General features: G+C 35.9%; 1 long non-coding RNA gene and 1 pseudogene across 1 annotated transcript; one reads left to right on the top strand and one right to left on the bottom strand.

The window, feature by feature from the left end:
* Positions 1 to 26,114: 26,114 nt before the first annotated feature.
* On the bottom strand, positions 26,115 to 30,278 carry LOC103102233 (uncharacterized). Its single transcript, XR_471274.2, has 3 exons — positions 29,951 to 30,278; positions 28,389 to 28,512; positions 26,115 to 26,235 (listed from the first exon to the last, which is right to left on the bottom strand). It is a non-coding gene; the product is annotated as an uncharacterized LOC103102233 (long non-coding RNA).
* A 5,620-nt stretch (positions 30,279 to 35,898) lies between these two features.
* Positions 35,899 to 68,362, top strand: LOC130455969 (GTP-binding nuclear protein Ran-like; annotated as a pseudogene).
* Positions 68,363 to 72,089: the final 3,727 nt, after the last annotated feature.

Genomic DNA, 72,089 nt, shown 5'->3' with positions numbered 1-72,089 from the left:
AGATAGATTATCCATGCTGATTTGACCTGCTAAAGTAACCATTTAACTGCTCTCATGGGCCATTGGACTTCAGTCAATCAATCAATGATCATTGATTAATTTCTTACTATTGCTGAGGAACTATGCTATAAAGCAAAAGCAAGTATGTTATTATTCCTTCCTTCAAGGAAGTTACATTTCCAGTTTCACACATAATTTTCTAGGATCTAATGGTTTTTTTGGAGACATACCTTCTACCAAATGAAAATTTAATGAAGAAAGAGTTATTGAAGAAGGAAGCAATTTTGTCTTTTTTTTTTCTTTACAGCATAAATCCTCCACTCCAACCAGAACTTGATTGCATTATATCCAAATTCTTTACTTTGTGTGATTCATGCCTTAAAAGACTCAGTGTAGGCAACAACCACTCTCATCTCCACTTCCCCCAAATCCTACTTTTCTTTTAAAATCCATCTCAAACTTGTGGTATTAAGAAGGTCTATTCAGAAGTAATTTCCCTCCTCTTAAAATCTCCAACAAATATTTGGAAATCAGTTATTGTTTGTCTTAAGTTCTATTTCCTGTACTATTGTTATGATCTATTATATAAATCCTTTTTTGTTGGTTATTATGTTTATATCTAGTCTCCCACAGAGGAATAAAAAGTAAGTGAGAATAGGGAATCTGTCTGATGCTTAAAATCATAAGAGCATAGATCTAGAATTGTAAAAGACACTAAAAGTCATTTGTCCATCCTCCACACTAGATATGAGGAAACAAAGGTATATATATATATGTATGTACATATACATATATATTTCCAGTGAATATTTTAATTGTTATGCAGCATGTAGAATAGACAATGAATTCAGAAAGTGCCTAATAAAGATTTCCTGGTTTTTTTTTACATTTTTTAAAAAGAGCAGCTCTTTCTCCCATTCAACCCTATCCACAAATGAAGAGAGAGGAAAATAGAATATGCAGTCAAGCAAAACAAATTTTTGCATTGGTTATATCATGTATACATACATATATATCATATTTATGCATATATCTATGTATAAAATGTATATAAATATATGACAAAGCATATGTATAATCACATATTATTAGAAACTATATATATATATATTTTTTTACATACACGAATGCATGGGTATGTGTGTGTTTGTGTGTTTGTGTGTTTGTGTGTGTGTGTGTGTATACACACAGCTAGGTGATGGAGTGGATAGAATGCCTTGTCTGGAGTCAAGAAGACCTGAGTTCAAAACTCAAACTCAGCCTCAGACACATACTAGTTGTTTGACCCTGGGCAAGTCACTTAACCTCACTAGCAAACCATTCTAGCATCATTGCCAAGAATCTAAATGGGGTCATGAAGAGTCAGACATAACTAGAACAACTGAACAGCAGCAATAACAAATGTCTCTCTCCTTCCTCCCCCTCTCTCATATATATTTTTCTATATGTGTGTACTGAGTTTATTTTATATATGTATATATAATTATATATATATATTTTTATTGAATTTATTTTGTATCCAAATTGGAATTAAGTTCTCAGGACAGATATAGTATGAGTAGGTAGCATTTTCCTAGGAGAGGTTATTTAAATTCTTCCTGACAAGACATCACCTGAGATAAATTTGTATTAATTTCAAAATCTCCACTTACTAAATAACTAAATATCCTTGGATCCTTTCTTGAAGAATGTTATTGTGTAGTAAACAAAACAAACAATATGTGTATAAACACTCCCCCAAAATTATATATATATATATATACATATATATATATATATATATATATATAAAATCAATGCCATTTGAACATCTTGGAAAAACTATTAGTTCCATGTATAAAACATATAATTGGGAAAATAGAATATTAAAAAAAGGAAATGTACTATTGGAATTTAGCTCTAATATTTACTCTAAGACCTTGATTTTATTTAGTCCTGTGCCAATCCCTCCCCCACTACCCAATTTAATTCACATTAGGAACAAGCTGTGATTAAAGGAGGAACAACTAGAATAAGAGCTCATCCATCCTCAATCATTCTTCCTCTTTTCCTTCCTTGTCACAGAGAACACCTGAGCCCAGAAGGTGAGCAGGAACTGAGGCATATAACTCATTAGCCATTGAGTTTTCCTTCCTTGAATATGAATGTTTCCCTGAAACAGTCTCTTCCTTTCCACATACTCTTCTTCCTTTAGAATTGAAAGGAATTTTTTTTTGTTTCATTGTCTGTTTTTCCATCATACCATGACTGTATCTCACTGGTTCTAGGCATGGATAAGAACTCAGTTGATTCCAGGACTTCAGCATCTGCATCCAAATTGTCTCTTAAGGGAAAAGTGATACTCTTAATCAGGATGGAAAGAGAGGAATGATGGGGGACATGGAGGAAATAAGGGGAGAAGAGAAACTCCATTAGACAGTTCCATACATGGTACCCTTAACTGCATGATAGCTAATATGTCCACTTAAGGCTTGGCTTTTGCACCAATCTTGCTAATCCTTGTGCCTTACCTTTTGTAGCCTCTTGCATTTCCTGAAGCTTAGCTGATCAGCTTACTGACCAGCAATTTGATAATATGGAGCTCAAAGGCTAGACCTGAAGTGACTCCCTCACTTCATTCTGACATTAGTTCTCGTCTGGCCACTCCTTGTCCTGATCATCATATAATGTACATATCAGTAGGATCTAAAACTCTTTTCTTATGTTCCAACTTCTTTCCGTTACAGACTGCCTGAGACAGTCTGAATCTGCAACTCACATATTTTTGAAAGATATTGTACTTTGGAATTTATTTTAAAATTTTAAGTCCATATTTTCAAATTTAAACTTTAGAATTCTATGCTTCTTCAAATAGTTTCATACTGCTAAATACTGATAAATAAGCATTAGAAATTGACTAGACCAACCCAACCACCCAACATAGGACTCCCAAGAGTAGTTCAATGGCAAAGGCACCAAAAGGACTCTAGGTTTTCTATAAGAATATCAAAACTTTTCTGAACTACATATTTAATATTCTTTTATCTGAATAAATTCTGAGTTCTGGTGAAAAGGGTATTTATTTTTGTTCTGGCTGTAATAACTTGTACTTCCTTGTTGGTTGATTTGCTCCATTTCACTTTGAAGATAACAACAGCAATATAAGAAAAATGAAGAGTAAAAATTGATTGTGTCCTAGGTGTGTGTATAAAACACAGTAATCACTATATATTTACTAAAGTATTTTTGTAAATATTTTGTAAATATTGTAAATAATAAAATAAAAACTGTTTCTTTGGGACATTCATCTATTTATCTAATAGGAATTTAATTGACTCATATGTTATGCTATATTATATGTGCTAAGCATTGGCGATTCAAAGAAAGAAAAGTAATCAATCTGTTCTCAAGTTATTTATATACAAGGTGTTTAAAGACAAAGTATACTCAGATGTAAAATATACATAAAATAATTAAATTTAAGAAGATATTAACTACTTGGGAAATTTTCATATATCATTATTGGTTTGGCACTTTAGCTACTGGAGAAATAATTAGAGAATTCATTCTAGGCAAGAGGAATAATCACACTAAGGTCCAAAGGCAGAAGATGGAATGTCTTTTTTAGGAAACAGTATTTAGACCAAAAAAAAAAAAAAACCAAACCTGAACCGTATCTTTTTCTTCTATGTATTACCCAAAATAATAGCTTAGCTCAAAAAATGCAGTATTCATTCAGCCAGAAGTATGAACTGTGCTAACAATAGTTATCTCTATGTATCTCTAGATAATTAATAATAAATCATCCCTATACACTTAAAGTAACCACCTTAACCAGGTGAGAAAACCTCACTTCAGTCTATCCATCAGTTCAGCTATTAAAGGCATTTCAATTAAATGTATAAAATATATTTTTGGATCTTGTGGCATTTTTATATTTCTATAGATAAATATAAATATAGGAATATCTGACAAATAAATGTACATTAAGTTATTTCAGTGACAACTCAGTGAATGGTGAAAACAATTTCAGCCAAACTGCCCACTAGGAAATTGCTTAGAGAGGAATAGAACATCTCTGTCCTATCTTCATTTTAATTCCTCCTAAATAAAGCTTCAGAGCTTCGGAGGGTCATAGAGTTTGGACTTCTAATTATTGTCTTATCATCATCTCCAGTTCATCAACTGCTAGTAACAGTACCTTCATCAGGAGATGAGGACACACTAGGTACACTGAAGAAAGGAAATACTAGAGAAGTATGATATATGATACCTTCATGAAAGTCTCAAAAAGGGAGAAAGGACCTTCCAGAAAAGTGAGGAGCTGTATTTCACTTTAGCTATATATGCTATAAATTTAAACTAATTTTATCTGGACTCAGAATGTTGGTGCAAGAGAGGGTCATGGATTAGAGGAAGAAGGATAGACATGTTTTATATCAACTATTATTATTAGACCTTCACAGTAAATACTTATTTCTAAAAAAACTTACTAAATATAGTGACTAATTTGTAACAACTGTTAATCACTCAGGAAAGCATATCAATGGGAATTCATTAATTCTAGCATTAGAAAACTACTCCTAAATGTTGGAAGGATTGTGGGAAAATGGGTATATAAATACATTGTTGATGGAACTGTGAACTGATTCAACTATTTTGGGGAGCAATCTGGAATTATACTGAAAGAGTTATAAAACTATATAGACCTTTTGATTCAGCAATGTCATTACTAGGTTTATTTCCTAAGATGATCAAAGAAAAAGGAAAAGAAACTACATATTCTAAAATATTTATTGCAACTATTTTTTTTTGTGGTGGCAAAGAATTGGAAACTGAAGGGACTGGTTTATCAGCCTATGGTATATGATTTTTATGGAATACTATGGTGCCATGAGAAAGGACAAACAAAATGATCACAAAAAAACCTGGAAAAAATTATGAAATGATGCAAAATGAAGTGAGCTGTACCAGGAGAGTATTGAACACAGTAACAACAATAATATATGATCAACTGTGAATGTCTTAATTATTATCATCAAAGAAAGGATTCAGGAAGATTCCAAGAGACTCATGAGAAAAAGGCTACCCATCACCACAGATGGGGAAGTTGGGTTTCAAAAATGTACACTGAGCATTCCCTACATGAATTTTTTCTAGTGTAAGTGATATATTTCTTGCTTTACAATATGAAAAACATGGAAATATGCATCATATGATAATATATTTACAACCTATATATCATGTGGAGGGGTGAAGGAAAGGTGGAGAGAATTAACATCACAAAATAGCAGGAAATTAATATTTAAATTGTAATATTTTACATGTAATCTGAAAGAAATTAAAAAAAAAGAAAAAGAAAACAACACTCAATTTCTCAGAATCCCCTAGAATCCTAAAATGGGGAGTACCCATAACAATCAAGCACTCTGAGAGTAGGGTGATTTACAAAGTAGCTCCCGAATTTGTACAATAAATATAGTATAGAATCAAAACTCAAACAGGTTTTTTATTAAACGATATTTAGAAGCTGAGCTAATTAATTAAGACTAACATTTTGCCTAGAATACTGCTTATTTTATCGACATATGATGGGTTAATGATGTAACAAGAAAGCAAGGGTTTTGCTATTATTTAAAACTTCACAATTATGAATTTTGAGTGCAGTTTATTTTGCAGAATTGGAAAAAATAGGAGCATACCTACAAGACTATGTTTTTTTTTTTTTAAGAATAGGCTACTGTTAGTCAGTGCTTGCTCAGAGGAACTATTGTGCACCTGCTCGAAAGCTGAAAAATATGAACACACACTATTCAAGTGGAAGAATATTGCACAACTCATTTTTAACTCATTGACACTCTCTTGAGTGCAAACTGAAGTAAGGTATAACTCACATTCTTTAATCTTGGAGTTAATGCTGCTCATAGAAAATCTTCATAAGAAAGCACCACTTACAGATCGAAATATGCTAATAGTCTTTGTATAGTTTGCAAATGTTTTCTCCTGCAAATCCAGCTCTGTACAGTATTTGCTGAAGACTAATCTGCATCTTTGGGATAGTAATAAAAAGCCTCCTTCTGTGGCTTCCAGCAGGTCCCTTGGTCAGACTTCTTTTTTTTTTCATTTCTTTTTTTCCCCTCAGAATATATAATACTCACAACACATTTTCAGTCATCAGAGATGTTCCTTACTGAAATATTTTCTTAGTTCATTTAACCTCTTGATTTCTGGATAAATAAATGTGGATTTTTCCTACCTCATGGTCCATAATGTCTTCTGCCACATACCATGTTATGCCACTATCTTTTCACATGGCACAGATCAGTAATGATTTGTACTTTGTTTTGCTAGCAAAGACTTTTAGAATATAAGATGAAAAGAAACTTTAGACATCATCTAATTCAACATTTTCATGTTACAGATGAGGAAAATGAAGCCAAAGGAGGGTTAGCATCTTCTGAGGAAAAGGCGTGTGAAGTCATTCTTCAGACTCTTTGTGACCTGATTTTAGTTTTAGGGTTTTTTTGTTTGTTTGTTTTGTTTTGTTTTGGCGAGTTTTGGAGTGGTTGTCCATTTCTTTATTTGCAAATTCTGTTACAAGATTTCTGGGAGATAATATCAATTGATAGTTAACTGTTCTTTCCAATTCCAATCCTCAGACTTAAGTATCTACTGAGAGAGTGGGAGACCAGGAATTTGAGAAATGGTAGACTCGAGAATTACCATGGGAATGCATCTACCAAAGCCTTTCTTTAAGGATTGCACAGCACCAGATATAGAACATTATAAGTAAGACACAGCTGAACTCCCAAGCAGATATTCCTGACAATAAAGGCCAGATTTACATTTTATAACTTAGTTTGTTGTTGTTTCAGTCATGCTTGACTTCATGACTTAATTTTAGATTTTGTTGGCAAAGATATTGTCGTGTTTTGCCATTTTCTTCTCCAGCTCATTTTAGAGATGAGAAGACTAAGGCAAACAGGGTTAAGTGACTTGCCAAGAGCCATACAGCTAGTTAGTGTCTGAGTCTGCATTTGAATTCAGGAGAATGAGCCTTCTTAACTCCGTGACCAACATTCTATTCACTGTTCAACCTAGCTGTCCTATCTTTAGGTTATATTATGTATAATTTCAATGGCAGATAAAAGTGGATTGAATGCCGGGCGTAGAGTCAGGAAGAACTGAGTTCAAATTTGGCTTCATACACTTCCTATCTATGTGACTCTGAGCAAGTTAATTTGCTATGTGTGCCTCAGTCTCCTCATCTGTAAAATGAGCTGAAGAAGGAAATGGCAAACTACCTCAATATCTTTGCCAAGAAAATCCCAAATGGAGTCATGAAGAGTCAGGCTTGAATGAATAACATCTATATTTTAAACAAATTCAATTGCACTTTCAGATAACCAATATAAATTAATTTTAGGTGGCCTCGTGCCAGACTATCCTTCATAGATTCAGCTACCATTTCTGTCTGCCAGTCCTTCAAAATTTAAGCTCCTCATCCCTAAAGAAGTTAGCTGGATTTTCTTCCATGAAGGTAAGCCATTTTGAGTAAGTTCAAACTTACTTGAGTCCACTATAACCAACCAGGCCCTGAGCATATCAGACCAGCATATGGTCCATATGCCAGTCAATCATAATAGCCATATTGTCACTTGCCATATGTATACCGCCATTTCCCCACTTAGCTTTCCATCTCTTGCTCTAGGCACAATATTCAAAGCATAATATCATTGCTTTTGGAAAGAACCTTTCAACTGACTGTCCTATGGATAAATTTACCATCCTCTGACTTCTCAGACCAAAACTCCTTTCCTTGACTACCACTACTCCATTTATTTTATCATTTCCATCAGGTCATAAGTTCTTTAAGGGCAATGAATGTATCATTTTTTGTAATTGTTTTTCTAGTTCTTAGCACTTAATTTTTAAAGGTATTTTTTTCATTCAATCATTTGGCATAACAAAAATGTCCTTCACATTATAATGATGTTCATGCAAATGGAAAGATAAGTCATTCAACTTCTACACAGCTGTCCCTAATCCATTTTTTTTCAGGGATAGGTTATTTGACTGAATTACCAATTTCCATATTGCCTTAAGCTATGGAAGGTGAAATCATACATCTTTCTGAATCATAAAGAAATTAAAATCATCTATTTACTACTTTGATTCCTTCTTCTGAAAATTGTTAATATCCTTTGTTCATTTACTTACCTAATATTTCCCTTTTGTTTTAGTGTAGATGTAGGAGTATATTGGAGTCAGCTGACACCAACTCTGGCTCAAGAGAGATGAGTTTTAGATTTCCATTGCTATCCTTTAAGCTTGGAAACTGGCAAACTAGAAATTTGTTTTTTATTTATTGTTTTGTTGATTGTCTAGACTTAAGAAAGTGATGGAGAAAATGTTAATAACACAGATTTCAATTACAATGTATGATGTTCACACTCCCCCCCCCACAAATAATCTGTTGTTAAACATTTACCAGTATATACCTGAATTGACTTAAAATGCTGGTTCACCCACCAGTAGCACCACAAAAATAAAGCTCTTTATCATCACTAAAATATTAACAGAAAGTTATCTCCTTGAGAACACTCATTATTTAATTTTTGCCTTTGTATAATTAACACATGAAATTGGGTCTGGCAAATTTTAGGTGTCTAATAATTGTCTAATTATTTGAATAAGCATCTGTCAGAGCCCAGATAACTATCAAGACAATTCTTTTCCCTTGACTTGATAGACTAAAACCTTTCCCTTCCTCACCTTTCTTATGGAATTGATTCTTTTGACTCCCAAGAATAGTATAGCTCATAATAATAATCAAATTGGAGGATATTGAGAGAAATGGCAATTGAGTCACTAGCATGAAACAGAGCAAGTCAGAGGGAGATATAAGGACTATTGTCCTTTTTCTTCTGCCTTCAAATCAGCCAGGCTACCTCCAGCTTGACTATCCCAAGTCCCAGAGACCCAGTTTCCTCCTTCAAAGTCATCACCATCAGCCAAAGAAGCCTCAGCCAAGTCCGCAGTTGGCTCTTGCCTCCAACTGTCTCCCCGGTCACATTCCAAATGGAATTTTCCTTTGATTGACAGTTGATCAATCTCCAGCTTCTTGTCTTGCTGCATTTTCTTGTAATTTCTCTCTTCTCTACATTAGATTGATTCTCTTCTCTGCCTTGTTGGGAACTGGTTATCAGACACATACTCATCATAAAATAATATTCAGATGTGAGTGCATACCACTATCACCAAATTATCCATTTGTAGCTCTCTGATGCCCTCAACTGGCCAAGGTGACCTTTCCTCCATTGTTTCATTCTCACTTAAACCATGGAACCTGGGATGTTCTCCTACTCCTCATTTCTTCATTGCCTACAATGTATAAGTGTGATAGAGGCAAGCCAGAAAGATAACTTCAGGCTTTCAAACCAAGGCTGGGGACCTGATCTGCAAAACCAAGGAGAACAGAACAAGCCTGCATGCAGACCTGTCTGTCAATCAAGGAGAAGGTTCCAAATGGAATGTTCCCGGAGGAGGTAGTTGAACAGGCCAGGAGGAGGATCTGATTCTCTCTCTCTCTCTCTGGGGTGGACTGACCAAGGAGACTTTGACTCTCTGAGTTTTACTGACCAAGAAAGGAGGCAAGCCTGGCTGTAGGGGGAAGAAGCTGAGAACTATTATTTAGTTTCTGTCCCAGGCTGAAGGACCCTTGAGGGGGACTTCTGGAGTTAAGCTGAGAGACATTGGTGGCTTTGTGAAGAAGAAAGAAGATTTTAAATAGTGGTCCTCCATCTCTCTAACTGTCCCTCTATCACAGTTGTTACTGGACTGATTTCCCAAACCCTCTGATTTTTATTATAGATTAGGGAAACCCTTATCCCTCTTTCCTCAGTTTCCCATCCTGTGGTTTCCCAATAAATACCTTACCTGAGAAAGAAAACAAGAGTATCTTCATAGCCCACTCAGGGGGGAGGGAGGAAGCCTATCACATAAGGCATCATGAGAAACACAGAGGGTAGTCTTCTGGACATTGCATTTCCAGTTCCAAAGAAGACAAGAAAAATGAAATAAAAACTGTTTTCCTATATTCTGAAAGAAATATAAAAACTGACCACATGGTTACCTAAGAAGCAATCTAGAAATGTTTCTCTGGTAATATGAGTCTCCTAACTATTTGTTGCAAAATATGGCTGAGGAAAAAATTGGAAAATCCACTTAAAATACTTTCTTCCTTTGCTCCATCTACCCTTGACACCAATTAGGCAGCGTGTGTTTCCTTTCACCAATGGAACAATGGAAATTAGATGCAAGAGAACTTCTGTGTCTAATCATTAGAAAATGAAATTCTAGAATAGAAATGACATTGTTCCTTTAAAACATGCTTTTAAAACAATAAATTCCCAAGTATTCTAATCAATAAAGTTCCACAATTAATTTTGTAATGAAAATTTCTATGTTCATCCTGTTCTACAAAAGATTCTAATTTGTCTGATGATCATCAAAATATGCATACTAGATAATTGTTATGGCACCCTTCTGTGAATAGAAAACAAACAAATATACAGATTAAACAAATATAGTATCTATACTTTGGTAGCTATACTTCCAATGCTCTATCTTAGACATACAGGGAAAAAAAAATATAATGGCTTCCTAATGCCTTTCTCTGCCTCTATCAGGCAAATGTTAGACTTCTGAATATATTTTCATTAAAAGTATTTTCATACTATTTTTGTGTTGCTTAACCTAAAGTATAGCCATCAAAACATTTTTCCTTCTCTTTTCCCTCATTTCCTTTCTCCCCCTTTCTCTTCTTCTCTTCCTCCACTTCTTTGCTCCTACCTTATCACTCACCTTCTTTGATCTCAGAATATTATTCCTCAATAACATTGTTTTACAACTCTTAAGCCACATTGGTAAATGAAAGTCTTTCTGAGTTCAAGTCCTTTCATCCACTGAGCTGCCATGAGATGACTGCTCTCTTACCAGCAAAACTGATAAATCTTCTTCCCCCCATCCTCTACAGGGGCAATCATTTTTTATGGTGAAGCCCCCACCCCCACCCACTTTCCCCTCCATTAAGTCCCCTCCACAGGAAGCATTACTTGTCCTGGTCCTATTGTTGCTCAATTTAAATGTCACAGCTGCAGCTTTCCCACTGTTATAGCCAAGAGCTGATGCGATGCCTTAGAGGTCTCACAACACAGGAGATTTGAATGGCTCTAGGGCTTATGAAATAGACTGTAGGAGACTGAGGTCTGCTAGTGTCCTAGAGAAATGCAAAATGTGAAATTAGGGCACTGTCAAGACCATGAACAATGGCTATAAATACCAGACCCTGATCTCTAAAGCAATAAGAAATCTGGGAATATTACTAATTAGTCACTGAGAGAAAGATGGAACATACCAATAATAGAACTTCTCAGGTAGCACATATATTACCTCCTGAACATGAGGGCTATGTCAGACCCTTTATCTTATTATTTATCATCCTCTGTTTTCAGGGTCCAAATTGTAGAATTTTAAGTTTTAACAAGACTCCAAATCTGAGTATAATAACTTAGGTTATGCCCTATTAGGTTGAGAACTTGGGAACAGAAGTGGCAATGCTATGTAAGAGAAAGAACACTGACACAAAAGTCAGAAGACTTAGATTCAAATCTTAATTCTTCCACGTACTAACTTTATGACCTTGTTATCAAATCCCGTACATTTCCTGGACTTCAGTCCCCTCCTATGTTAAATGAAAAATGAAAGAGTTACAATAGGACATCTTGAAGGATGATTCCAGGTACAGAACTGTGATCCTGTGATTTGTTAGAAGTAGAGCACAGTGTCAAGCACTTTGTTCCAAAGAAACAAAATTCAGAAGCACTGATGTCATTTGTACTACATTGGATAGAAAAAAAATAGCCTGAGTTTAGTACCCTGTTAGCTAAAATAATTAAAGAGGAAACTACCAGAGATTATTGTCCACCATCTGTTTGATCTATCTGTGCCTCTACATGGGTTGTCCTTTATGCCCAGAATGCTTTTCTTTTCTATTCTTCCTTTTAGATTCCATGACTTCTTTCAAAACTCAGCTCAAATACCATGTTTTCTGCAGGACAGGTCTCTCATTCTCAGTTATTTCAGTATTTTCCTCCCTCTAAGGCAAGAATGTTGGATTCTTTCCCTCTGTGGTGTGTGTGTGTATGTGTGTGTGTGTGTATGTGTGTGTGTGTGTGTGTGTGTGTGTGTGTGCATGGATAATATGGAGCCTTTCAGCAGACTGATGAAATCTATGGAACCCTTTTCAGAAAAACAAAAAGGGAGGCAAAGCCAAGATGACAGTATAGTAGCAGGAACCTTCTGAATCTCCTTCTAAATGATCATTACAGAGCATCTCAAAAGAACAGAAACCAAAGCTGGATGAGTAAAGGGGCTCTCCCTTAGGACTCAGCCTTAAAGGTAGGTAGTATTTGGTGATTCCCATGCTCTAAGGAGTTGAAACTGCACAAATCAAAGCACAAGCTGATCACTCCTCCTCCACACCACCTACCATGCCAGAGTCAGAGCAAGGGACAGGGCGGGCAATCTCTAAATTCTCAGGTGCTGGCTGGCAGCACCAGAGACTTACCCCTGAGGGCAGTGCAAAGCTTTGGTAGTGAGACTTGAGACTGAAGACTGAAGAGCATGGAGCCTGAGCAGCAGAGCTTGGAGGTTGGACAGAAACAAGGCAGACTACAGTCAAGGCAGCAGGGGCTGGAAAGACAGTCTCAGGACAAAACATTTTAAAGCATGATACATAAGGAGCATCACAGATCTACCTGCCCTTGTTCAGGCTTCTGACTGAGAAGGGAAGATAGTATCAAAGCCCTAAAAGAAAGAAGCTAAGAAAGCAATAACCACCAATACGCAGAAACCCCAATCTATTAGTGGCAAAAGGAATAAGCAACAGCAAAAACAAACAAACAAACAAACAAACAAACAAACAAACAAAAACACTCTTGACCCTGGAATATTCCTAATGAGAAAAAGAACAAAATACAAAAGAAATAGCAGAAAGTGACAAACACATCCAAACTTTCCAAAAAGAATAGAAATTGGTTACAAGTACTCACGGAACTCAAAAAGGAGTTGATGAATCTAGTAAGAAAGAGAGAAGAAAAACGAGAGGTGGGAAAAATAAATAAAAGTAATACAAAAAAGAAAACAACTTAAAAGACAAAATTGCCCACATGGAAAAAGAGGCACAGAAATCAAATGACATTATGAGCAAAATGGGGACCAGAATTGACCTGCTGGAAGCCATGAAAATCAGAATAGACCAAATCAAAAAAGATTTGGAAAATCAAAAGATCATAGCTGAAAAACAGTATTTAAAGACTAGAATTGGGCAAGTAGAATCTAATGATCTCACAAGACAACAAGAATCAATAAAGCAAAATCAAAAGAATAAAAAAAAACAATAGAAGGAAACATGAAATATCTGGACAATTGACATGGAAAACAGATCCAGGAGAGACAAGTTGAGAATTATTGGTCTACCTGAAAGCCTGGAATAAAATAAAAGCCTTGACATCGTATTACAGGAAATTATGCAAGAAAACTTCCCTGATTCTTGAACAAGAGAGCAAAATAGACATAGAAAGAATCTATAGATTACCCCCTACATTAAATTGAAAGAATACACTCATCATTTCCTGAAAGTGCTTCTAAAATTTAAACTCAGAAATGTCATAGTAAAACTCCAAAGCTCTGGATAAATGAAAAAAAATATTAGCAAATAGAAAAAAAAATTCAATTAATATGAATCAATAATCAATATTATAGAAGATTTAGTAGCTTGTATAACTATAAAAGGGGCTTGGAATATCATATTCTGAGAAGCAAAGATGTTGGAATTACAACCAAGAATAAGCCTTCCATACATAATTGATAATACTTCAGGGGGAATAAATGGATATTTAATGAAATAGAGAATTTTCAAGCATCCCTGATAAAGACCAAAGATGAATAGATGAATTGACATTTAAATATGAGATTAAAAATGCATGAAATGGTAAACATGAAAGAGTAATCATGGGAGACTCAATAAAGTTAAATTGTTTACATTTTTGTATGTGAAGATGACACTTGTAACTTCTAACAACTTTATCATTTTGTGATGGAATATGATGTTTTAGAAGAAATGACAAGAGGGGTTGTTTCAGAAAAAAAATGGAAAGAGGTTTGAACTCATACAAAAGTAAGTGAGCAGAGACAGATCATTGTGCACAGCAAATGTGGTAGATGCATGGAGAGAGAGAAAGGACTTGTAAGCCAAGATGCAAGAACCAAGGCTGAGGACCTGCCTGCCAATCAAGAAGAAGGTCCCATATGGAATGTTCCCAGGAGTTGGCAGTTGAGCTGAACAAGGGGAGGGGACTTAGAGTCACTCTCTCTGGAGGTTGAACCTGGCTGAAAGACCCTTGAGGGGCTGACTTGGTTTTGGGGTTCTCTGATCAAGGGGAAACCTTTGTTTTTCTCTGATACTTGACTGATCAAGAGTTGGAGAAAAGCCAGGCTGAAGGAGAGACTTTGAACTTTGTTTCTCTCTAGGATTAAGCTGAGAGACCTTGCTGACTTTGTGAAGAAGAAAGAAGATCTTAAACAGCTGTTGTCCTCCATCTCTCTAATTGTCTTAGAGTCACAGTTTGTGACTGGACTACTTTCTCAAACCCTCAATTTTCCCTCATTTAGATTAGGGACATCCTCATCCCTCTAACCTCAGTTTCCCATCCTGTTATCCCAATAAAGCCCTTCCCTTGAAAAAGGAAAAGAAAAGAGTATCTTTATAGTTCACTCAGGGGTGAGGGAATAAGCCAAAGGCTTCAAGAAGAATTGGGAGAAGAGGGTGGCAGGAAGAAGAGGGTTGGAGAAAGGTGGGAGTGAAAGGGAGGAGGAGATTGGAAAGATATACTGATCCATCAGCCATCAGTAGGGATCAGTAGGAAAACCCCAGAGCATTCCCCAGAGCATATCCCCTGTGTGGCAGCATCCCTATTCTAGCAAGCATCCCTAAGCATTTCTCATTCCTACCTCCATTACAGATAAGCAGCATCAGGTTCCTGTAGCAACTCTTTCTAGTCAAAGCCAGAGGACAGCAGTCATTGCAAAAGGAAACAGTTCTCCTCAGTTTACATTATTCTATTTCAATGGCTTAGCTCCAGTTTCTATTGCCTTTTTCATTCCCTTCAAGTCTGGAGCTTGCTGTGAGGACTTCAACTCGCAGTGTGAATAGGAAGTGGATTTCTTGTACCTAGTTTGTGCATTATGTTTGTCTCTGTTAGTACTCTCTTGTTTCTTCTTTAAAAAGCAGTTTCTAATCAAGTGCCCTTTACAGTGACAAAAGAAACACTCCCTAGTCTCTTTTTTTTTACTTATCTTGCCTGGTAACTAGGATTCTTTTGAGTGCTAGGTTCTGTGTATGTCCTAACTGTAAAAATGGAGATTTGAACTCTGAACTCCATTCCCCAGAATTCCTTGCTCACTTCCCAAAATGCCTTGTAACCTCACCTGGGCTGAGAGTGAGATAGGGTATTTAACCTGGTTGTAAAGGCTTCTGGGGCCTCTTTTCTACTTCTGCTGCCTGGCAGACGCGTCTCTCATGATGTGAGTGAAATTGAATTGGGCTTCTCGGCCCACCTAGCAAGTGCCTTTCTTACTTGTATTTTCTTAAATTCTCAACCTTTAATAAACCTTTAAAAATATAATACTCCTTGCAGAGAGAAACTAACTTCCACTTGCCTCAGTTTCCCCTAAATTTTAATCATAACAATTGAATTTTAACTGTTACATAACCATGTTCAGATTTTTTATTTCCTCAATTCCCTTTTGTTTCAAATCCTTTTCAGTCCTCTCTAACTTATCTTTCACGTCTTGAACTTCCTTACTCTGATCTGAATTGTTTTCAAATAGGTAAGCTGCAGCCTTTCTCAATTTAATTAGGGAAACTGAGTCATATCTAGGGAAATAGTTCTTGAAAAATGTCCTCAAATTGAGTGTGCATCACCTAAGAAATTGTCTAGGAACTTGGCCAGCTGTCTCTTCATTATCTGCTTCTAAACCTAAGATTGCCTCTTCCATTTCTGACAGACGGTCTATGTATGTGGCAGGATGTTTCCCTTTTTCCTGCCTGACCTTATCAAACTTGGCCCATGCATTTGGCTTAGAACAGCATTGCTTAATAGCTTGCAGTAAAACCTCCCTGCACATTTTCAGATATGACATGCATGTTGGATTGGCAAGGTCCATATCCCCTCTTTGATCTAGAGTAGGCCATTTGGTCAATTGCTTTCAGACCTAGTTTTCTCCAAAAATTGCCTTTAAATTTCATGGCCCCTTCCTGTGAGGGGATCTTTGCCTTGGAATTTGATCATGGAGGAACTCGGGCTGGAGATCTCAGACTGCTTCCTTTTGGACTGTCATGTGGTAAGTGAAAAGACTGATTCCCTTTCCTTGGCTTTTCTGGAGGCACCAACTTCTTGAGAGACTCTTCATCTTAATCTTGGTTACACTGTTACAGTCTGAATGGTACTTGTCATGTGTTTGAAGTTAGAGAATAGAAATGAAATTTTGTATCTATGTCCCCTCCTCCATATCTCACATGTTTCTTGATATTATCCTTCCCATTCAGAATCTGTACCTGCATAAGCCATGTAATTAAACTTATCTATAAAGTCTTCTTCATTATCAACCCCTAAGTTTGCATAAATTTCTTCCAATGGTTTACAACAAATTCTGTGCCCAAAGAATAATTCCTCCTCAGTGTCTTGGTAAGAGTGTGTTTTCACTGGTCTCAGGTATTCTTTTCACTTTTGTCCCACACATCCCCTTCTTCGTCTACCTCTTCATAAAGCTTATAAAACTGATAAGGCATTTGTTCTACATCATCTTTAGTCATTATAATTATGCCTTCTGGTATTCCTTCAGATTCTGTGTCTGAATCTGAATCACTAAATACAATCATTATACTATTTGGATTTTGCTCAATGTCTTGTAAACTCTTGTCAGAAGTTGGTAACTGGCTCTGCATTGTGATCTAAGCGTAAGTCACCAACTTCTGTGTTCCTTAAGTCAATTTCTTTTTGTTTCTCACTATTAAGCTTTAGATTTTCATTTTGAATAGGTAAACTAGGTCGTATGGAATTATCTTCTTCTTGCAGATCTTCTACACTGTTAATAATCACAGATCCTACTCTAACACTAGTCTCAGGTTTAAGTTTATCTTTATTATCATTTGACTGTGTAGAGATAGGAATCTTTCCCTATATTTTATTACTGTCTTTGAGAATAAGGTTTGTACTTCTGCCTTTCCCCCTGCACCATCAGTTATAGGATGTGTGTCCTCATGTTGCCCCTTTTTCAAATCAAGGGGTTTATTGGGATAACAGGATGGGAAACTGAGGTGAGAGGGATGAGGATGTCCCTAATCTAATTGAGGGTTGAGAAAGTAGTCCAGTCACAAACTGTGACTCTAAGACAATTAGAGAGATGGAGGACAACAGCTTTTTAAGATCTTCTTTCTTCTTCACAAAGTCAGCAAGGTCTCTCAGCTTAACCCTAGAGAGAAACAAAGTTCAAAGTCTCTCTTTCAGCCTGGCTTTCCTCCAACTCTTGATCAGTCAAAATCTGAGAAAGAACAGAGGTTTTCCCCTTGGTCAGAGAACCCCAAAACCAAGTCAGCCCCTCAAGGGTCTTTCAGCCAGGTTCAACCTCCAGAGAGAGTGACTCCAAGTCCCCTCCCCCTGGTCAGCTCAACTGCCAACTCCTAGGAACATTTTGCTTGGAACCTTCTTCTTGATTGACAGGCAGGTCCTCAGCCTTGGTTCTTGTATCTTAGCTTACAAATCCTCTCTCTCTCTCCATGCCTCTACCACAAAAATCAGTATTATAAGAATGATCAACTATGAAAGACTTCATTACTCTGATCATGACAATGACTCAAAGATAAAGCACTCATGATGAAAAGTTATCTACCTCTGCCGGAGGCCATCATTCCCCAACCATTTGACAAGGTCATGGTCTGAGAAAGGAAGGTAAGCAAGGCACACCCCAGAATGAGGGCCCCCTCCTGATCCCCCTTTGTGACTTCTTTACCCAAATTTTCCCCACTAGTGGACTTGTTATGATTATTATTCTCTACCCAATACAGGAGAAATAACATGAGAGCAAATACTTATAGGATTAATAAATATATATCCTACTTTAATCCCCCTAGGTTATTACCCCAAAAAGATTACAATTACATAATAAAAGCCCAAAGACTACTACCCATGGCCCCTTCTTTCTCAAGCACAAGATACGCTCCAAGGTCCTACAGCATAATGAATCTTGTCCTACAGTTACCACACTTGGATTGTGATTTTTAGATTCTCTCCATTTAGCTTGGTCGAGCACCCAGGTATGTGCACACCCACATTACACGGGCAAGTGCTAGCAAATGACAAATCAAATACAGTGGACAGACCCCTGGGATGTCCTAAGTCAAGCTAAGCTATCATTGGTACAGATGAGATACAGGAAAATGGCATAAAACCGTCTATATAAAGCACATCACTTTCTCTCTCTCCTTCTTTCCCTGGACAGGCGACTCTGGCTGGCAGCATGCAAAGTGTTCCAACATATTGGCATGGTGGCAGCTATTTGTCTGCGTTTGGCAGTGAGTTTGCCCTTGAGCTGATTCAGGCTCAGGCATCTTGGCTGAGCCCTTTTGGAGTTCAGGCTGATTCCTTCCTCCATTACACTCCAAAACCTTATTTTCTAGATTCTCTAATCTTTCCTTCTGATACAAGCCAGGCGAGAGAAATCCTTCACCCTTTCCTTCTCCCTTCTTCTTAGTTTCTTTCCACTATGTCAATTAAATCACCATAAATTTCCAGCTGACTTAGGTATTTTATTATTTGGGATTTTCCTTGGTGACCAATTAAATTTAGATTTTAAGTCACCATGCTAAAATTATCTTTACAGAATGAATTTGTTGGAACAGAAGCCAATCTACATTGCTAAGCATCTCAAAGTAACACAAGAAAAACAGAACTTGTAAATTGAGGAAAACCCCAAAATTGGTCTGCCTAAAGTCCTCACACCTAGATACAAATATGGTTTGTTGTTCATCTCCCAAGCAATTATGATGGATAGTGAAAGCTGACCAAACTCACAATGATCCTCTCAGCAGGTCAAGGGGTACTAACCCACAAATGGCTTTTTTCATATTAATCATACCTATCACAGAGTGTTGTAGAAATCTAGTAAATGATCACAGAATTCTTTGTTTATTATGTACAGTGTATCTCATCTCATTTATCCCACTGTGATGCCACATCTGGGTGCCAATTCTTGTCCATCCAGCAGCCTCTCTGAGGACCCAGGGTCTGTCTGCCCAAGTATGAAATCACAGTTGGATAAATGAGGTGAGATACATTGTGCATTCAGCCCAAGTACACAGGCATCACACAGTGTGCTCTGCCATGGAATCATGGCATGTTTATTATATTGGTTTTTGGTACACGCACATAATCAATTCTCTACGTAGCATGTATGTGACATTCTTTAATTTGATTGGATATTGTCAAATCACCAAACAACTCTCTTGTGATGTTACTACAACAAAGAATTCTGTGATCATTCTGTGATCTTCAGTCTTGTTAGAAGTGGAATTGTTTTAAAGAGGGAAGGAAAAAAAGAAAAAATATTACATATATTATCTATCTATCTAACCTTATAAATACAGACATAAAGGTGTGTCTATTAAGTTGGAAAGGAGGTAGGAGGGGAAGGGGATGAAGGAGATAAAAGAAAGTGAGTAGATGATAAAAAAGAAAGGTGAATTAAGAGAGATTGTAATCATATGCAAAACAGAAGTTTGAGGAGGGCCAGCACAGAAAAAGGGAGAGAAAGATAAATAAGGGAAAAAATAAGACAAAGGTATACTTAAGTAATAGTAAAGTAAATACACATATAAAGTATAAAAAAAAAAGTAAATACATAAGTAATCATAGTGACTGTCAATGTGATTTGGGATGAACTCACAAATAAAATGGTAACAGATAATAAAATTAATTTGAAATAAGAATCTATGCTAAATTGCCTGAAAGAAAGCCACTTGAAACAAGACACAAAGAGAGTTAAAATAGGGAGCAGGAGTAGAATTTACTATAATTTTAATCTATTATGCAGAATAAATTGTTTATGATCCTCAACTTAAGAAGTTCTTCCCAAACTCATCCTTTTCTTTTCTGCATTTATCTGATATGTAACTATTAACTTATTGTCACCTCCAAAAGAACATAAACTATTTGAAGCTGTGATTTCCCCCCCATTTTATCACCCAGGCTTAGCATACATGCTACATGGCAAAATCTAAGGGCTTAAAATTATTTTTTTGTTGATTTCCCCATGCAGTAATACCCCAGTTATGGTACAACTTCATTCTTTTACCTAAAAACTACTGGGCAAATGGGTCAATGCCCAGGCCTTTTATTCTTTTCTCTCATTCTCCTCCCTAGAGTAGTTATCTAGTCTCTCATCTTAACAGATCCTTTTGACCTGAGATCACATGTCTCTTCCTGAGGTTTCTCTTTCAATTTTCATTTGTGAGATGCTTTCACAGAGCAGTATAATCACTACTCACAACTCTACCTGAAATTGTAAAATAATTGGTTCAATTGACTTGATGTTATTAACCAAATTAAATAATGGATTAATCTAATAGCTATATATGATGATAAAAATGATTATGATAACATTGATGCTGACAATGACAAGGATAACAAGGATAATGCCCATTTCTATAATACTTTAAACTTGATAAAATACTTTCCCCACAAGAATTCTGTGACCATGTCTATTTTTACTGTTGGCCAAAAAATAGTTAAAAAAACATGAAGTTACTATTTCACTCTGGAAAGTAACCTGGCTTATTATACTTAGTCAAGTGAAATAGGGGGCTCAGAAATTATGAACTTATGCAAGGAGTGTCCAGAACTGTAGACATTATTTTGCCAGTAATTGACCAATCAATTTAATTTGGAGAGGCCACCAACACTGCTGACAGAAATGTTTTGGTTAATGTGGGAAATGGCCACACTGGGATCCTGCTCCTGCATGCAATTCTCATAGGGATTTTCTTTGAAAATTTAATTTCAAACCTGTTAAAGAAACTTATATGGTGCTTAGTAAAAAAAAATGATCCTTATAAAAATAGGTAGGGGCATATGTTGAAAGAGAAAGCATAGAATAAAGACGAAAAAGAGATACTGAACATGGAGTCACTTGATAAGTCTTGCAAAAGTGACAAAAATTCCACTAAAGTAATTGTCTGTCTTTGAGTATTCCATCACCATTTTTCTAGGTCAGAATGGAAATTAGAAATAGAAATATAAAGTTAGGGACTATTTTGTGATTTCACTGACATAGGGGATTACCAAGTAAGGAAATTCCCTCTCCCAATGCTGGTCAACCCCTTCTCTTTAAATGTAGGACTGCCTAGAGCATTGAGAGATATAATGACTTACTTACTCATTGTCCCATTCTCACTATACTTGAACACAAGTCTTCCTGATTTCCAGACTTTGCTACATCATGATGCCTTTTCTCAGATTAAAGAAATACTTGAATTCAAAAGGTTCTCAAAAGCATTGGAAATGCTAACATCATACTGTTAGCAAACATCTTGGTGTTTATTTTCACTGATCATTCAAGAAAACCCTAAACATTAAAACATTATTAACTATGCACACAGTAAAAATAAAGCAAAAACAAATTGTACTTTTTAATTTAAAACAGTTAATATTCATGAAATGTTTATCAAAATATGTACCAAATAATTATGACAAACACATTGTCCAAAAGATGAAAGGGATAAGAGTTCTCAGAAATATTTTATTTGAAAAATAAAGAATGTTAGAGTAATAAGACTTAATTATGTCATTAAAAATTTAAAGTGATTTCTATTCTAAATTATATTTGTATTTAATGCATTTAATGCAAAATCTCTGAAACACTTAAGAAAATTGTACATAAGGAATGTCAACTTAAAATGAAACACATTTTGATTTAATGTATTCAACATCTTGAAAAAAAATTTCCATTTTGTTTATCTTTGAAATAAATCACTAACCTTTGTACACGGTATTAAAATTTATTCTTTATCTATTTAGACAGCTACATAATTAATACCAATACAGATACAATGAAATATGTATTTGTTTGAGAAAACTAATTTATTTTACATATTCATTTAAATAATAGTGGTATGTAATTTATGATTATGCTTACATTTCTGTAAGATGTCGACTAACATTTGCAAGTGACTCATTTATCCTAGCTACATGGTGATCCATGGCCATCTTAGCATCACTCAAAATGTCTTCTCCATGTATTTAACACTTGTGCTATGATCAATATTAGTAACAATGTTTTCAACTGTGTAGGTCTGAGTAACAATCAATAGCCATAAAGATGATGCTCCTTTTTTCATTACATAGCTGGACCACTTTCTAACCTACATCTAAGGAAAAGGGAAAAATTATCATGCTAAATAAAATGTAGAAAAGAATGAATTTTTGCACTAACTTTAGGATTCTGTAAAAGCCACTTGACTTCACATCCCTCTATAGAGTATCCTTATAATTCATAATAGAGAAGCAGAAATGTGAAGAAAAGAAAACCAATTCACTCGTGAATAAAATGACTTTTTATTAAGTTCCATAAAGTTTCCATAAAACATGTTCCTTTTTATTTCAGCATCCTTTAACAGCATTGGAAACTTTAAAACCCTGTATGTATTTAAAACTTAGAGAGTAAAAGTAATATTAATATTAAAGAAAAATATGTGTTTATGTGTGTGTGCATGAGAGAGAGAGAGAGAGGGAGAGAGAGAGATTATTTGACCTGGATAAAATTAAAAACTGTGAGCAGCATAAAAGTTAGGAGTATATTAGATTCTAACTATAGGATAATAATATTAAAGGAGTTCCAATCATATATAATCCATCTTCAGGACCATTCTAGCAATTGATTGTTTAATCCTCCCTCTCTCTCTTTTTAAAAGTAATTTTAGAGAGGAGATGTAAACTTTCTTCTGGCACTTTCTATTCTCTGATAATTGTTTTGATTTAAATTGTAATGCTCACATAAGAAGCTTTTATGTGTTTTTAGAAGTGTGATTTCATGTCTCAAATTTCCTGGCTGACCAACATCAAACCCTATTAACAAGTCTCAAGTTTTAATCACTTTGTTTTCTATCTTTCAAAACTGTTCCAGATTCTAGTTAATATCCCTTTTTGCACAGAATCTGGTTTACTTCTTGCACTAAAATTAGGGCATCAGTTCAACTGTCGTGGGTGTATCATTTTCAGTCACATCTGACACTTTTTGCCCCATTTGGTCTTTTCTTGGCAAGAGATACTGAAGTGATTTGCTGTTTGTTTCTGCACTTCATTTTACAAATGAGGAAACCAAGTCAAACAGAGTTGGGTGAATTACCTAGGGTAACACAGTTAGTAGATGTCTTTTGAGTAAGTAATATGCTCTGCCTTGTGCTAGGTCCTGGGGATACAAAGACAATAACAAGATATTATTTGACTTGAGAGAACTTTCATTCCATTGGGATCTCAGAATTGCAAAGGAACTTGATGACCATCTTTTCCAGAGGTCTATATCAGAACAAAAATGTCCTCTACTTAGTGTCAGCTAGGTGACACAATATACAAAGTACTGGTCCTGGCATCAGAAAGATCTAACTTCAGATTCTAGGGTTATGGCCCTGGGAAAGTCACATAATTTCTCTTTGCTTCAGTTTCTTCAAATACAAAATGGAGACAATAATAGCATCCATCTCCTAAAGTTTTCAGGAAGACCAAATGAGATAATATTTGTAAAGTGCTCAGCACAGCATCTGGCACACAGTTAGTGCTTAATAAAGGTTTCATCTTTTTCTTCTTATTGCGACTTTGGCAAGTGTTCATTTAACTTTTACAAGAGGGCTGCTTATTAAGAAGTTTTAACTGAGAAAATTGATTCTAATCCCTACATAGTCTCTCACTCTACTTCTCTTTACTTTTTCCCATTTCCCTTAGTTTTCTCTTCTAGTGTCAAGAAGAATAAATGTAATATAATTTCCTTTCAAATGTCAGCCACTAAAATACTTGAATATTTGAATGTCATTTCCTTTCAAAATTTTCTCTTCTGATTAAACAACCTCAGTTCTTTCAATTAAATCTCATCTGGATGCCCTCCATTCCTCTGCCCATCTTAGGACCCTCTTCTACTCATGACAGTTTATCAGTCTCCCTCCTAATGTGGTAACTGAAATAATATTTCATAATGAAGATGTGTTCTGGCAAGGGCAAAGGATAATGAGTCTAATCCCATCCCTTGTTCTGGTCACAATAGTCTATTAATGCAGATTAAAATTATATTAGTTTTTTAAAATTAATATGTATTCTACATCACTCTGATGACTTATATGACTTCTTAATTTGGGACTCCAATTTAGACACGTTTCTCACAAAATGGGATGGCTAATCATGTGTTTAGTGAATGAAATTAAGGTTCCCAAAAGTTGGTACACTCTAGTTAGTATTGTATTTATTGAGTTAATTAATTTGCCAATAGACATTAGATCAACATTTACCACCAGATGTTTCTGTCACTCTCTGGTTACCACTGGACACCTGTGGATATGGCAGACAGTTTTTCCTGGCATTTGGAGGGACCAAAAATCACACAGAACAATCCCAATGAAACATAATGTTAGAAGGTCCAATAATAACAAAGTACATTTATACTCTCATTGACTCTCTTAGATATTTTCTGATACAGTGCTTTAGAAACTTCTTTTCCCTATAAGCCCATTCTGTCCCTGCCCTTCCTCCCCTCCCTTATTTTTCTTTATTCCTCCTAGAACCTCCATTTAAAGGCAATGCCCAAGCCAGCCACTTCTTCCTTTCTCCCTAGGTTGCAGGAGTGACCCTTTTACACAGTCTTTATAATGCCCACTAACTTCTTAATCTATTTTGCTGGTTGATCATTGGTATTATTCCCCTAAACTGGAGGTGAAGTCCAAGACTTGGACTGTCCTAAACCCTCTTCTCTACTCTCTCTACACTCTCTCTCATCACCAGCCATGGATTTAAATATTATCTTGTATGCATATCATTCTCATATTTCTATGTTAATCCTCTTTCCTGAACTCCAGTCCTATAGCACCAACTGAGTATTTGACATTTCAAACTAAGTGCCACATTGGCTCTTCTCCCTTTTCATGTCCAAAACAGAACAGTCCTCTGAGCTCATTTTCTGAAAGCCACTCTGTGTGTGGAGGGTGCTATCATATTTCCATGTTTCTGATTCCAGCATTATCTTTTCCTTCTCACACTCCGGAACCCCTGCACATCTCCTAAATTGCTAAATTATATCTTTTCCACTTTCACCCCATGCCTCACATCCATCCCTCTCTTTGTACTCACAGAGACATGACCTTAATCCAGGCTTTATCACTTCTCATGGGGATTAGCTCAATAACCTTCTAACTGCTATCCTTGCTTCGTGTCTCTCTCCCCTCTCATCCATCCTCCATACAACTGTTTCAGTGATTTGCCAAAGGCATAAGTTTGACCATGTCCCTAAAATACAGTGATTTTCTGTTGTCTCTGGGATCAAACATAAACTCCTCTTTACCATTTGAAGTCCTTTATAAGCTGTCTCCAACCTATATTTTCAGGGATCTTTTGCCTTCTTCCCTTTTCCATATTTTAGGGTTCTCCCATTCTTATCATGTTGCTCAGACATCATTCTTCATCTGCCCTCTCATACGTGCAGTGCATTTCCTTCTCATTTCTATGTCACAGACTTCTTATTTTCTTCAATGTTAAGTGTCCACATAAAACCTGTCTTGAATCCTGTATGTGCCAGTGTCCTCTCTCACCAATGACCTCCTTGAAAATTGTATTTGGTATACACTTGCATCATGAACATATCACCTTCCTCCAACAGAATATGTTTCACGAGGGGCTGTTTCATGTTTATATTTCTACCCTCTTAACACCTAGCACAGTATCTGACACAAAATGCACACAATGATATTTGTTGAGTGATTAATTGAATAATGTGTTTATTAGGTTCCTTGGACTATTCTTTTGTAACTTTTTCTTCTTCATTGCAAGGTTGCATGGATATTTCAGAATTAAGAGAAAAATCTTTGCATAAATGAAAGTGCTGTAAAAATAAAGGATACCGATTATTTTCTTATAAGGTATGGTTTGCAATATCTAACCCAAATGCTAGAGAGCTGGGACTTTTTTTCAAAAATAAGACAAATTCCACCAGCAAAGGCCACCTTGCAATGTATTCCTTGAAACCTGATACATTTATTGAAAGTCCCGAACTGACAAAAAGTTTCTCTTTATATAGTATTCCTAAAAGTCAGAATGAACCCCTCAGTGACAAAGGAGAAAGAGAAAAGGAAGTAAAACTTATATGGCTTAAGTGGAAAAGGAAGGGAATTCCCCATATCCACAGAAATGAAGAACTTCCAGATCATCAAATGATTCTTAATAACCATGACATTAAATAGAGGGGGTGGGGGAAAGTCATCTTGAAGTTAGTGAGAAACAATTCTTAATAGATTAAAGTTGGCACTTTGATTTGTATTTAGAAGTAAATAACCCATAACCAGTCAGCAGTCAAGTAGCATTTATTAAGCACCTTTGTTCCAGGTACTTTGCTAAGAATTAGAGATACAGAGAAAAGCAAAAATAATCTCTGTTTTCCAAGAGTTCAGTCTAATGGGCAAGACAATGTGTAAACAACTATTTACAAACAAAGTATATACAGGATAAATTAGAACTAATCCACAGAGGAAAGGCACTAGAATATTGGGAATTACTTATATTTACTACTACTGCTACTGTTACAAATATCACTATTACCCTTAAGATATTTACAAATATTTTCTCAGTTTTATAAAGCTACTAAATATCTGGGGTAGAATTTGAACCTATAGTTTTCCTGACTCCAAACCCAGGACCCTGTTACTTATTCTGAGGCAAACTTGAAAAAGTCTCTTATACAGACAAAGTAGGGAAATGTGAGATGAGTGAAATAATAAGGGAGAAGTGACTGCAGGAACTGGTCGAAGGAAGTGTCACTAGGGATGGCACAAGAAACCATGCTTTCTTTTCTTCCACATGTCCCTAATATCTGGCATATTGCACTGTACATAATAAGTGCTTAACAAATATTCTCCCAATACTATTGAATTGATTATGAATTAAAATCAATTGGGAAGGGAATCAGTAATACAATGCTACAAGAAATATGTATTCAGTCCTGTCCTGTACTGTCCTGTATAACATTTTTCATCAATGATAAATAAAACCATTGGTGGCACTGTTAAGAAACTCAAAATGTTGTGAAATCTTAATGAATAGAATTATAGAAAACATGCATGAAGAAAGTGTGTAGCTAAAATGTTGAATAACAAATTCAAGAGCAACATAAAACACAATATAGAGAAATTTAATCAGGGTAAGAAAAAAGTTTAGTTTTAATATTTGCATATTTTTGTATGTAGGTTAAAACAGGTGAAACAATTGAAAAAAGGCATGAGATAGGAATTTTGGCTAGATAGTACATCATTTGGTTGCAGCCTGAAAACTCAATATGAATCAACAGTAGAGAGTGCTTGAAAAAAATGCTCAACAGATCTTTAGTACTTTTTCAATGAATCTTTGACAATAGTAATAGAAGTAGAGTTATTTCATTTAACTCTGCATTGTTCATTTCATTAACAAAGTTTAGTTTTGGAGAACACATTTGAAGAAAAACACTGATGAACAAGAAAGAATAATACCAACAATAAGGGGCTAGAAAAGTATGTTATATGAAAATGGAACCAAAATGTGTGTTATATTTAGATTAGAGAAGACTTTTTGAGGGGAGTGAGGCACGGTTACTATCTCCAAATATATGATGGGTTTTCACCTAGAAAAATGATTGATCTAATTCCAGGTGGTTCTAGATGGTGGAACCTAAGGCAAAAATTACCTGGAGTTACTGGATGAAAGATTTTCACTCAGGATGAAAAGAATGTTCCCAAAATTTGAGGTCTCTGAAAATTAACCAGATTTCCTAGATTGTACTTCTTTTCCCTCTCTGTGTATCCAAATGTTTTCTAGGGCCATAAAGTTTTAGATAATGAAGCAATGACTTTCATTACACTGATAATATTCTAGGAGTAGCTGGTGGAGTGAATTATGTGTTAGAAATTGGGCTGATAGGATTCTACTGTAGGCATGCTTTGGATTAGATGACTTCTCAGGATATGACGTCCAAATATGAATATTGTTTTAAATAATATAGCAAATTACCCATATCCTTTATTATCTTCCTCTTTTGGATTATCACCCGGAATGGAAGAAGGGATTAGAAGGCTTCTTTCTTGTTCTCCATACATTAGGTAGTATATTTTCTCTTAAAATAGCAGAGAAGATCCTGTATTTAAGATAAATTTGAATTTAAAATGCTGCCAAGGACCAAGTCATTAGAAGAGCAGGGGTCAGATGCTGACACACTGGTCTAGGGAGATGCCAGTGCTGATCTTGCTGACAATACTGTCACTTACTACATTCCATGACATTGATACTGATGAGAGGGCAGACATGACGGGTATGAGAAAGGGTGGTCACAATAAAAAGTAACAAGAGGATACAAGGCAGACAGCAAAGGAAAAGAGAGAAAACCTTAGTACCTCAGAGGAACACAGTCCATGGGCCTCTAATAACGTTGACCTTTAAGAGTTATGACTGCATGCTGAACTGTAATAAGCAAGCACCCACAGAGATGTGAGGTACAAATTGGGGTTGGCAATAAATCTGACCTCTACAATTCCAAAATCAGAATTGGTTCCTAGATTTTTTATAAAACACATTGTATTGGTAAGCAATTGCTTTAGGTACTACCTCAAAAACCAATAGCTGACTAAAGGAGCTTATCAAAAGGAAGAGGGGAAAAAAGTTATTCTTATATTAGTTAAGATCAATGATAGCAGACATTTATTCATTTAGATTCCACTGAGGTGGATTTTAGAATATTTAGGAAAGAAATTTGCTTGAATTAAATTTTCCTTTGTTTAGAAAACTTTTTTCAGAGTGTGTAAGAGATTTCAGGGGAATGCTTAACGTATTAAAGAGAACAGAGTCTTTTCAAGCATCATCAGGCACTTCAGAAGCACTAAATTTTGTACAAACAATTGATATGTTAATTACAAATAATTGTTATCTCTTTGTTAAAGGATGTCCCTTAAGGGTCTCTAGGATTTTTTTTCCTGCTTTGAGTTAAAATTATGGAATTAAGGGTTTAAAACATAGTAACTATATTTAGCAGAGAAGCAATTCCAGTTTGCATTTATTTAAACTTAATTTTCTAAAACTTTTAAGAATTTCATCATTTGTGGATTTTAAATTTATTTAAGAATTCAGGAGATAAAAGTGCTCCATAACAGCATATATCTTATATATCCAAATCAAGAATAAAGTCAATTCAGAAGCAGTGGGGGAGAAAGCATTTATCTATGATTTGCTCAGCAGGTTAAAAAAAAAACACTAAATTCTGCAGGGATCCCCTACTTTGGTTAATATTTTCTACAAAATGTAAGAAATCAGTTATGATTGTCAGGAAATAGGAAGAGGAAAAAAATGCATTCCTTTTTCCCTCCAAAAAAAGAAGTGCTTTGCAAACTGGGATCTTGGCATTCTTGTCAGAAAACAGCTATTTTAAAAAGCACTATTAATTAGCCAGGAAGATTAGTCTCTTCCAAAGAGAGTGGATTCTCAGACTTTCAAAAAAACCCACACAAAATTTAAGGAACCACATGATTACCTTGACCAGTCAATAATCAAAAATACTACCCTAATGGAATGAAGGCACTTACCTTTCCAATCTTCCTTGCTTCCATTCTTTTCCATTCTCATTCAAAACCAGCAGAATACTTGCCATTTGATTCTAGCTATTCAGTAAATATTTAGGAGGCAAATTGTGTGCAGAAGATATTCTTCTAGGAACTTGGTCACTTGTAGGGATAAATGTGGCATGACCGTAATTTTCCAAAGGAGAGAAGTACCCAGAACTATGAATAAAAAATTTTACACATGGTGCAAGCATCACAAATGATACTTAGAGCAAATATAACATATTCTCAATTTGTTTAGGACAAGAGCACAGACAGGAGTAGCAGAGAACAAGGGACAATAACACAAGGCAACTGCCTTTAGAAAGTGGTGTGAACAAGGGATTTACTTCAGTCTACCACCTGGTAGCTTCCTATTTTAATCAATTATTCTTGCCAATTGGGTGCTTATTACTCCTGAGAGACTGTGAGTGCTGTCACATACTCCAATTCCAGTGCCTTTTAAAGTCATTACCCTGTGGACAAATCTCCATTCTTTATACCCTAGTTATGACTCTGAATGTACTAACAAATATAGTTAATTTAATATTTGCATATGATAAATAATATGAAAGGGACAAATGAGATGTAAGAATATCAGGAGAAATCACTGGGAGAGGATCAGGAAAATTCCACGACAACTGACATAAGATTTTGAAGGGAAATAAGGATTTCAGGAGAGATGTGACTATAAAGAGGGAAGAGAATGAGTAAAGTTAGAAAACTGAATCATTCCTGAGTTCCACAAATTAATCAAACAAAAACACACTTTTAACCTTGGAATGTTTTCAAAGAATAGCATGGTACACCATTGAATTCAGAGCCAGGAGACCTGAGTTCAAATCCTTTGTATGCCATTTAGCACCTTAATAATATTGAATCACCTGACGTCTCTAAATCTCATTCAGCATAATTATAAAATGAAGATGGTTTTTTCCGCTTCTAAATCTATGACCCATATGCACATATAGTCAAAGAGCTCATAGATGCTGGTCAGGAGGATGGCGATGGATTAACACCAGTAAAAATAGGTTGGCGAAAACTTTGGAGTAAAAATTAAGTCTATTATCAAACTAAGAAATAATGTTGTTGAGACCAGTGCTTCCTAACCCAAATTAAAGCATGTACTGCTAAATTATCTATATTCTTATGTAGTTTGACCTCATCTAACTATTGTGAATGACTTTTGACACCTCAGAGCAGGAGGATCCTAGATTGATGATTAATATAGAGAAATAGGAAACAAGGATGGGGGAAGAGGAGGATAAATATTTTATGTTAATAGAATTTTAGAAGTGAAACCATCTGGTAATGTTTCCAGACTGTCAAGAAATAATAGACTAAATGATTGCAGATCACTTTCAAACTAGTCTCCCCGACTCTCATTTCTAAATTTTCCTAACACTGAAATGTGAAATTACTCTTCTTAGAATATCCTTTTCATCACTCTTTTTCTCAATATATTTCAGTGGCTTCCTATTGCTCATGAGGGGAAAAAAAAGCATAAGTAGACTCCACATTTTAGTATGCAAGCTTGTCTATAATATGGACCCAACCTACATTTCCAACTTAATTGTGGACTACTCAATAACATAAATGTTCCATTCCAGTTGGGCTCCTTTATTCCATGCTTGCCTGGAATCTGACTGGCTTAAATTACACATATACTATATTTTTGCTCATAGTTTAGTCTCTCCTTAGACTCAATTTCTCTTTCTTTATGCCTTTCCACATCATCATCATTATGCTGTAAGAAATAGTTTAATTTCTCTCTTCTTCCATGAAACCTATCTTACCTACTACAACACACTTTTCAGTGAATTATCAAATTTCTTAGACTCCAAAGACACTTTCTCTTTATACTATACCAAATCTTGGAATTTATTGAGAGATTGTTCCAATGCTTCATGTAAAAACTCCTTTCCAGATTTCCAGGTAAACATGGCTGCAGTTTAGATGCAGGAATCTACCTCTCCTCATTGCCTCCGTATATAGACTACCTCAAAAAGGCCAAAAAAAACAAATTCATATGAACAAAGGGACTCCATAGTAGGGCATAGCATTGAAGGTATGTGGGATTTCAGCATTTCTACACTATAAGGGGGTAAAATAGCTTCCACCAAAATATAAGCTGATCTGCCCTACCCAACCCTACCTTTGGAGCCAGTGTGCTAGACTCAGAGCTAGTGCACAGTAGAATCACTGAGCGAGGGAGGAGTACCTCTTGGTCTTTGGCAGCTAACTAAGACCACCAAAGACCCCTCCCCTGATAGAAGCTATACCTGAGACCCCAACAATTGGAAGAGAACAGACCTTGGGTGTGGAGATAGCACAGAGAAGGGCTGCAAACAGTAGAAGTTCAAGGGACTCAAGAGGTGGCCTCAGGCAAAAACCTTGCTCCTTAGCTCCATACACAGTAAGCCTTCCCTCCTCACTCAGACTTCTGCCTGAAAAGGGAAGGAAAAACCAGCATAGTGATGGCAAACAATGGGCCCAGAAAAACAACTTCCCAACATCAAGAAGAACAACAAGTAGATCAAATTGTTTATATTAGCATATGAAAAAAAACCAATACACAACACAATACCACAATAGCTAAACTCAATTTTAAATGGACAGAGGTTCTTCCACTTGCACTCTTCCATCTGAGAACAAAATCCAGAGGATACTTACACATTTCCCCATATGAGATACTTTATGGACAACCAATATAGATGGGAAGGACCACTAAACTGTCTTATGTTTCTATGCTGGTAGGGGAATACCAGTTATACACCTATCTGACACAGATGCAAGATAGGCTGGAAGGACTGAGAAGACTAGGATTATTAGTGCAAAGGGTTCCAGTAGATTTTTCACTACATAACCTCAGGCCAGGAGACAAAGTGTATGTGAAGAATTTCACTAAATATAAACCTACATATCTCAGGTGGGTCAGCCCATACTATGTAGCCCTCACTACTCCTACATCAATCAAAGTAATAGGGAAAGATTCTTGGTTTCATGCTTCCCACATTAAACATTGCCATGCCCATGGTGACATACCAGAAGAAAACTTAATTGAAGCTAGCTCAGTCTGTAGAGCATGGGACTCTTAATCCCAGGATTGTGGGTTTGAGCCCCATGTTGGGTGTCTCCTCCTCCCCCAAAGATGCCCCTATTCTAGCTATTCCTTCCTCCTCCTTAAGTTGTGGAACCCAGCCCTTGGCAGCCTTGGGCCCTTGAGAGATTCAGGCTTGAATGCCCCTGGTCTAGACCCCACTTGTCACATTTCAGACCCAGAATACCAGGAACTGTGAGGTGATCTTGTCAGCTGCTTTGTGTCTTCTCAAGCTCGTCACTTCAGCTGGGAATTGGGGGGGGGGGAGGAGATAAGTTGTACAGTCACCAGGAGAAAGGTGTAAGACTTTTCTCAGGAGAAAGTCTTGATCAGACCTTTTCCTCAGGCTGTCTCAGGATTGATAGCAGCTAACTGCCACTTCCACAGAATCTCCTCCTCTCTCAAGATTCCAGAATCTCTTCTGGGATCCCTTCCCCATTGTGACTGAGGCTCCAGCAATTTCCCAGACTGTAACTCCAGTTCTTGAATTTGAAACCTTTAGCACACCTGGAAAACATAAAAAAAATCCTTTCCAGTTCTACTTAATCTTAATGTCTTCTCTCTGAGAGTAGCTCAATTCATCCTGTATGCATCTAGTTTTTACATAGGTGTTTTCAAGTTACCTCCCTCTTTAGATTGTAAGCTCCTTAAAAACATTGATTATTTTGGCCTTCCTTTGTATCCTGAGTTCTTAGCATAGTTGCTGGTTCTCAATGCTGATTGACTAATAGTTTCATTAAAAAAGTAATTTTATATAAAAGAAAAAAAAATAATGGTCTTGGAAATAGAAGAAATCTGGTGGTGAATACTAGATCTGACAATAAAAGTGTCAAACTGAACAATCTGTTTACCATGAATACTAGTAGCCTTATGTGCAAAGTGAAGTTAACACCTCTAGACCTTAGGGTTGTGGTGTGCTCAAATGAAACCATGTCTACAAAATCTTTTGTAAATCTTATAATATTGCTTAGATCTCGACTACTATTTTCTATGCATATCTTTTCTTATCAATGAAGTTTGGTTCCTTGAAAGCAGACACTCTTTCTTACTTTTCATATTGCATAGTACTTTTCTTCTTACTTTTCATTATCATAATAAATACTTGTTCAGAAAATGACAGAGCCAAGATAGCAGGGATTCATGTCAACTCTTCTAAGTCCCCTCCAAATAACTTTAAAATAATGCCTCAAAAGAAATTCCAGAGCAGCAAAACCAATAAAAGGATAGATTTAAGTAATTTTATATCCCAAAACAACTTAGAAAGTTGTTGAGAAAAGTCACCCTTATTGTGGTAAGATTAGAGTGCACTCAAGTTCAGGTGATGCTGCAGCAAACCAGTAGCAGACTAGATCCCTGTTAGCTGCCAAAGGCATTAAAAGAGACTGGATCAGTGGTGGTGAATTCTAGAGCTTTCAGACCAAAGATAGTAAGGGGACCTGACAACTGGTAAGAATGAGATTATTGTGGACATTTTTCTGGCATAGGATGCAGTACTCTGTTGCTTTGGCCACTTGGGGATCATGGTTTCAGTGTTGAGTTATGATCAGAGGACAAAAAGGAACACAATGTGATAGGGTTTGCAGCTTCAGGCAAGTGAGAAACGTGGTAACAATACCAAGACAGAAAAATACAAGGCCAGGAGAGCAGGGAATCCACTTCTCCTTAGATCATACAACTTTGGAAGCACTGAAAATGTAAAAATCTCTAGAATTAGCTCTAAAAATAGCAGCATGAAAAGCCTGGATCTTGGGACAAGGTCCCTCTAATCCCAGGAACAGAGTACAAATTTAACATGAAGGCAAAAGTCAAGAAATAATTTAGAAAAATGAGCAAACAACAAAAAGAATTAAAATAACTATAGAAACTATGGGAACAGGAAGATCAAAACACAAACTTAAAAGAAGATAATATCAAAACTTATACATAAAAACATGAAAGCAAAATGCAAATATTTCTAAGAACTAAAAATAATGTTGGAAAGAACTCAAAAAGAATTATAAAAATCAAATAATAGAGGCAGAAGAAAATTGGGGAAAGAAATAAAAGTGATGCGAGCCAATCATGAAATGTGAAGTAAATAGATGTGTAAAAGAAGTACCAGAAAGAGGGGGAAACTGTACAAAAATTCACAAGTTTCCAAAGAAGCACAAAAATGGTAAACAGGAAAAAGTAATTATAAAGGATTCAATAAGATTACACTATTTATATTCTTATAAGGGGAGATGATACTTTTAATCATTATCAGGACAGTTAGGATATACATAGACATAGGGCATGAGTATGAGTTGTGTATAATAGAATGATACCCAAACACATCAAACTTAAGTGGCAAGAAAGAAGGTAGGAGGAAGTAGAATTGGATAAATTATCTCCCATTAAAAAAGATGGAAAGAGTAATGAAGTGGAGGAGACATTGAAGAAGTAGGCAGTGTTTGAACTTTATTCATTGTTAGAATAGAGTAAAAGATTAAAAAAAAACATACACAGTTCATTAGGTATAGAACTCTATATTTTCCTAAAGGGAAGTAAAAGGGAAGGGGGATGAGAGCAGGGTAGCTGATAGAACAGAAGGCAGATTGGGGAAGCAAAACATATTTGAGGGCAACTATTGTGAAAGGAAAGAGAAGGAAAGAGTGAAGAATAAATGGGAAAGTAGGAGAGAGGGAACCACAAAATTAGTAATCATAATTTTAAATGTTAATGGGATGAACTCACCCAAAAAAATGAAAGTGAATATCCAAGTGCATTTAAAGACAGAATCTTGGAATTGTGCTTCCATCCTCTTTAGTTTTCAGAAAGGAAGAGAGAGGGATGCTTCTGGAAGAACAACATGATGGCCATTCAAGGAGAACTCCAAGTGCAGTTCAGACTTTTATTAGTTGATGATGGAGGTACTAAATACATTTTATTTGTAAATAGTCACTTGATTGGTGAATTTGAGAAATATGTAGCCATCTTGGGTATTGAGGTCGATTCATTCTTGGTCTGACCTAACAAATGCCCTATTAAATTCAACATGAGGGATACAGATGCCCAAGAGAAACTTTGTGGTATGAAAGACAGTTTTTATATCCAAGCTCAGTGTTCCATCATAATGCTTAATATCATGCAAATAATTATTTACAAGAATGTAGCTAATCAACACAGAGATCTGGTACAAGTATGCAAAAATATTCCTAAATTTTGTATGGCAATAAAGCAGATATTGAGGATAGAGAAGTAGAGGTGAAATCAGTTGTCTTCCAGTTAGAAGAATATCCAGGACTATGACATTCAGCCAAATTAACTGTAACTTTGAGAAGCTCTTCATTTCACTTGCTAGAAAACTTACTGGAGATCCTAATTTGGAATCAGCTGGCATTGCAAACTGGTAGTTTGCTTGCAACTACCAAAGTTGTCATGGACCCAGCACTGGTAGCACAGTATAAGGAAGATTTATGGATTACTCAGTGTATAAATGGAGATTTTGAGCCTTTGGACTTCATTCCCCAGAAGTCCCTTAGTATTTCCCAAAATTCCCTTTTCCTATGTCCCCACATTTTGCATGATTGTTTTTTAGTGACTGTAACTCCTCCCTCTTCCTCTCTTGGACCTTTGACTGGGCTGAAGTCAGGTATGTCTTTTGTTTTAGTTATTATGAACAAAATGTTTTTAAAATATAATATTTAGTTATTGATTATTAATTTTAAATTGATTATTAATTTAATGGGGTGTATGGGGTGTTTAGGAAGGGGTAGTATCTCTGGTATGGAGGGCTTGTCATGCCCTTCTAGGGCAGCTTTCCAGCCTCTGACCCTCACCTGACATGCAGCTCTCACTTGTGGCTCCCAGTAGCTGCTAGCTTGTGGCAGTGGCCACACACCCGGGCAATGGCTTCGACAGGCTGGCTAAACCTTGTGAGAGTAGCCATCGGGTCTTAGACCCCTGGTGAACCAGGGCTTTGCTCACCCAGCATATGAAGACTGTTTTGGCGGAACAGGTAGAAGAAAACAATAAGGAGGTTCAACAGCTGAGATGGCGACACAGCAAAGCACTGTGGAGTGCTTAGGGCGTGTTGGAGCACAAAAGACAATACAGCCATCCAATGCAGCTGGCAAAGTCTCCAGGTGTAATGATTTTTCATGCCATTAATGCCGAGAGAGTGGGCCTGTCTCTGTGCATCGACTTTTCCACTTAAATCTCCTTCATGCACAAGTGTCTGTGCACACTCATCTATCATAGATGAAAACACACAAAGACAATCGTCATCCTCGGTTACCAAGAGACTACTACTACATTGATTTTAAAACCTACATTTTGGTTTACCATGAAGCAATTATGAATTCTCAAAAAATTTTGAGCAGATAGCCTTACAGTAAAGATAGTAAGTTTGACCAGTTGCTGCCCACCATGAGGGTCCAGTGACGGGATGTGCCTGCGCTCCTGCACTGCCCCACCACCTGCCTCTGCCTGATGTTTCTCCTCTCCATATGCTTGTCCAGCATTCCTCATCACTCTCCACCCAGCTTGGAGCCTCCTCTTGCTGAGACCAAACCCGCCACAATAGCCTGCCAATCCCAGCAATTTTTTTTCCACAGAGGGTGACATATAAACATCTTTCTGCCCAATCCCTTTCCACATTCCACATGTGTGTTTCTAGCCTGCCAAAGCCATTTTTCAGAGTGGAGAAAAGAACCTCACACCTTCTAATTTTCAAACATATCTTCTTTTAAAGAGATCCTGGACTCCTAGTTTAGAAGGCTGTTATGAAAGGTTTTTAACAGGAAGGGAAGTTAGTTCCAAATCAGTAGATTTAAAATCAGTTTTGGGGAATAAATCTGATTTTTTTCGCTTCTTTCTCTTGACCCAAAACACCAAGGAGAAGTATTTTTTTCTCTCATATGCAAATACTCTCTTGTTTTCCCTCAAAGTTTTGCTTCTTTCTGTTTACTCTTTAAACAAACCCCATTCAGCATCTTTCAGGAAAAATGCTATTGAAAAGCATGCTTGAAATTCTGAAACAAGAGTTTGAGTTGGTAGAGCTAAAAAGTTCAATTTGGATCTGCTCAATTCTTATCTTGGGACTTTTTATTTTCATTGGAGATTTCTCACTTTATTTCTTTCTCCTCAAGAATATGCCACAAGCTAGGCTGCTTATGCTACAAACCAACCTGAAATATTTTGACAGAGTCCTAAAAGTGCTAACTGCTCTCAACATGCAGAGGGCAGATTCTACCCTGTGCTTCTATGAGAAAATTCAGACCTCTGACAAATGAAATCTAAATGGATAATAAATATGAGAGGAGGGGAAGGAAACTTTAAAAGAGATCTGGAAGTTTCTTGCTAACTGTTTTGAGTTTATTCTTCTCCTATAATAGTGAACAAGTCTATTAGGATTGGTGAAAAAGATTTTGACTGCACTGCCTGTCTGCACCTTCTCATTGGTTAATATTATTGTATTTACTGATTGCTTTAAGAGTTTATCTGTTTTAATTTAATTAATATCTTTTTGTTATACTGAATTATTTAAAGCTATGTTTTGACTATATTGATCTTTAATTTGTACCTTTACCTTTGCTGAAGAACAAAAATATCCTTGTAAGCCCATGAACATCTTGGCCACACCATTTTCACTAGATCCATCGAAGATGACATGTTGCCTTTGTATATTGTCACATAGATGATGATGGATGGACTTCATCAAAAGCTATAAACAACCTTTAGAGAATTTAATAAGCTAAAAATTTAATTGTAATTTTAAGGGGTCTTTAGAAATAATTTTACATAACTAATGGTTTCTGAATAGATATTTTGTATTTATATTTATATTATAAAGAATGTTCTATTAAAGGTAGGGAAACAAAGAAATGTGCCTACCAAGGTGTTTATATGAATCAGGAAGCAAAAAAAAAGAGCTCATGAAAAACTCTTCATTTGGATTTACTTCCAGCAAAACAATCTAGATTTCTTGATGATGTTCTAGACCCAAATAAGTTTTACTTTGTTTAAAAATATGTTTGCCAAGATTGAAAGATTTTCTACATTTGTAAAAATTGTGACAAATATCCATCAGTATGTAGGGTTTTTTTTATGGCATACAACAACTTGTATGAAATATGAGAGTTGGTTTGTTTGCTATTGTAATTAACTGGGCCATTGTGAATTTTGGGGACTTTGGAACTTTTTTGAATGTGCATTATCTACTGTGTTACTATTTTATTCTGAAAATCATTTGTACCCACACATGGCTGACACAGTGTGTCACTGATTTTAAGTTATATATTTTTGATTTTTAAAACTTTTTTATTATTTTTTTCCTTGCATGTACAATATAGCAACTGGGTTTTATTTTTCTTTCCTTTTTGTATTTGAAGCACAGGTCAACAGTATTGAGAAAATTTTTCTTTATTTTTTTTTATTTTCCAGTAATATAAGTTTTAAATAGATTTGTTCTAATATTACTGCATGGCCCAAAAGCTTTAGACTATAATAATGATGCCATTGATTGTTTAAAATAATTATGGGACTTTGCTTTGTGATTCTGTCTGATTCCAGAAGAAAGGAATATACAAAAGATGTATAGTGCTAAAAAGCACAGAGCACCTTCATAGTGCCTTTGGAGCTCAGGGTCAAAGAGACCAGATCCCAGTGGAATTGATGCAATTTTGAGCCAAGACAAGAGGACTTGAACTTGTTTGGGGTTCGAGATTGTGGCTGAATAATATGTGTTAAAGGCAGGTCTTCCTTGTCCCACATTCTACCAAGTATCTCAAATTTGGCTCCTACCTGTCTCCTATAATCTAGACCCTTTTCTGTCTTTCATGGTGTGGCAAACTTTCTGTAGTCCTGGCTACTGACTGGGTAAATGCATAATTGCTTAAATCATTTTAATTGGGCCCTTATTCAAGGACCTGTTATAGCTTTGTATTTTCTTTTACTTAGATTTTTAAGGCATACAATTTTACATTTTGTATTTCATCCACAAGTTATTTTTCTCTTTTATTTGGATTTTTCCATGTTTTTGATTTTCTTTTGCAAATTGATTCATATACCTCATATTCAGCCATGTATCCCTGATTGATCCCTATGTCTGTTATTATTCAACTCACGGGGGCCAAGTTATTATTGTAAACTTTGATTTAAATTTGAGCATTTTTAGGATAATAAACTTGCTACCTCCCAGAATCCAGAATGTGCCATAAAGATATGCCTGCAGAGACCACATGCCATACCAGAAGATCCAGAGTGAACTTTGGGGTGTGAATTAAACTATGAGGGGCTGAAATGTCTTTTTTAATGCATACTCTTATGCCAAAGGGGAATTTCCCCAAATTGGCTTTTTGTCAACCTAGTAATTATTGGCTTTGTTCTCTTTTCCTTTTTATCCACAAATTATTGCAATTTTAAATTGATTATATTTCCATGATCCTTTTGGGGAAACTGGTTCCCCAAATAGGATCAGAGTGGGGCATACATATATATAGAGATTTTGAGTCTTTTCATTTCATCCACCAGAAGTCCCTTAGTATTTCCCAAAATTCCCTTTTCCTGCATCCCTGCATTTTGTGTGATTGTATTTAAGTGGCTGTAACTCCTCTCTCTTCCTCTCTTGGAACTGCAACCAGGCTTAAGTCAGACAGTTCTTTTGTTTTATTTATTATTAATAATACTATATAAAATATAATATTTAGTTATTGATTATTAATTTTAAAATCCACACTCAAAAACTGCATTCCCAGATAATGATGATGCTGGTACCATGTAAAGGAATGAAGCTAGAGCCTAATATTAGAGGTCTAGTTTTATAGGAAACTATATTATATTGCAGAGCAGAATATGTGCTTAGTCTTTGGGATGTGGAAGGAGATGAATGGGTTTCAGAATAAATGTGGTGATTTAAAAACATTGATAAATCTAACAAAAAAAAGAATTTGAGATTTATAAAATTGTAGAAAAGTTATATGTGACTGACCTCTGAAAAAACTGAATAGGATAAGAATATACCATTTTTGTCAGTGGTACATGACATCTACATGGAAATTAGCCATTTTAAAGGAGAAAAATATACCATTTGAAAATGAAAAAAGCAGAAATATTAGATGCATATTTTATAGAACATAATACAATAAAATTATATTCATTAAAAGTCTGTAGAAAGATTAAAATTAATTGGAAACTAAGGAATCTACTCTTGAAAATGGGAGGGTCAAAGAACAAATCATAGAAATAATAAATAATTTAATTAGAGAACAAAATGAGACAGCATATTGAATTTTATGAGATGTAGCCAAAGCAGCACTTAGAAAAACATTTCTATCTCTAAACACATGAATAAAACAGAGAAAGAACAGATGAATGAATTGAACCTGCAACTAAAAACAAAACAATAAATAATAGAACTAGAAAAAGGACAAATAAAAATCTCCAATTAGACATCAAGTTTGAAATCCTGAAAATCAAAAGAGAGGCTAATAAAATTGAAAACAAGAAAACCATTGAACCAAATAAATAAAACTAGGATCTGGTTTTATGATAAAAACCTAATAAATAGAAAAAAGTATTGGTTAATTTAATTTTAAAAAGAGAAGAAAATAAAAATATTACAGTAAAAAATGAAAAGGGTGACTTCACCAGAAATGAAGATGATATTAAGCAATGATTAAGTGTGTTTGCCCATTTATAAGACAATAAATCTAAAATACTAAGTGAAATGGATGAATATTTGCAAAATATATACATTGCCCAGATTAATAGAGGAGGAAATAGAATGCTTGAATAATTCCATTCAAGCAATAAAGAAATTGATCAAACCATAAATGAGCTCCTTTAGGGAAAAAAATCCCTAAGAATAAAAGCATTAGCATTTCAACCCAGATTGCCTTGGACTGGGACTCCAGACTTCTCCACAGGTCTTTGCATTAAAAAAAAAAAATAGGACTTCCGGTTAAGATGGCGGCTTAGAGAAAGCTGAAGTTCAGATCTCCGGAAAACCCTTCCCGACCCATCTCAAACTAGAAGCTCCTAAGGCTCCGAAATTCAAAACGACCAACAGCACAGACCCTGGGAACCCTCCTCCTGGACCTGGACCCGGTTCAAAAGGTACGGCTCCCCTTAAAAGCCAGAACCCGAGATCCCTCGGACCTCAGGGGTAGGAGCGCAGAGTCCAAGGCTCCCGGAAGCGGCAGCCGCGCTGGGCTCAGAGAGCAGGGTCTGAGGAACAACAACCCTCAGGGTCTTCTACCCAAGTCCCAGTCCGGGTGAAAGTTACTGCCTGGGGCCTCCGCTGCAAAGAGCTGGTCGGTCCGGGTGAAAGTTACTGCCTGGGGCCTCCACTGCAGAGAGCTGGTCAAAACAACAGCAACCCTCAGGGCGGGCAAGACAGCCTCACGGGCTGGATCCTGCTATCCAAGTCTCAGTGAAAGTCTGTGTTCTCGGAGCTTGGGGAAGCGGCAGCCCATCCCCCCGCAGGCTGACGAAACAGCCTCACGGCCAGGGATTCTGAAGGCAATTTCCGGAAATCGAGCCAGGGGGAGAGTGTGGCCTCGTGGTCCGACCCTTCCATTCCAGTTCCAGTGAGGCATATTCAGTTTAACCCAGGGAACGCTCATAGAACCAACATCTGCCCAGGACTAAAGCCTCTGATCACCAGACAAAGACAAGAAAAGCCAATCCTCCACGTTCAGAGATGACAAACTCCACAGAAGCACAGAAGCCCCAAAATACCAAGAAAAATAAGAAGAAAGGGGCGACTCTGGACACATTCTATGGAGCCAAAATACAAAATACAGAGCAGATAGAAGAAGATATACAAGAAAATTCTCCAAAATCTTCCAAAGGAAATAGAAACTCTCCACAAACCCATGAAGAATTTGAATCAGAAAGGACCAAAAAGATGGAAGCCCTCTGGGAGGAAAAGTGGGAAATGATGCAAAAGAAATTCACGCATCTACAAAACCAGTTTGACCAAACTGTAAAAGAAAACCAGGCTTTAAAGCAAGAACTAATAAAGCAAAGCCAAAACACCAAGAAATTAGAAGAGAACATAAAATATCTCACCGACAAGGTGATAGATCTGGAAAACAGGGGGAGAAGAGAAAATTTAAGAATAATTGGACTCCCAGAAAAGCCAGAAATAAACACCAAACTGGACATGGTGATACAAGATATAATCAAAGAAAATTGCCCAGAGAATCTAGAACAAGGGGGCAATACAGCCACTGACAGAGCTCACAGAACACCTTCTACACTAAACCCCCAAAAGACAACTCCCAGGAATGTAATTGCCAAATTCCAAAGCTATCAAACAAAAGAAAAAATCCTACAGGAAGCCAGAAAAAGACAATTTAGATATAAAGGAATGCCAATCAGGGTCACAGAAGACCTTGCAAGTTCTACGCTGAATGATCGTAAGGCATGGAACATGATCTTCAGAAAGGCAAGAGAGCTGGGTCTCCAACCAAGAATCAGCTACCCAGCAAAACTGACTATATACTTCCAAGGGAAAGTATGGGCATTCAACAAAATAGAAGACTTCCAACTTTTTGCAAAGAAAAGACCAGAGCTCTGTGGAAAGTTTGATATCGAAAATCAAAGAGCAAGGAATACCTGAAAAGGTAAATATTAAGGAAAGGGGAAAAATGTTATCTTCTTTTACTCAAACTCTCTTCTATAAGGACTACATTTATATCAACCTATGTATACTAATATGTGGGGAAAATGTAATGTATAAATAGGGGGTAAAGAAAGACCAAATAGAATAATGGTTCTCACACAAAGATTCACAGGGGAAGGGGAGGGGAAGAAAACTCCTATAAGAAGGAGAGGAAGAGAGGGGGGGGGTTTACTTAAACCTCAATCTCAGGGAAATCAACTCTGAGAGGGAAAAACATCCAGATCCATTGGGATCTTGAATTCTATCTTACCCAACAAGGGTAAGGAGAAGGGAAAACCAAGGGGGGGAGGGGGAGAGGGAGAACAAAAAGGGAGGGAAAGAGAGGGGGGAGGGGGAGGGAACAAAAAGGGAGGGACTAAAAAGGGAAACATCAAGGGAGGGGACAAGGGGGACTGATTCAAAGTAAATCACTGGACTAAAAGGTAGAGCCGAAGAAGAAAAGGTTAGAATTAGGGAAGGCAATCAAAATGCCAGGGAGTCCACAAATGACAATCATAACTTTGAACATGAATGGGATGAACTCACCCATAAAACGTAGACGAATAGCAGAATGGATTAGAATCCAAAACCCTACCATATGTTGTCTTCAAGAAACACACATGAGGCGGGTTGACACCCACAAGGTCAGAATTAAAGGATGGAGTAAGACCTTCTGGGCCTCAACTGATAGAAAGAAGGCAGGAGTGGTAATCATGATATCTGATAAAGCCAATGCAAAAATAGACCTGATCAAAAGGGATAGGGAAGGTAATTATATTTTGTTAAAAGGGACTCTAGACAATGAGGAAATATCATTAATCAACATGTATGCACCAAATAATATAGCACCCAAATTTCTAATGGAGAAACTAGGAGAATTGAAGGAAGAAATAGACAATAAAACCATACTAGTGGGAGACTTAAACCAACCATTATCAAATTTAGATAAATCAAATCAAAAAATAAATAAGAAAGAGGTAAAAGAAGTGAATGAAATCTTAGAAAAATTAGAATTAATAGACATATGGAGAAAAATAAATAGGGATAAAAAGGAATACACCTTCTTCTCAGCACCACATGGCACATTCACAAAAATTGACCATACATTAGGTCACAGAAACATAGCACACAAATGCAGAAAAGCAGAAATAATGAATGCAGCCTTCTCAGATCACAAGGCAATAAAAATAATGATTAGTAATGGTACATGGAAAACCAAATCTAAAACCAATTGGAAATTAAACAATATGATACTCCAAAACCGTTTAGCTAAAGAAGAAATCATAGAAACAATTAATAATTTCATCAAGGAAAATGACAATGGCGAAACATCCTTTCAAACCTTTTGGGATGCAGCCAAAGCGGTAATCAGAGGCAAATTCATATCCCTGAAAGCTCATATTAACAAACAAGGGAGAGCAGAGATCAATCAATTGGAAATGCAATTGAAAAAACTCGAAAGCGATCAAATTAAAAACCCCCAGCAGAAAACCAAATTAGAAATCCTAAAAATTAAGGGAGAAATTAATAAAATCGAAAGTGATAGAACTATTGATTTAATAAATAAGACAAGAAGCTGGTACTTTGAAAAAACAAACAAAATAGACAAAGTACTGGTCAATCTAATTAAAAAAAGGAAGGAAGAAAAGCAAATTCACAGCATTAAAGATGAAAAGGGGGACAGCACCTCCAATGAGGAGGAAATTAAGGCAATCATTAGAAATTACTTTGCCCAATTATATGGCAATAAATACACCAATTTAGGAGAAATGGATGAATATATACAAAAATACAAACTGCCTAGACTAACAGAAGAGGAAATAGAATTCTTAAATAATCCCATATCAGAAATTGAAATCCATCAAGCCATCAAAGAACTTCCTAAGAAAAAATCCCCAGGGCCTGATGGATTCACCTGTGAATTCTATCAAACATTCAGAGAACAGTTAACCCCAATACTATACAAACTATTTGACATAATAAGCAAAGAGGGAGTTCTACCAAACTCCTTTTACGACACAAACATGGTACTGATTCCAAAACCAGGCAGGTCAAAAACAGAGAAAGAAAACTATAGACCAATCTCCCTAATGAATATAGATGCAAAAATTTTAAATAGGATACTAGCAAAAAGACTCCAGCAAGTGATCAGAAGGATCATTCACCATGATCAAGTAGGATTCATACCAGGGATGCAGGGCTGGTTCAACATTAGGAAAACCATCCACATAATTGACCACATCAACAAGAAAACTAGCAAGAACCACATGATTATCTCAATAGATGCAGAAAAAGCCTTTGATAAAATACAACACCCATTCCTATTAAAAACACTAGAAAGCATAGGAATAGAAGGGTCATTCCTAAAAATAATAAACAGTATATATCTAAAACCAACAGCTAATATCATCTGCAATGGGGATAAACTAGATGCATTCCCAATAAGATCAGGAGTGAAACAAGGATGCCCATTATCACCTCTACTATTTGACTTTGTACTAGAAACACTAGCAGTAGCAATTAGAGAAGATAAAGAAATTGAAGGCATCAGAATAGGCAAGGAGGAGACCAAGTTATCACTCTTTGCGGATGACATGATGGTCTACTTAAAGAATCCTAGAGATTCAACCAAAAAGCTAATTGAAATAATCAACAACTTTAGCAAAGTTGCAGGATACAAAATAAACCCACATAAATCATCAGCTTTTCTATATATCTCCAACACAGCTCAGCAGCAAGAACTAGAAAGAGAAATCCCATTCAAAATCACCTTAGACAAAATAAAATACCTAGGAATCTATCTCCCAAGACAAACACAGAATCTATATGAACACAACTACAAAACACTCGCCACACAACTAAAACTAGACTTGAACAATTGGAAAAACATTAACTGCTCATGGATAGGACGAGCCAATATAATAAAAATGACCATCCTACCCAAACTTATTTATCTATTTAGTGCCATACCCATTGAACTACCAAAATACTTCTTCACTGATTTAGAAAAAACCATAACAAAGTTCATTTGGAAGAACAAAAGATCAAGGATATCCAGGGAAATAATGAAAAAAAACACATATGATGGGGGCCTTGCAGTCCCAGACCTCAAACTATATTACAAAGCAGCAGTCATCAAAACAATTTGGTACTGGCTAAGAAACAGAAAGGAAGATCAGTGGAATAGACTGGGGGAAAACGACCTCAGCAAGACAGTATACGATAAACCCAAAGATCCCAGCTTTTGGGACAAAAATCCACTATTCGATAAAAACTGCTGGGAAAATTGGAAGACAGTGTGGGAGAGACTAGGAATAGATCAACACCTCACACCCTACACCAAGATAAATTCAAAATGGGTGAGTGACTTAAACATAAAGAAGGAAACCATAAGTAAATTGGGTAAACACAGAATAGTATACATGTCAGACCTTTGGGAGGGGAAAGGCTTTAAAACCAAGCAAGATATAGAAAGAATCACAAAATGTAAAATAAATAATTTTGACTACATCAAACTAAAAAGCTTTTGTACAAACAAAACCAATATAACTAAAATCAGAAGGGAAACAACAAATTGGGGAAAAATCTTCATAGAAACCTCTGACAAAGGTTTAATTACTCATATTTATAATGAGCTAAATCAATTGTACAAAAAATCAAGCCATTCTCCAATTGATAAATGGGCAAGGGAAATAGATAGGCAGTTCTCAGATAAAGAAATCAAAACTATTAGTAAGCACATGAACAAGTGTTCTACATCTCTTATAATCAGAGAGATGCAAATCAAAATAACTCTGAGGTATCACCTCACACCTAGCAGATTGGCTAACATAACAGCAAAGGAAAGTAATGAATGCTGGAGGGGATGTGGCAAAGTAGGGACATTAATTCATTGCTAGTGGAGTTGTGAACTGATCCAACCATTCTGGAGGGCAATTTGGAACTATGCCCAAAGGGCGACAAAAGAATATCTACCCTTTGACCCAGCCATAGCACTGCTGGGTCTGTACCCCAAAGAGATAATGGACACAAAGACTTGTACAAAAATATTCATAGCTGCGCTCTTTGTGGTGGCCCAAAACTGGAAAACGAGGGGATGCCCATCAATTGGGGAATGGCTGAACAAACTGTGGTATATGTTGGTGATGGAATACTATTGTGCTCAAAGGAATAATAAAGTGGAGAAGTTCCATGGAGACTGGAACAACCTCCAGGAAGTGATGCAGAGCGAGAGGAGCAGAACCAGGAGAACATTGTACACAGAGACTAATACACTGTGGTATAATCGAACGTAATGGACTTCTCCATTAGGGGCGGTGTAATGTCCCTGAACAACTTTCAGGGATCCAGGAGAAAAAAAAACACCATTCATAAGCAAAGGATAAACTATGGGAGTGGAAACACCGAGAAAAAGCAACTGCCTGAATACAGAGGTTGAGGGGACATGACAGAGGATAGACTTTAAATGAACACTCTAATGCAAATACTATCAACAAAGCAATGGGTTCAAATCAAGAAAACATCTAATGCCCAGTGGACTTACGCGTCGGCTATGGGGGGTGGGGGGGAAGAAAAGAAAATGATCTATGTCTTTAACGAATAATGCTTGGAAATGATCAAATAAAATATATTAAAAAAAAATAAATATTTTTAAACTCTAAAAAAAAAAAAGAATAAAAGCATTAAAATTAATTCTACTAAATATTTAAAGAACAATCAATTACAGTCCTAAATAAACTATTTGGGGAAATGGGTAAAGGAGAAGTTCTTTAAATTTCTTAATGACACAAATATGTTAAGGATACCTAAACTAGGAAGAGCAAAAACAGAGAAAGAAAATTACAGATCAATTTTCCTAATGAATAATGATACAAAATTGTTAAATAAAAGTAAGCAAGGATATCACAGCCATATATTATAGAAACCATACACTAAGACTAGGTAAAAGGTACCAGGAATGCAGAACTGCTTCAATATTAGAAAAGCTATCCATAGAATTGACCATATAAATAACGCTCCCCCTAAAATCATGATAATCTCAAAAATGAAAAAAAAATCTTTTGACAAAGTGCAATACTCCTTCCTATTAAAACATGGGGAAATAGAATAGGAATAAATAGTTTTTCTTTAAAATAAGTAGTATCTATTTAAAACCATCTGAAAGGACAATCTATAATGATTGTGTGTGTGTGTGTGTGTGTGTGTGTGTGTGTGTGTGTGTGTGTGTGTGTAATGCTAGAATCCTTCTCAGTAAGATCAGAGTTGAAGTGGAGATTCCTATTATCACCATTATTATCCAATATTGCACTAGAATTACTAGCTATAACAATAACAGAAGAAAAGGAAATCAAAAGGATAAGAATAGGTAATGAGGAAAGAAAACAATCACTCTTGCAAATGATATGATATTCTAGAGAATAGACAAATGATGTAGTTGAAATAAACAACTTTAGCAATATTGCAGGGTATAAAATAAATCCATATAAATCATCCACATTTCTATATATTATTATTTACTTCCAAAAGTAGGAGATAGAGGAATTCCATTTAAAATAACTTCCGACAACATAAAACACTTGCCAAAACAAATCCAGGAACTATTATGAACATTCTTACAAACACTTTTCAGAGACAAAATCAGATCTAAACAAGAGAGGACTATCAATTATTCCTGGGTAGTGTGAACTTTAAAACTACTCCACCCTACTCAGACCATACATTACTGGAAGACAAAGTTGTCATCTCCTGATTGTAACAATGGAAATACTTGTTCTAATAGAATCAGGAATGTCTTGTGAACTCTACATTGCTCCACCCTACTTAATCTAACAAGGTCAGGAATATCTACATCCATACTTAAGGATTAAGTATTTAGGAGGATGTCATTTGATAGACATGTGCAGAAACAGCTGAAAGACCCCTGGGCTGTCCTAAGTCAAACTAGGCTACCTTTAGTACAGATAAGACTCAGGAAAGTGGCATAAAATCATTTATGGTGTGTCATTTGCTCTCTTTGCTCTCTCTTTCCCCAGAGAGGTGGATCTGGCTGATCACTTTCTGTGAGCAGCCTGGGCGCCAGTTCGATTCTGGAACTTGAACCTGGATAAGCTCCCTCATACAGATTCCTTGAGATGGTCACATGGTGAGTGATAAGGCTGACTTCTTTTTCCCTTGGGCTCAGGGGAGGCCTCTTTGGCCAAGGCCTTTAACCCCTGTTTGGCTCAGCCTGAGCTGGAGAAGTTTAAACTAATATCCTCTCTCTCTCTCTCTCTCTCTCTCTCTCTCTCTCTCTCTCTCTCTCTCTCTCTCTCTCTCTCTCTCTCTCTCTTTTTCTTTCTTCTTCTTCTTCTTCTTCTTCTTCTTCTTCTTCTACTTCTACTTCTACTTCTTGATTCCTTCTCTATATATTAATTAAAATCACCATAATTTCCAGCTGAGTTGGGTATTTTATTATTGGGGGTGTCCCATGGTGACCAATAATTAATTTAAATATTAAGTCACAACCATAAAATTATCTTTTACAGTAGGCTAAGCCAATATTGTATTACATATAAAAGTGATTATTATGCCTGTTAATTTACTTATTTAGTGTCATACTAATCAAACTAGCAACATTATTTTATAGAGCTAGAAAAAATAAATACAAAAATTCATCTAAAGGAACAAAAGCTCAAGAGTAAAAAGGTAATTGATGAAATATAAATTTGACATGATATGACTTAGACTTAAAAGTTATTAAAGTGTTTTATAAGGTAATAATCATCAAAAACTATCTGGTATTGGCAAACAAATAAAATGGTGGATTAGTGGAATAGATTAGATATACAATATACAAGAAGTAGTGACCAAAGGTAGCTACTATTTGCTAAAACCAGAGATCTCAGCTTTTGGTAGAAGAACTCTCTATTTGACAAAAACTTCTGGGAAAAATGAAAAAAAAGTTCAGCTTTGTATAGATCAACATTTCACACCACATACCAAGATAAATAAAAATGGATGCATAATTTAGGCATTAAGAGTGATCCCATAGGCATATTAGGGGAGCACAGCGTACTTTACCTGTTAGGACTATGCATAAGGGAAGAATTTATTGCCAAAATATTGTATTATGATATGTAAAATGGATAATTTCAATTAAATTAAAAAGAGTTGCACAAAAACAAACAAACAATAATGCAGCCAAGAGTAGAAGGAAAACAGAAAACTGGGAATAATTTATCTTTCTCTGATAAAGAATTCATTTTTCAAATTTATAGAGAACTATGTCAAATGATTAAGAATACAACTCATTTCCCAATTGATAAATGGTTAAATGATTTCAAATTAGTTTTTTCGATGAAGAGATCAAAACTAGCTATAGTCATATAAAAAAAGTTCTAAATCACTATTGATTAGAGAAATGCAAATTAAAAGAATTCTCAGTTACTATTTCATATCATTCAAATTAGTTAATATGACAAAAAATAAAAATGACAAATTTTGGAATATATTTGAGAGAATATGGACACAAATTTGTTAATGAAATTGTGAATTAATTGAATCTTTCTCCAGAGCAATTTGGCATTATGCCTCAAGGTCTGTAAAACTATGTATACAATTTGCCCTAGAAAAAACAGTAATTAATCTATATTCCAAAGATATTTTTAAGAAAACTAAAAGACATACAGGTACAAAAATATTTGTAGTAGCTTTTTTTTTGTGCTGGCAAAGAATTTATAATTGAAGGAATACCCATTAATTGGGAAATGCCTGAAAAAATTGTGGTATATGATTATGATGGAATACTATTTTGTCATAAGAAATAATGAGAAGGATGCTTTCAGAAAGAACTGCAAATACATAAACTGATACAAAGAGAAGTAAGCAGAACCCAGAGACATTGTACATAGTAATCGCAATAATGATCATTATAATATATGGCATGATGATTAATTGTAAATGTCTTAGCTATTCTCACAAATATAATGATTCAAGACAATTTCAGATGACATGATAAGAGTGCTATCTACCTCAAGCAAAAGAATTGGTAGAATATGAATTTAGATAAATGCATAGGTTGGTGGGTTTTGTTTTTGTTTTTCTTTTTGTTTTACTTTTTTAAGGGAGTTTTTTGGGTTTGTGTTTTCTTTCACTATATGACAAATATTGGGATTGGAAATATTTTTGCATGTTTAATTACTTGCCATCTCAGGGAGGGAAAAGGGACAAAAAGAAAAAAATTACAAATCAAAATTTTTAAATGATGAATGTTTATACTGTTTTTATATGTGATTGGAAAATGATACCTTTAAAACTACTTTTTGAAAGAACAAAATAATGTATAATGAATGAGTCAATGAATTGTTTTTATCTTTAAAATTTCATTCAAGGTCTTGTGGGTCAAGATGGCTTCAGAGTAAAAGCAGGGCTCTACCTCTCCTCTCCACCTATCAAGGAAGAGTGCCTCAAAATGACAAAACCAAAATCAAATGAGCAAAAGAATTCCACAGTAGTACACAGCACAAAAGGTAGGCAACGTTAGGGCATTTCCATGCTAAAAGGGGGAGAAATTTCCCCTATTAAAGAGGGAACTCATCACCCCTCCTCCCCATATCACCTACCTTTCCAGAGTCTGAGCAAGCATGGGACAAACTTATAAGTTCTAGGAGGGAGGCTGGCTTAGATCAGCACAGACTTACTTCTTTTTTTTTTAAATTTTATAATATTTTATTTGATCATTTCCAATCATTATTCATTAAAGACAAAGATAATTTTCTTTTCCTCCCACCCCCAACCCCCATAGCTGATGCGTGATTCCACTGGGTATCACATGTGTTCTTGATTCGAACCCATTGCCATGTTGTTAATATTTGCATTAGAGTGTTTGTTTAGAGTCTCTCCTCTGTCATGTCCCCTCAAACTCTGTAGTCAGGCAGTTGCTTTTCCTTGGTGTTTCTACTCCCACAGTTTATCCTCTGCTTATGAATAGTGTTTTTTCTCCTAGATCCCTGCAGAATGTTCAGGGACATTACTCCACCACTAAGGGAGAAGTCCATTACGTTCGATTATACCACAGTGTACTGGTCTCTGTGTACAATGTTCTCCTGGTTCTGCTCCTCTCGCTCTGCATCACTTCTTGGAGGTTGTTCCAGTCTCCATGGTATTCCTCCACTTTATTATTCCTTTTTGCACAATAGTATTCCATCACCAACATATACCACAATTTGCTCAGCCATTCCCCAATTGATGGGCATCCCTTTGTTTTCCAGTTCTTGGTCACCACAAAGAGTGCAGCTATGAATATTTTTGTACATGTCTTTTTCCTTATTATCTCTTTGGGGTACAAACCCAGCAGTGCTATGGCTGGATCAAAGGGCAGACAGTCTTTTATCGCCCTGTGGGCATAGTTCCAAATTGCCCTCCAGAATAGTTGGATCAGTTCACAATTCCACCAGCAATGAATTAATGTCCCTACTTTGCCACATCCCCTCCAGCATTCATTACTTTCCTTTGCTATCATGTTAGCCAATCTTCTAGGTGTGAGGTGATACCTCAGAGTTGTTTTGATTTGCATCTCTCTGATTATAAGAGATGTAGAACACTTGTTCATGTGCTTACTAATAGTTTTGATTTCTTTATCTGAAAACTGCCTATCCATGTCCCTTGCCCATTTATCTATTGGAGAATGGCTTGGTTTTTTGTACAATTTATTTAGCGCTTTATAAATTTGAGTAATTAAGCCTTTGTCAGAGGTTTCTATGAAGATTTTTTCCCAATTTGTTGTTTCCCTTCTCATTTTAGTTACATTACTTTTGTTTGGAAAAAAGCTGTTTAATTTGATGTAGTTGAAATTATTTATTTTACATTTTGTGATTCTTTCTATGTCTTGCTTGGTTTTAAAGTCTTTCCCCTCCCAAAGGTCTGACATGTATACTATTCTGTGTTTACCCAATTTACTTATAGTTTCCTTCTTTATGTTTAAGTCATTCACCCATTTTGAATTTATCTTGGTGTAGGGTGTGAGGTGTTAATCAATCCCTAATCTCTCCCAAACTGTCTTCCAATTTTCCCAGCAGTTTTTATCGAATAGTGAATTTTTGTCCCAAAAGCTGGGATCTTTGGGTTTATCATATACTGTCTTGCTGAGGTCGCTTGCCCCCAGTAGATTCCACTGATCCTCCTTTCTGTCTCTTAGCCGGTACCAAATTGTTTTGATGACTGCTGCTTTGTAATATAGTTTAAGGTCTGGGACTGCAAGGCCCCCATCATTTGTGTTTTTTTTTCCATTATTTCCCTGGATATCCTTAATCTTTTGTTATTCCAAATGAACTTTGTTATGTTTTTTTCTAAATCAGTAAAGACTTTTTTTGGAGTTCAATGGGTATGGCACTAAATAGATAAATAAGTTTGGGTAAGATGGTCATTTTTATTATATTGGCTCGTCCTATCCATGAGCAGTTAATGTTTTTCCAATTGCTCAAGTCTAGTCTTAGTTGTGTGGAGAGAGTTTTGTAGTTGTGTTCATATAGATTCTGTGTTTGTCTTGGGAGATAGATTCCTAGGTATTTTATTTTGTCTAAGGTGATTTTGAATGGGATTTCTCTTTCTAGTTCTTGCTGCTGAGCTGTGTTGGAGATATATAGAAAAGCTGATGATTTATGTGGGTTTATTTTGTATCCTGCAACTTTGCTAAAGTTGTTGATTATTTCAATTAGCTTTTTGGTTGAATCTCTAGGATTCTTTAAGTAGACCATCATGTCATCTGCAAAGAGTGATAACTTGGTCTCCTCCTTGCCTATTTTGATGCCTTCAATTTCTTTTTCTTCTCTAATTGCTACTGCTGGGGTTCTAGTACAATGTCAAATAGTAGAGGTGATAATGGGCATCCTTGTTTCACTCCTGATCATATTGGGAATGCATCTAGTTTATCCCCATAGCTGATGGTTTTAGATATATACTGTTTATTATTTTTAGGAATGACCCTTCTATTCCTATGCTTTCTAGTGTTTTTAATAGGAATGGGTGTGGTATTTTATCAAAGGTTTTTTCTGCATCTATTGAGATAATCATGTGGTTCTTGCTAGTTTGCTTGTTGATGTGGTCAATTATGTGGATGGTTTTCCTAATATTGAACCAGCCCTGGATCCCTGGTATAAATCCTACTTGATCATGGTGGATGACCCTTCTGATCACTTGTTGGAGTCTTTTTGCTAGTATCCTATTTAAGATTTTGCATCTATATTCATTAGGGAGATTGGTTTATAGTTATCTTTCTCTGTTTTTGACCTGCCTGGTTTTGGAATCAGTACCATGTTTGTGTCATAAAAAGAGTTTGGTAGAACTCCCTCTTTGCTTATTATGTCAAATAGTTTGTATAGTATTGGGATTAACTGTTCTCTGAATGTTTGAGAGAATTCACTGGTGAATCCATCGGGACCTGGGGATTTTTTCTTAGGAAGTTCTTTGATGGCTTGTTGGATTTCATTTTCTGATATGGGATTATTTAAGAATTCTATTTCTTCTTCTGTTAGTCTAGGCAGTTTGTATTTTTGTATATATTCATCCATATCACCTAAATTGGTGTATTTATTGCCATATAATTGGGCAAAGTAATTTTTAATGATTGTCTTAATTTCCTCTTCATCGGAGGTGATGTCCCCATTTTCTTCTTTGATGCTGTTAATTTGCTTTTCTTCCTTCCTTTTTTTAATTAGATTGACCAGTACTTTGTCTATTTTGTTTGTTTTTTTCAAAGTACCATCTTCTTGTCTTATTTATTAAATCAATAGTTCTATCACTTTCGATTTTATTAATTTCTCCCTTAATTTTTATTATTTCTAGTTTGGTTTTCTGCTGGGGGTTTTTAATTTGATCGCTTTCGAGATTTTTTATTTGCATTTCCAATTGATTGACCTCTGCTCTCCCTAGTTTGTTAATATGAGCTTTCAGGGATATGAATTTACCTCTGATTACCTCTTTGGCTGCATACCAAAAGGTTTGAAAGGATGTCTTGCCATTGTCATTTTCCTCGATAAAATTATTAATTGTTTCTATGATTTCTTCTCTAACTAAACGATTTTGGAGTATCATATTGATTAGTTTCCAATTAGTTTTTGATTTGGTTTTCCATGTACCTTTGCTGATTGTTATTTTTATTGCCTTGTGGTCTGAAAAGGCTGCATTTATTATTTCTGCTTTTCTGCATTTGTGTGCCATGTTTCTGTGACCTAATGTATGGTCAATCTTTGTGAATGTGCCACGTGGTGCTGAGAAGAAGGTGTATTCCTTTTTTATCCCTATTTATTTTTCTCCATATGTCTATTAATTCTAATTTTTCTAAGATTTCATTCACTTCTTTTACCTCTTTCTTATTTATTTTTTGATTTGATTTATCTAAATTTTATAATGGTTGGTTTAAGTCTCCCACTAATATGGTTTTACTGTCTATTTCTTCCTTCAGTTCTCCTAGTTTCTCCATTAGAAATTTGGGTCCTATATTATTTGTGCATACATGTTGATTAGTGATATTTCCTCATTATCTAAAGTTCCTTTTAACAAAATATAATTACTTTCCCTATCCCTTTTGATCAGGTCTATTTTTGCTTTGGCTTTATCAGATATCATGATTGCCACTCCTGCCTTCTTTCTGTCAGTTGAGGCCCAGAAGGTCTTACTCCATGCTTTAATTCTGACCTTGTGGGTGTCTACCCACCACATGTGTGTTTCTTGAAGACATCATATGGTAGGGTTTTGGATTCTAATCCATTCTGCTATTCGTCTATGTTTTATGGGTGAGTTCATCCCATTCACGTTCAAAGTTATGACTGTCACTTGTGGGCTCCCTGGCATTTTGATATCCTTCCCTAATTCTAACCTTTCTTCTTTAGCTCTACCTTTTAGTCCACTGATTTACTTTAAATTAGTCCCCTTTGTCTCCTCCCTTTATATGTTTCTCTTTCTAGTCCCTCCCTTTTTGTTCCCTCCCCCTCCCAACGTCTTCTTCCCTCCCTTTTTTGTGTTCCCTCCTCCCTACCCCCCTTGGTTTTCCCTTCTCCCTTCCCTTGTTGGGTAAGATAGAATTCAAGATCCCAATGGATCTGAATGTTCTTCCCTCTCAGAGTTGATTTCCATGAGAGTAAGATTTAAGTAAAAACTCTCTTCCTCTCCTTCTTATAGGAGTTTTCTTCCCCTCCCCTTCCCATGTGAATCTTTGTGTGAGAAAGATTATTCTATTTTGTCTTTCTTTTCCCCCTATTTACACATTACATTTTCCCCACATGTTAGTATACATAGATTAATATAAATGTAGTCCTTATAGAAGAGAGTTTGAGTAAAAGAAAAAGATAACATTTTTCTCCTTTTCCCTTTCCTTCATATTTACCTTTTTAGGTATTCCATGCTCTTTCATTTTTGATATTGAACTTTCCACAGACCTCTGATCTTTTCACTGCAAAAAGTTGGAAATCTTCTATTTTGTTGAATGCCCATACTTTCCCTTGGAAGTATATAGTCAGTTTTGATGGATAGCTGATTCTTGGTTGAAGGCCCAGCTCTCTTGCCTTTCTGAAAATCATGTTCCATGCCTTACAGTCATTCAGAGTGGAACTTGCAAGGTCTTGTTTGATCCTGATTGGCATTTCTTTATATCTAAATTGTCTTTTTCTGGCTTCTTGTAAGATTTTTTCTTTTACTTGAAAGCTTTGGAATTTGGCAATTACATTCCTGGGAGTTGTCTTTTGGGGATTTAGTGTAGAGGGTATTCTGTGAACTCTTTCAATGCCTGTATTGCCCTCTTGTTCTAGGATCTCTGGGCAATTTTCTTTGATTTTATCTTGTATTATGATGTCGAGTTTGCTGTTTATTTCTGGCTTTTCTGGTAGTCCAATTATTCTTAAATTGTCTCTTCTTCCTCTATTTTCCAAGTCTGTCACCTTGTCAGTGAGATATTTTATGTTCTCTTCTAATTTCTTGGTCTTTTGGCTTTGCTTTATTAGTTCTTGCTTGTTGTCTTCGAGTTGCCTAATTCTGACCTTTAAAGCCTGGTTTTCCTTTTCACTTTGGTCAAACTGGTTTTGTAGATGTGTGAATTTCTTTTGCATTATTTCCCACTTTTCCTCCCAGAAGGTTTCCATCTTTTTGATCCTTTCTGAATCAAATTCTTCATGGGTTTGTGGAGAGTTTCCATTTCCTTTGGAAGGTTTTGGAACATTTTCTTGGGTTTCCTCTTCTATCTCCTCTGTATTTTGTATTTTTGCTCCATAAAATTTGTCCAAAGTTGCTCCCTTCTTCTTGTTTTTCTTGGGATTTTGGGGCTTTTGTGCTTCTGTGGAGTTTGCCATCTCTTTCTGAGTGGGGAGGACTAGCTTTTCTTATCTCTGTCTGATGTTCAGAGGTTTTAGCCCCAGGCAGATTGTCTGTTCTATGCAGTTGTTTTTCTGTCTTCCTGGGGAAGCCAGGAATTGCTGGTGTTTCTGTGTTACTGCCCTCCTCAGTTCCCTCCTGATGCTTCTCTGTTGCCTTCCTTCCACACTCTGAGCCTGGCTTGGCCCTTTCCGCGGTGTGTTTGTTTTTCTGCCTTGGCCAGCCAGAAGAGCCAGCACTCTGAGGGGAGAGGGGCCACAGCTTCCAGGAGCTCTGAGGGCTCCTGATAGGATTAGCTTTCCCTGGGTTGAACTGAGTATGCCCTGAGGCAGGGACCTTCCGTGAGACTCGGATGGAAGGATCCAGCCAGGGGGTTACAAGCTCCCCCCGTCTCTCTCTGTTTCCCTGCTGTCTGTGTTGGGTGCCCCCTTGTCTGAGTCAGGTTGTTTTCAGGAAGCAGTCATCAGAATAGCCGGCCCTGTCACTCTGAGTTTCCCTCTGCTGCCTTGACCTTGGTGCTCTGGGTTGGGGGGATGGGTCCTGGGACCTTCCTTCTGCCTACCCCTTAGGTCCGAATGATCTTGGGTTCTGGCTTTTGGGGGGGGCGTACCTTTTGATCCAAGTCCAGGAGGAGGATTCCCGGGGTCTATGTTGTTGTTCGTTTTGAATTTCGGTGCCCTAGGAGCATATAGTTTGAGTTCGGTAGGGAAGGGATTCTGGAGATGTGAACTTTAGCTTTTTCTAAGCCACCATCTTGACTGGAAGTCCCCACAGACTTACTTCTAAGAGAAACTAGACTTACAATGCTGGGAGGCTGAGGAAACATGGAGATAGCATGTTGTGGAGATTGGGGAAAGGGGCAGCTCACAGCAAAACACTACAGAAAACTGAAAAAAAGCCCTTAGGCTAAAAGCTCTCCAGTGCTCAATATAGAGACTTCCATACAATCCACACCCATACCTCTGCAAGGCAATCTTTAAGTTCTTAGGAGCTGGACCTGCCACTAAGAGCAGCTGCACACTGCTGAGGACTGGGAAAAATATCCTCAGGGCAAAAACCTCTTCAGAGCCCAATACAAAAATTACCCACATTACTCACTTAGACATCTGACTGGGAAGGAACAAGGCAATGGCCACTAATTCCCAGGGAATAAAATCCACAAACACTAAATAAACCAAGAGACAGCAGAAGATGACTAACAATTAAACACACCCCCACCTTTAAAAAATGGAAATTGGTCACAATTTCTTAAAGACTTTAAATCCAAGGTTGTTAGAAAAAATGGAAAAGATGTGGCAAGAAAAGTGGGTAATAGTCCAAAAAGAAAATAACAGTTTAAAAGACAGGATTTCCCACTTGGAAACTGAAGCCCAGAAATCAAATGAAATAATAAGCAAATTAAAGACCAGAAATAACCTGCTAGGATAGTTCAAACCAAAAAGGAAAATCAAAAGAACTTAGCTGAAAACCAGTCATTAAAAACTAGAATTGGGCAAGTAGAAGCCAATGATCTCACAAGACAACAAGAATTAATAAAGCAAAGCCAAAAAATGACAGATTAGAAGGTAACACAAAGTATCTCATTGAGAGGGTGGTTGACTTTGAAAATAGATCTTGGAGAGACAATTTAAAAATCATAGGCCTACCTGAAAACCTGGAAACAATAAAAAACCATGGCATCATACTACAAGAAATTATCTACGAAAACTGCTCTGAGGTTCTGCAACAAGAGGGCAAAATAGACATTGAAAGAGGCCATGAATCACTTGCTACACTAAATCCTCAAAAGACAACCCCTCAAAATGTAATGGCCAAATTCAAGATCTTCCCAACTAAGGAGAAAATATTGCAAGAAGCCAGAAAGAAGCCATTCAGATATCAAGGAGCACCAATCAGGATTACACAGGATCTGGCAGCCTCCACACTAAAAGTCCACATTTAGAATATGATATTCAGAAAGGCAAGGGAATTGGGTCTATAAGCAAGAATAACCTACCCATCAAAATTGACTATGTACTTACAGGGAAAGTATGGACATTAAAAAAATAGAAGACTTCCAAATATTTGTAAAGAAAAGACCAGAACTAACCAGAAAATTTGACATCAAAATACAAAAACCAAGATAAACATGAAAAGGTAAATAAGAAAGAGAAGGATCTTATTTTTTTGTTCTCCAAGGGCCTCAAATAAGGCCAAACTCTTTATATTCCTTTATGGAAAAATGTTATTGGTAACTGTCAAAAATTGTATTTACTATTATAGTAGTTAGAAGAATTATCCATAGGTAGAGACTGGAGTACTAAGTGGTTTAAAATCATATATAAAAAAGAAGAAAGAAAGGGGGAGGAGGAAATGGCACAAAGAGAAACTTAAATGACTAAGAAAATTAGGCTAATCTATACTACACAAAAAGGCACATGGGAGTGGGAGGGAAAGAAAACAAATATTATGAGAGCAAGAGAGTGCTAAAAAGTAATACTCAAAGCTTATTCTCAGTGGAATCAATTCTGAGAGGAAAGAGCCTCTAGTTCCATTGGGGTATCAAACTCTATCTTACCCTATAGGGAAATGGAGAAGGGAAAACTAAGAGGGGAGTATGGGGGGAGTTAAAAGTGGAGGGAAAGAGAGGGGGAAAGGAATTTAATAGACTCTAATAACAGAAGGGGAATAAAAAGGGAGGTTGCAGAAAGGGAGGGTAGGGAGGGAAGCAATACAAGGGGGAGAGTGTGTGTGGTAGCTTAAAAAGATGCCAAAAGAAAATTAAGAGAGGAATAAGAAGGGAGGGGGGAGAAAGGAAAGTAAAATAAGGGTGGGGATTAGAGGGACTTATTAAAAACAGAATACTGGTGTTGAAGGAAATAGTGAAAGAGGAAAGGGCAGGACAGGGAGAGAAAATCAAAATGATGGGAAATACACAAGTGGTAATCATAACTTTGAATGTGAATGGGATAAACCCACCCATAAAGCAGAAGCAAATAGCAGAATGGATTAGAAACCAAAATCCTACCATATGTTGTCTACAAGAAACACACATGAGGAAGACAGATAAACAGAGGGTGAAAGTAAGTGAATGGAGCAAAATCTATTGGGCATCAACTGAGAAAAAGAAGGCAGCAGTCATAATCATGATACCCGACAAAGCCAAAGTAGAAATAGATCTAGTTAAAAGAGTTAAAAGAGATAGGGAAGGTAATTACATCCTGATAAAAGGCAGTATAGACAATGAGGAAGTATCTGTACTCAACATGTATGCACCAAATGGCATAGCATCCGAATTTCTAAAGGAGAAACTAGTGGAGTTCAAGGATGAAATAAATAGAAAAACTATACTAGTGGGAGATCTGAACCTTCCTCTATCATAACTGGATAAATCAAACAAAAAATAATAAATAAGAAAGAAATAAGAGAAGTGAATGAAATCTTAGAAAATTTAGTTAGTAGATATGTGGGGAAAAATAAATAGGGACAAAAAGTAATACATCTTCTTTTCAGCAGCATATGGTACATTCAAAAAGACTCACCATGTACTAGAGCATAAAACATTGCAAACAAGTACATAAGAGTAGAAATAATAAATGCAACCTTTTCAGATCACAATGCAATAAAAATAATAATTAGTAAGGGTATATGGAGAGGCAAATCAAAAATTAATTGGAAATTTTAAAATACGATTCTCCAAAATCAGTAAAAGAACAAATCATAGACATAATTAATAATTTAATTGAAGAAAATGATAATGAAGATATATCCTTTCAAAATCTATGGGATGCAGCTAAAGCAGTACTTAGGAAAATTTATATCCTTGAGTTGATATATTAATAAGTTAGAGAGGGTAGAGGTCAATGAATTGGGCATGCAAATTAAACTAGAAAGTGAACAAATTAAAAATCCTCAGATGAAGACTAAATTAGAGATCCTAAAACTCAAAGGAGAAATTAATAAAATTGAAAGTCAAAGAACTATTGAATTAATAAACAAGACAAGGAGCTGGTACTTCGAAAAAACAAACAAACAAACAAATAAAATAGACAAAGAACTGGTCAATCTAATAAAAAAAGGAAATAAGAAAACCAAATTGATAGTATCCAAGATGAAAAGGGAGACCTCACCTCTAATGAAGAGGAAATTAAGGCAATCATTAGAAAATGTTTTGCCCAATTATATGACAATAAATATGGCCATCTAGGTAACATGGATGAATATTTTAAAAATATAAATTGCCTAGATTAACAGAAGAAATAGAATATTTAAAACAACCCATATCGGAAAAAGAAATTGTACATGCCTTCAAAAAACTCCCCTAAGAAAAAAATCCCCAGGGCCTGATGGATTCACAAGTGAATTCTATCAAACATTCAAAGAACAACTCATCCGAATACTATTCAAACTATTTGACAGAATAAGCAAAGAAAAAGTTCTACCAAATTCCTTTTATGACACAAATATATTACTGATTCTGAAGCCAGGTAGATCAAAAACAAAGAAAGAAAACTACAGACCAATCTCCTTAATTAACATAGATGAAAAAATCTTAACTATAATACTAGTAAAAAGATTCTAGGAAGTGATCACGAGGGTTATTCATTATGATCAGGTAGTATTCATACCAGAAATGCAAGGATGGTTCAATACTAGGAAAACCATCCACATAATTGACCATATCAATAAGCAAACAAACAAAATTCACAAGATTATCTCAATAGATGCAGAAAAAAAAAACTTTGACAAAATACAACACTCATTCCTTCTGAAAACACTAGAAAGCACGGAATAGATGGGCCTTTTCTAAAAAGAATAAATAGTCAGCATCAATCATCAGCAAGCATCATCTACAATGGGGATAAATTAGAGGCATTCCCAGTAAGATCAAGAGTGAAACAAGGATGTCCATTATCACTTCAATTATTTAACATTGTACTAGAAACACTAGCAGTAGCAATTAGAGAAAAAAAAAGAAATTGAAGGTATTAAAATAGGCAATGAGGAGACCAAGTTATCACTCTTTGTAGATGATATGATAGTCTACTTAAAGAATCCTAGAGAATCAACTAAAAAGCTAATGGAACTAATCAACAACTTTAGAAAAGTAGACTCTAAAAGATCACCCTAGTGCAAATATTAATAATAAGGAAATGGGTCTTGATCGATGGCACATGTTAAACCCAGTGGAATTGCGTGTCAGATATTGGAGGGGTGTGGGAGGAGGGTAGGGAAGGAACACGAGTCTTATAACCTTGGAAAATTATTCTAAATCATCTAATTAAATAAAATGAAAAAAATAAAATTACAGTCAACATTTAAGTCTAGAAAAATAGGGGATGAAGAGAGAAACCCTGTGAAGTAAAGAAGGACATATCTGGCCATTTAAATCTTTTGTAATTTGTATCTAGTAACAGATTATTTTAAATTCTCTCAAGTTCTAGAATTCCAGGCCAGATTGAAAAAAAAATTACATGGTATACATACATAGATACCCACATGTAAAAATATATGTGTATATGTATGAATATTTATATGTAGGTATATATATATAACTTTTATCATGTATATTTGTACTTCAGTCTTATGCCTTTTTAAGGAACCCAAAGATATTTGAAAATTAATCAAATCAAATAATTAAGCAAATTATTTGAACTATTAAAATTGAATTTTAAAATGTATGATGTAAAATATTTTGAGAAATTATTCACTTCATTTAAAAACATTTCTTATCTAAGCATTTCTTATCTAAGCTCAGAATCCATTTTCTTTCAAACAAATAGCTCTTCTATATCCAACTAAGCATTATTATACCTAGAGAGATAACAGATTTTCTTAGTTTTGAAAAGAAATGACCAAGTTTGAACATGAAAAGTGTTATTTAGGCCTCTTATATAAGAGTTACTGTCTAGTGAATGAAAGGAGAAGGAAAGCCCTATGTTCCATTAATTATTCTCCCATTTCATCAATTCAGGATTAGAGGTAAATTCAAATCCCACCAGCACTACCCTTATTTTCCATACAGTGATAATTTGCTGGACAGTTCCCAACTGACATTGGATAGAATTGCCACTGCCTCAAAAACAGAAGAGAAAGCATTTCTAGCTAACAGTGCCTTGGTTTATGCTAAAGATCCTACATTACCTGAGAAAGTAGGATAGACTAAAATAGTGGATGCATCCAAGTTTTCCCTATGATTCCCTTGTATATTACCCAATGATACTTATCTTCTCTTCATCCCCTCAAAACCAAACCAAACCAACCCAACACTGTATGTTTAATTTTTGAGTATCTGGTGTTTATGTCAGCTTTCACATCAAAAGTCATATTTCATACAAATCTTATATTACATGTACTCAGAGGTGATTAAAATCACAAAGCAGGTAATATTCATTAATTGTTGATATTTTATTGAACTTTCTTCTTTTTAATGAACTAAAAAAATTCCTCTTACTTCTCATCTCAGTCTTTTCATGTTTCTTACTATGCTTTTTCTTCACATTCATATATGATTTTAAAAAAATGATTTTCACAGTGACTATGTGGCTTGGAATTTCTTTGGTCCATCTCTCCATCATGAAAGTACCCTATCCCTTTTTTTTTCATTAGACTGGCACTTAAATTTTCTTGTGTGTGTTTTCAAATGATAAGCCCCGGAAACATATTCTGTTCTGTCTCTTAATGAAGGCTTCATGTTCAAACTTATCCCTTACATTATATTGAAATTAGGAACATGTTGGATTTTTAGGCCAATTGCTTTCTTTCTGAGTCATATTTGCCTCTTTCTTTTCAGTCTGTTTCTGTGTTCAAGCCTTGTGTGTTATAACAAAATCTCTGCTGTTCTAGCTGATGAGGACCAGCTTAGCTATTCATTTTTTGCATGAAGCGTATCTTGACCATAACAAGTCAGGGTGCATTCATTAAGTGCCTACTAAATGCCAGACATTCTACTGGTTGCCAGAGAGTCAAATAAAGGAGAAAAAACAAACTTATAATAATAATACTTACTTCCTGTTCTCAAAGAGCTCTGTCTAATGGGGGATATGACAAGTAAACATCTAAGTATAAATGCATTTCTCAGACTTTTACCATCATTATTGTCATTACTACACAGTAGATGCTTAATCTCATACTTTATTAGAAGTCAACAAGATTAAATTAGTTTCCTTGGTAAAAGAAACTAGTAAATGACAAAGCAGACACTCAAACCCAGATTTCTTCTGATACTAAGTCCAGTGATTTTTTTCAGGATGCCACACTCTAGTTTCATACAGAGAAATAGTGTGGACTAGCTGAAAAAACATTGGGCTTGGAATCAGAATAAATCTGGATACGAATCCCAGTTTTGACACTTGTTAGTTGCTTGTCCCTAGATCTTACTAAGCCTCATTTTCTTTGATAATCAAAGATAACAAAACAAATAACATTTACCCATGAAATAATTGTAAGGACAAAATGAAATAATATCTAAAATGCCTTTGGTAAACATTAAAATAAAGTTTAACTATCTGGCATGGTTATTATGAATGTATGTATTTTCTAAGTTTTTTAACTATGAACTATGTTTCACATGTTGGCGATATCCCACATAGCTGTTAACTGATATATCTGTTTGAGAGTATGTGTATAACCAATGCAAAATTTCTTACCATCTAAGAGACAGAGAAGAGGAAAGAGGGAAGGAGAGAATTTGAAACTCAAAATGTTAGAAAATGAATGCTAAAAAATGTTTTTACTTGTTATTGGAAAAAAAGTTACTGAATAAAAAAGAAATATGTTAGGTCTTAGATGAAGAAACAAAAAGAACAGAGTACTCAACAGTTAAAAATGCAACTTTATTTTATATCTATATTCACTTGAATGTGATATGAGAGGATTATCAAGAAAGCAAAAAAAAAAGGAATGAAATTTTCCTTTACATTGAAAAGACTGAAGTACTGCTACTAAAGTTAGTCTTTGAACCAGAAATAATATACTTTTATTATTTTAAATTTATTTAATTTTAAAATTTAAAATTATTTAAAATTAAAAAATAATTATTATTTCTTAAAACAATCACTTTTGGAATAATTCCCAATCATAAATTTTCCCCATTTCCTCCTTTGTCTCATGCACACATGTTGTAGGTTTGTATATATGGAAGTTAATGGAGAAAGAGAATGAAGAAGGAAGTCTCCATGTGGGGCTAGGAGGAAGAGGACATATTATAATTGAATAGATTGTGATTCTGGGATTCTATTTGCTTGTTTGATAGCTAACAAGTCCTTGAAATTATATTTAAGAGCTTCTTCTCTTTGGAATAAACTTGATGTCTCAAAATTTTAGTCTTGTTCTAAGCTATTGTTAATCGTTCAGTAGTATCTTACCCTTCCTGACTCTTTTTTTTTTTTCTTGGAAAAGATACTGGAGTGGTTTGCCATTTCCTTCTTCAAAGGATTAAAGCAGAGTTTAAGTGACCTATTCATGGTCACACAGCTAGTGAGTGGCTGAGGTAGGATTTGAACTCAAGCCTTCCAGTCCTCTATCCATTGGACCACCTAGTTGCCTTCTAAAGGGAAATAATGCAAAGAGTAGTTTCTGCCTGGTTTCAAACCAGAGACTTTTCACACATGAAGTGAATATGATAACCGTTTCACTTTAGAATGATATAAATAGCTAAAGCTTCACTATTTCATAGCTATTACAACAAAAAACTGCGCTGAGATTGTTGGGACATTAATGACCATTCTATGTATATGATACATAATCATTCAAAGAAAGATCCCTAAAGGAAATTCAGGAAATTATTAAAAATATTACGATGCTCAATCCCCTACCTAGCAATATTATTATCTTCAGTGATTTGGATGGCATTATTTAATTTTTGAAATAGTGACTCATTGTTGGCTCTTTTGAGATCCTTCCTAGCATTGTCTTCATTGGAGTGAGAGATGGGCCTCAATTCATTTTAACTTCAAAGTCCTAAGAAAGCATATTCCCTGTTGCTTTTCATGATATTCCAAAAAAAAAAAAACTGCGCAAAAATTGAAGCACCATTTCCTCTCCTTACGGAATCTAACGAAAGGAAAAGGAAAGAGATTCACAAGATCAGACAGGGAGGAATTAAAATATTTAAAAAAAAAGGCAAAAAAATGGTCCAGCTCGTGTGCTGGGCAGCCAAATGACTCATTGGTTATAAGTATTTATTTACTAAAGATCAAAACTAGATTGGCTTAGGTAGCAACAACAACAAAAAAGTGAGAGAATTTATAGGAAAGCAGGCAAAACAGGCTAAAGTGAATTCATGACAACTTTCACAGAAGCCTTTGTTGGGCAGTTGGCCAGGCCCATCACATTATCTGTTTGACTCACTGAGTCACTCTAGCTAATAGAATTTTGCCCCATGTTTGTTGTTGCCATGGCGATGCAATATTATCAGGCATGTCATGTTCACAGATCAGTAGCAGCGGCACTGCTGCAGACACACAACAGCTCTCAGCCTTTGACCATAAACAGGAATTCACTCCCCAGTCAGTCTGTCAGAAAGGAAGTCGGCTGTGGTGAAGAAGCACTAGTGAGAGGACAACTAGCCCTTCCTTTTTCTTTTGTCCCTGGGATACCATTATCATTAAAATAACCTTGAATCATCATGAATTCATTCATTCACAAACACTGTCAAAGAAGGTGCCACAGTTCAAGAGAATCCAAAGGGTCAAAGAGAGGACTAGTTTTAAATCTGTGCCTATTGAACCTGGAAATGACATAGTCTGTGAGATATAATCTTATTCTTACCATAGCAAATCCAGCTGGGCTGGCTGACTGGCACCAACGTCCAAGTCAATTCAGCACCATGAAAGGTTACTGGGAGGAAAGAGGTCATATCCTTTGTGGCTCTGCTTTGAGAAATAAACTTAGGCATGTGTGGGAATATTCTCCAAAGAATAGCTTTCCCCCCAAAAGTGGAAAACAAAACCTGTCAAGCAATCCAGGGAGTAGGTATTTGCTGCTACAGCTATATTTCATTTTTTAAAGCCCAAACTATAATTATAACACTCTGATCGTTAAAAATGTTTGAACAAGTCATGGGCATCCCAGAATACAGTCTGATTTGTGTATACGATTCCATAAAGAAGAAGAGAAGGTGAATTTGCAGTGAAGTACACTTGCCAGGAGGAAATATGCTTAAGTTGGATGACTTATCTTTTTAAGGAGTATCAAATATGCGTGCATATTTGACAGATGGAGAAACACTTCCATGAATGTTTACCTGTTATTCATTATATACCCTTTAGTTAATTGCAGTTGGATTGCTCCACGCATCCTCAGGGATTCTTCTTTATCCCGGGGCAGTGATGCTGCCATTTTTTAGTACTCTGGTTTAGGGTAAGCACAGTAACTCTTCACTAAGCTGAATTTTAAATAGCCTACTAAGCCTGGGATTTTTTAACACAAGTGCCATGGATAAATCCCAAAGACAAAATCAGAAACTTCTGATTTGTGGACACTCATTTGCTTTGTGGCACTGAGAATAATAACAGCAACTAATTCCTTTTGTCCCATTTTTTTTCTGGTTCTCTAGAATTAGAGTAATTTAATGGCAGGGGCCTATTTCAGTATTGTCAAATGGAAAAGTTATATCCTTCTCTTATATCATGAACAAAGAGGGTGAGTATAATGGGCAAAAGGAAGCATTTTATCTGACCTTTTAAAATGTGGGAGAAATGTTCTTTTCACCTACCTTATAGCTGAATAGAAAAAGGCATTAGAGAAATCCAGAGAAACGGGGAGACACCATATCTGGTGAAGCCAAAGTGACCCTGGTCGAGCTGTTGTACTAACTTCACCATTATGTTGGGTATTGGGCAGATCTGGCAAAGAAAAACATCCAGATCTAAAAATGACTCACTCAACTCTTTGTTATCACAGAGAAAGTAAGTTCCAAAAAAGTACCTGTCTTCATTTTATTAACAGTCAGTATTATATATAAAATAATGAGACTAACCCAACGCTTTCACAGTCAATCAACAAAACAGAAAGAGCACTGGGCTTAGACAATGCTCATCTTCTGGAAATTAAAATATGGTCTAAGGTCTTTGACAAGCTGTGTTAACCTGGGTAAGTCAACTAACCTTAGCCCCTTGTCTATAAATGAGCTAGAGAAGAAAATGGCAAAAACCACTTCAGAATTTCTACCAAGAAAATCCCAAATGGAGCCATGAAGAGTTGGACAAGACTGAAGAACATGCTATAGTTATTCAACTTCCATAATACCTTTCCAGATGAAAAATGCAAATTAATTTTAACCAGGTCTTGTTGATATAGGAAATTCCTAATGAGGAAACTTGCAGACTAGCACCTACAATGCCACTGGGAGTCTTAGAAATTTCACCCAAATGTTGTGGGGATTAAAGTCTTGAGACCTTTAAAGATTTCTCTCAGATGGGTCAGTTTACCTTAAGAGATGAGGGGAAGACCATTGCAATTGGAAAAGTTCTGAAACTGGTTCCAGAGAAGGACTAAGCATTTTTCTTGATGACCCTGCACAATACTGTGAGGAAAATTGACTCTGCAAAAGCCTACTTCACACTGCCTTCTCTTATTTTCTGCCCATTGATAAACTTCTCCCCATATTTTGCAAAGACAAATTTCACAGCAAAAGTCCACATTATGTCACCTTTCTCATATTGAGAGCTCTGCTATGCCACTGTTGAATTTCCCCCAAAGTTTTTTTCTCCTTCCAAATTCTGCTTCCTTGGACAGATTTGGCAATAGCTTTGTAAGTGATGTAGACATAATTGCCTACAATAATGAAAACCTAAAGGAATTTTTTATTTTTAATTTTCCCCTTAGGCATATTTAGACATCTTTTTTCCAGGCAGATCAGGTCTTCCTGATTTTGACACCAGTTTTCTATCCACTAGGCCTCACAGCCTTATAACATAAAAATAAATATACCCATTGTTTCAAATCAAACAAAAAATTGATTAAAATTATTAAACCCTTCAATATATACCACTTTAGATACTGAGACAAAAGTCCCCAAAAGAATAATGAGGAATAGTCCCTGTCCTTATGCAAATATGAAATCTAATGGAGAAAATAAAACAGATATTCAAAATAATTATTCTATAAAATCCATGTGATGAATGACTTGAGTAAAATGCAAGCAAAGTATTACAGAAATTCATTGGAGAGAGGAATCACCTCCTGCTGGAGCCAAAAGGAACCACCAGAAAGAGTAATAATATTTTTCTAACTCTGGACATTTTTATTGCTATCCACCATGCCTGTAATATCCTTCTTCCTCATCTCTGCCTCCTGGCTTCCCTAGATTCTTTCAAATGCTAACAAAAATTCTATATTCTATAAGAAGTGTTTCCTAATCCCACTTAATGTTAGTGCCTTTCTTCTGATGATTATGTAATTTATCCTTTCTATATCATGTTTATACTTAATTGTTCTCATCTATCTTCTTCATTGGATTGTGAGTTTCTAGAGATTAGAGATTGTTTTTTGTTTTGTTCTATTTTTGCTTTTTGTTGCATTCCCAAGACCTATCATAGTACCTGACACATAGTCAGAAAGGAAAGAAGGAAGGAAGGAAGGAAGGAAGGAAGGAAGGAAGGAAGGAAGGAAGGAAGGAAGGAAGGAAGGAAGGAAGAAAGAAAGAAAGAAAGAAAGAAAGAAAGAAAGAAAGAAAGAAAGAAAGAAAGAAAGAAAGAAAGAAAGAAAGAAAGAAAGAAAGAAAGAAAGAAAGAAAGAAAGAAAGAAAGAAAGAAAGAAAGAAAGAAAGAAAGAAAGAAAGAAAGAAAGAAAGAAAGAAAGAAAGAAAGAAAGAAAGAAAGAAAGAAAGAAAGAAAGGAAGGAAGGAAGGAAGGAAGGAAAGGAAGGAAGGAAGGAAGGAAGGAAGGAAGGAAGGAAGGAAGGAAGGAAGGAAGGAAGGAAGGAAGGAAGGAAGGGAGGGAGGGAGGAAGGAAGGAAGGGAGGGAGGGAGGGAGGGAGGAAGGAAGGAAGGAAGGAAGGAAGGAAGGAAGGAAGGAAGGAAGGAAAAAAGAAGAAATAAAAATGAATGAAAAAGCAAAATGAGAAAGTTAAAAAAAGATTATTAAATGATGGGAAGAGATTTTTTTTATAACTGGAAGAAAATATGAAAAGAAATAGGCAAAAAGAGGAGTCAAACTTATCGAATAAAAAAATCTATTTATTACTTGATACAATATATGCAAGAAGCAGCAGTTGCTCAGGAGATAGAACATTGAGACTGGAGTTGGGAAAATGTGAGTTAAAATCTGGTGCCAGAAACTTACTAGACTAGTCAAGTCACTTGTTTGTAGTCAAGAAGACCTGAAGTCAAAATCCAGCCTCAGACTAGCAGTGTGACCCTGAGCAAGTCACTTAACTTCTGTTTGACTGAATTTAATGGAGAAAGAAATAGCAAATTATACCAGTATCTTTGTCAAGAAAACCCCATATACATTATTGACATGCTATGGTCCATGGAATCACAGAGTCAAAAATGATTGAATGAATAACAACAACAATATATTTTATTATATGTTAAGAATGAAACAAAATCTTGGGAATACTGATACTGCAATTTAGAAAGCTGAAGGGAAGAAAGGATGTGTAGAATTGGGAGATCACATGGAAACTAATGGGCCAAAATAAACTTGTCAGTGAATTATTGTAGAACTACTTTAATTGACTCATTGTACTCCTTTTCTGCACTACCCTGAACTAATGTAGTTTAGGTGATTGTTTCAAATCAATTCTTCCTTGCTCTGCGTCCTCTTCTTTTTCCTAACCGTACTGCCAACATAGCCACATGCTGATATTGTCAGCATATGGTTCATATGCCATAGTTACTCAGCCTCACTCTCCCCCTGAAACAATGTCATGAATAGACATTGTGGGAATGAAGGACACAGAAGGGAAAAGAAGGTTCACATTGTCCTATTTTACCTTAGATTAGTTGTATTTGGTTATGCTTTGCTATTACCTTATAATTAGCATTGCCCAGCCTAGTCCCCAGGTACACAGAATTCCTTAATAAAGGCTTTTTAAATTGAAATTGAATTATTGAAGCATTTGAAATA

Source organism: Monodelphis domestica, chromosome 8 (genome assembly GCF_027887165.1).
Source record: "Monodelphis domestica isolate mMonDom1 chromosome 8, mMonDom1.pri, whole genome shotgun sequence".
Classification (NCBI taxonomy): domain Eukaryota; kingdom Metazoa; phylum Chordata; class Mammalia; order Didelphimorphia; family Didelphidae; genus Monodelphis; species Monodelphis domestica.
This window is presented reverse-complemented; position numbering and strand designations above follow the sequence as displayed.